We start from the raw sequence: 72,089 nt of genomic DNA, 5'->3' as shown, positions 1-72,089 counted from the left end.
TCGGGATAGGTAAAGTCAGGACTGGAGCCTCAGTCAAACACCTGTTTAACTCATTAAAACTCTGTTGGCATTTATCCGTCCACTGAAATTTCACATCTTTCCTAAGCAGCTTGGTCAATGGAGATGCCAACATAGAGAATCCCTTCACAAACCGACGGTAGTATCCAGCTAAACCCAGAAAACTGCGAATCTCCATGATATTTCTGGGTGGCCCCCAATTAAGGATAGCTTCTATCTTACTTGGATCTACCTTGATGCCCTCTACTGATACTACATGCCCCAAGAAAGATATTTCTTTCAGCCAAAATTCACACTTCGACAATTTGGCGTATATTTGCATTTCTCCCTCAAAATCGTAGTACAATCCAAATGTCTATCATGCTCTTCTGCACTCCTCGAATAGACCAATATATCATCTATGAATACCACAACAAACTGGTCGAGGTATGGTCTGAAGATAGTGTTCATCAGATCCATAAAAGCAGCCGGAGCATTAGTTAACCCGAATGGCATGACCAAGAACTCATAATGGCCATAACGGGTTCTAAAGGTAGTTTTAGAAATACTCTGCTCTTGTACTTTCAACTGATAAGAACCTGATCTCAGGTCAATTTTGGAGAACACAGCTGCACCCCTCAACTGATCAAACAAGTCATCAATGTGGGGCAATGGATATCTATTCTTTATTGTCAACTTATTCAACTGTCGATAGTCAATGCATAACCGAAGAGTGCCATCCTTCTTCTTTACAAACAACACTAGCGCTCCCCAAGGTGACACACTAGGGTGGATAAAGCCCTTGTTAAGCAGCTCTTGCAACTGCACTTTCAACTCTTTCAATTCTACAGGTGCCATTCTATATGGCGTTATGGAGATTAGGTCCACACCAGGCATAACATCAATCTCAAACTGCACCTCTCTTTCTGGAGGTAATCCTGGCAATTTATCAGGAAACACATCCGGAAAGTCACATACAATAGGGATGTCCCTCAGTGTTGGACTCCCCACTTGGGTGTCTATCACATGTGCCAAGTATGCTTCACACTCCTTTCTGATCATCCTTCTAGCTAGTGCAGCCAAAATGATGTTTGATGGTAGTAAATGCCTCTCCCCATGTATTACCACATCACCGTATAGAGGGAAACCAAAAGTGACTGTCTTCAATCTACAGTCAATCATGGCGTGATGTCTGGCTAACCAATCCATGCCCAAGATAATATCATAATCTCTGAAGGGCATTTCAATCAAATCTGACAGAAAAATATGTCCTTGGATCACCAGAGGACAATCTCTATAAATTCTGTTGACTCGAACCTCTTGTCCTAATGGACTAGTTACTAGCCTTTCAAAACCCATTTGGACACATGGAACAGCAAGTGAACTGACTATGCTAGCACTAACATATGCCTGACTATGCTAGCACTAACAGCAAGTCCACCAAATTTCTTCTTCTTTCCAGAGGTACCACTAGGACTTTGCTCTACTGAATTTTCACTTTTATCTTTCTCTGTTTTCTCAGTCTTCTCTGATTTTTCTTTTGTAGGTGTCGCTTCTGATTCAATCCTCTCCAACTCAAGTGCTTGAGAAATGAGTTCTGAAAAATTGCTGTGTTTGAATCCCACTACTTGCATCCTCAAACTGGGCTTCAAACCCGTCTCAAATCTCTTGCACCTTTCCTTGCTGGTAGAAAGGAGACTCCCAGTATAGTGGCTTAAGCGGGAGAACTCCCTCTCATACTCTGCTACTGATCTATTCCCTTGTTTCAAACTAAAAAATTCTTGTAACTTTCGATCCACATATGCGTCTGGGATGTATTTTTGTTTGAATTCTCTAATAAAGTCATCCCAGTCGATCTTGGTGGTTGACGGCTAAGGTGTGGGGATGGTCTTCCACCAATCATATGCATCCCCTTGCAGTAGCGACATAGAGTATTCAAATTTCAACTCATCTAGGCAGTGCAGCTTCTTAAACACTCTATCCATCCTTTCAAGCCATTGCTCTGCCTCTAAAGGGTCCATTGTACCCTTAAACTCTATAGCCTCATACTTTAATAACTTTTCATACTGTCTGGCTGGAGGCTGTGGTTGTATCACAGGTGTTTGGGGTGGAGCTTGGCGAGCATACTGACCATTTGTTGGAACATCGCGACCATCTGTTGTGCGGTATGCGAGGAAACTACGGCATTTGTGGGGCTAGTGCCGCTGATCCTTGACGTGCAGTAGAGCTAGGGCTTCCCCTTGTGGCTCAACTTCATCAGATTGCTCGACTGTGCGATCCCTTTCTTCCATTTCAGTCTGAAGTTAGGGTATCTCCTGAACAAACAACACATGGAGATTCCCTCCGTTAGTTCATATTTATGATGTAATGCACTGTATGTAACAAATAAGGACATTGAGCAGTTGTACTTAGCAAAGAAAAGACATAAATTCACAAGTTAAAACATACTTTAAAAATTTGCTCTGATACCACTAAAACATGTCACACCTTACCCCTCTGTAAGGCATAACATGATCCCGTAGAATACCAAATAAACTACCAAACTTCACCTACCGATAACTCATTAAGTACCCTACAAGGGATTTTAAAACAATTTTCTTACTTTTATAATTGGTGAGCATTTTCTAATAGGTATTAAAATATTTATTTAGATATTGTAAACTGGTTAAAATTTTTGTCCCATTTTATTTTTCTGCAAATATTATAAAAATTTTGGCAGAGTGCCGTTTGTATTTTGAGAAAACAGTTCTTCAAATACCTGTAAAAAACACTTCCACTACTTTATCTTAACAACTTCATCAATTTCCATAGCCATCCCAACCAAATTCAACATCATTTCTCAATTTCCAAAATTCAACAATCATTAAAATACTATTAATCAATTTCATTCAAATTAAAACAAAATACTTTCATTCATATTTCATTAAAAATAAAACAATTAATATACATCATTATAAAAATTTACATTAAGAAAAAATCCAAACCAAACCAAAATTTATTACAAGCTTAATGCAATTTTATACAACTGCTCATAACCAATTTTACATATCCATACAGTTACATACATCAAAATAGTTTTTACAATCAGGGTATAAAATATACCCGATAGAACTTCAGAGAAAGAGAGAAAAAAAGGAAAAGAAAGAAAGAAAGGAAGAAGGAGAAGGAGATGAACAGTAGCAGAAACAGGGGTTCAACAGGGCAGCATGTTTCTTTTCCGTCCAGGTGAGTTTGGCTCAAAATCTACCGCTGATTTTTGGATACGTTTGAGGTATGTATGTGTGTAAGTTATGGTTAAAATTTGGTGATTGTTCAACGGTTGGATTTGGAGAAATATATTGTTGAACACAGGCTGTCTGTAGGTTGAATTCTAAATTTTAGCTACTGAAATTTGAGAAAAATAAATAGTTAGGATGCTTATAAAATTATGAAATTTGGTACAAATGATATTTGGGATGTTGAGGATGCTGTGTTAAAATTTGGTGAATTTTAGACTTGTGGTTTATGAGATATAAATTGTTTTGCATGAGCTGTCTGAGTAAGACTGATTTTTGCAAAAATTCAGATTTTGAAGGGTTGAATGAATGTTTTGATATCTCATGATACAGAGATGATTTGGTGCTAAAATTTTTACTGATATTGTATAGGGATGTCTTGAATATATGGTTAAAATTTGGGATTTATCTAACGGTTAGATCATTATATATAAATTTGAATGCACAAGCTGCCAGATTGGGTATTAATGGTTTGTGGATTTGAGTTTTATGATAGGAGTTTAGTCCAATTTAAGGGGAAATGCTGTTGAATTTTTATTGGATATTTAATTTAGGAAAGTGAAGTTATAATTGATTATGATTATTATGATTCTAGGAGAAATCTTGAAGAATAACAAGCTCAAGTTTGGTTTCAAAAAGGTTAGTGCTAATTCATCCTTAAAACTTTGTATATATATATATCATGTGGAGTATGAAATGAGGGTGAAATTAAGAGAATTGAAACAAGTTTGCATGAATAAATTCCACCAATTTTGGCAGCCTTAGGATACATTAGGGTTTCATTGATTAGATTGAGTTATAGTTGTACATGGCTGCCATTGAATATAAATTAGATACTTTGATTCATTGATTGCATGTATATGGAGAATTGAAATGGTAGAGTTAGGGTTTGGGGTGAAGAAATGGGACTTTGACCATGTGATGATGAAAATAGGTATTAATGGTCAATTAGTGACCATTTAGTTCTGTTTAAATAAAAAATGAAGTGTGTTGAGTGATGGGATTTGGGTTTGGTGTGGCTGCCCTTGGTGACCTGCAGAATTGGACATGAGTCCAGCAGGTTTGGGCAGCCATAACTTGAATTGTAGAGGTTCAATTGGTGCAAGGCCAATTGTACATGAAACTAGACACATAATGGCACAACTTTAGTGAAGAAACCATGCCCATAAAACTAAACCAAGTGGACCAAAAGCTTGCCCCAATCCGGGTGATCTGCAATCTGTTTCTGCAGAATGACCAAATAAACAGTGGTGGTTCATTTGGCCATAACTCAATGTAGAAAGGTCCAATTGACCTGAAATTTTACCAGCAACAAGCTAAGATATAGAGCAACAACTTTTATGAAGAAACCTACCTCAAATTATGACCAGAACCTATCCAACAAGGGAGTTGCAGTTACTATTCACTGCACTGTTGATATGGTCAGTCTAGAAAAATTCTAATCCGGCCAGTTGTGGTTTTTGGACCATAACTTGAGCTAAAAAACTCCAAATTGAGTGATTCAAAAAAGGAAATTCAACTAGACAAAATAAGGAACAACTTTCATGTTGATCATTTTACCAAATTCCAGCTGCAAAAATGACTAATGAAACAGTAAAAATGAGGCATGAAAACTGAAAATTCTGCTTACTTAACATTAAGCTTAAAAATGGTATTGGCAACCAATACCAACAAAATTTGAATGCAAAATGTGGTATGTTGGGAGTATGAAAACTAATGTATCTATTGTCTATGCAAAAGTCAACATTTTAGTTGACTAATGAAATGAATAGTAACATTCAAACTTGAAATTCAAAAATTGTGAAACTTAAAAGTGCAAAATGCCCTAGTAAGCCTAATGTGATTGGTTTGGATAAGTTGGCATGCCAATAGGGTTTTGATAGCAGTACTGCGTATTATGTATGGCTTCATTGCCATTCTGTGATGTGATAGCCTATGGCTATACTGATTATGATGTTTTACTTGGCTTTATGCCTTATTGCTTTTATGGCTTATTAGCCATTACATTTACACAGGAGACACATTGTGATTGATGGTGTGACGGCCCGAGGTACCTGGTACCCAGTGCTAGTTTACCCGTTTATCCAGTCCGGTCAATTTGTATAGGTTACTTGGGCATGGAAAAGTATAACTGTAATTGAACTGATTATTAAAGAAAATATGAAAATTAAATATCAGGAATGATTACAATAAAATACAAAGAAGCTCAAGATCATGAAGAAAATAATTAACAAAATGCATGAAGAAGTTAATATCATAAAACGTAATTAGCCCTCGACTAAACAATAAGTTAGTAATTATTCATTTCTTATGAACACAATAGCTAGGAAATTATTATTTTTTATTTGCATATTATATTTTCTTGTATTATTGGCTCCACTAAGCTTTATGCTTAGCGCGTCGCTTTTGCAACGTGTAGGTACTGAAGATTTGGACAGATAGCCCAGTAGACCACAGATTAGGTAAGGCCGTTCACAGTGCATAGTGTCAGTGTCACCTCACGGACTACGATTGCATTGGTAGGACACTAGGTCCCATTTGGTATTTTGTGATTTTTGTAAATTTTGTAATTAAACTCTTATTTTATCATGTGTATTTGAAACAAATGTAATATAATTTTGTATTAATGTAAGTACTTGTAATTTGTGATTATAAATAATATATGAGAATTTATTTATGATTTGAGTCTAATGATGATGTGAAACTAATGAATGACAAATGGAGAATTGTTAAGAAATTGTTGTAAATTGATGTGATACAAATGGAGTTTGTGATTGATTGGAAATTATTGGAAGTGTTTTTTTAAGCAGGTTAAGAAGAAGCTGTTTTCCAATTCTGGTAAACACTCTGCGGATTTTCTATAAAAATTGCGTAAAAGTTTAGATTTATCAAAAATTGTAAAAAATGATTTAAAAGGGATAAATTGTAATAGAAATATGAATTGGTGCTTGACTGCTTGAGTAGCATAACTTGCTCGGCTACACTTGATTTGGTCCTGAAAGGGACCTTGATCTATTTACTGTAGAATGGCCATATCCAATCCGAATTCAAACTTAATTCCAACACTTCCAACACATCTCAATTGGTCACATATGACTATTTTTCAGGTCAAACAAGGTCAAACACATCATTTAACTAATTCTCACATTTTTCCTCCCAAAACCCTAGGTCAAGAACCTTAATTTTCTAAATTCTTCATAATTCATACAATTAAAATGTTCTAATCATCTTTACACGCTTAATCAAGCTTACATACATAATTAATTAAACTAAAACACTTCAACATCTCCTAATTCCATGGCTGCCAAATTCTCACTCCCATTATTCAGGCATAGTTTTCTTTATTTCTAATGAAATTTCATCACATTTAAACTTAAATTCATTCATTTGATAAAAATCTAAGCTTAAAGTTACACTTACTCAATTTGTGAATTCCCTAATTCTTCAATTCTCCACTTTTCTCTTCCTTTTTGTTCACAAGATGCTTGTCAAGATCCAAGAACAAGATTTACTTAAAGGAGTTAGGGAGTTTATAAAATAAAATCAAGCTTTGAAAGCTTGAGATGGGTGTTAATGGTGGAAAGGAAATGAGAGAAGTGGGAGAGAAAGGGGTGACGGAAAATGGAAGGAGAAGTAATTAATTTTTTTTGCTTTTTGTTATTTTATGCTTTTTTAATAGATAGTTATCCCACAATTTTCAATTTCTTAAATTAGTAAGTTTATTGCATCATGCATGATGTCATGCATGATTTAATCAACCTTTTTCAACTTTTTCTTTTTTCTCTTTTTTTTTATTTATTTTTCTTTAGTTCTTTAATTTAATTTCCGATTTTGAAATTTTCTTTTTTCCGATTTTATTTGACAGTTAGGTCAAGAGTCAGCTCTCGGGGTCAATTGACCAAATTGCCCCTCGCCGGTTCGACCCGGTTTACAAATAATTTAATGTTTCTTAGGATCACGACCTAATTATTTGGTGGCTTAACAATTCTTTTCGTGACTTTCTCTTTTCCATTGTGTTACTTAATAGTCTTAGGACCAGTGGCGTCATATTTCTGATTCGAAATTTGAGTTTAAATCGACTTCGCAGTCCTTCCCAAGAAGGTCACCCATCACTGTGACTCTCGGCTCGTTTAACTTCTTATGTTCTGTTTTTCTTATTTATACTTAACTAATTGATAATTACTAATTATTTGGGTTTATGGCTTATCTAGTTGTCTTAGATATGGTTCTAATCCCCTTAATTTTTTGGACCGACTCCGGTCACCGGAATAGTGAAATATACCAGGCTATACAAATAGGGGTGTTACAATTTCTTCTGATTTATTGTTACAACATCCCCCCAACTTTGTTTATTTTTCCGTTACACAAGTGCACGAAATTTAGTAACTCAATCTTTAGGGTTCGACCTGGATTATCACTTATTGCATTCATTCAGAAAATATTTCATTACTGGTAATTTCAATTAATTTTTGGTGTATTCGGCAACCATCACCTTTTGAATTAGAGTCCTAATTGAAAGGAATGAAAATTTATACCCATATCGGTTCTTTTATATCCATTGCACACACATCATACCCTCAGTTATTTGAATGCCAATGATGAGATACATAATGTGTGGTAGAGTCCTCCTCACTCGTTATGAATCTTTAGGGACCAAATAACACCTCTTCGAAATTAGAGTCCTAATTCAAGAATGGAGGAATTTAACAAATACATAACAAATTAAACAAACACAACATCAACTCACTTTAGGGCCGTCTCATTTATTTATATTCTTAGAATACCCCAGAATAGTGAAACATCAAACGTTCCTTTAATAGATAACAGGAACCAACATCGTAATTTTAACCCCAAAATTATCGATCTTAAATTACGAAGAGCACATGGTTAAATCTACTTGCCCTCATTGAGGGACAATATGGGGTGTCTAACACCTTCCCCACACGTATACGGACTCCAAACCTAGAATCTCTATTTTAGAAGTGGTTTTATAATTTTTTTAATAAATGATTTTCTTTAATTTTCCTTAAAATTAAAGTGGCGACTCCTCACTTTTCCACTTCAATGAGAATTGTCTAGCGACAGCAAAACCTTTGCGACAACTACACATACCACACCCTCAATTATTTGGATGCCAATGAGGAGGTGAATAATGAGTGAGCCCAGAGTCCTCCTCACTCATTTTAAATCTCAAGGAATCAAATAATGCCTCTTTGAAATTAGAGTCATGATTCAGGGAGAGAGGAATTAAATAAATACATAATAATTTAAACAAACTCAATCCCAACTCACTTTAGAATCATCTCATTTACCCGTGTTTATGGAAATCCAAAATAGTGAAAAATCATGTGTTCCTTTACTAAACCAAAGGAACCAACATCGCAATTTAAACCCTAAAATTATCGATTTTAAATTATAAAGAGCACATCATTGAATTTATTTGCCCTCGTTGAGGGATGATGTGGGGTGCCTAACACCTTCCCCACATATATACGGACCCTGAACCTAGAATCTCTGCTCTAAAAGTGGCATAAAAAAATTCAAAATAAAAATGGCTTTCTTTAATTTCTCTCAAAATTAAAGTGGTGACTCCTCACCTTTCCACTTCGGTGAGAATCGTCTGGCCATTGCAAAACCCTTGCAACAGCTTGGCGACTCCACTGGGGATATTAATGGGAATTATCCCTGGTTTAGAGGTCTAAAAGTAAATATGATCTTGTTCTCTGGTAAATTAAAATAGATGATTATGGGGTTTAGCTAATAAAATACTGAGGGCCCTAAAATTTGAATTATCAATATTCCTTCTTGGCTTTTATTACTAATTATTTTAATGATCTAGCTTGTTTAATTACCTTTTTTAATTGTGTTGCAGCAGCATTATTTTAATTCCCTTGAATAAGGAAGAGGTGAGTATGTCCCTTTATACACCTAATATTTACACAATGTCCTCACACAATTTGGCCCTATACCCAAGCTTTCTTACCCTCTAAGAAGTAGGAGGGAGTCGTGTAGCGGTAACCGTGGGTTCTAACCCGTTAGTATCGGCGAGGGCTTCTGCTCAAATTGGAACTCGTTTCACTTATTGTGATACCTGTGGATTTTCCTGTTAGTATCATAATATGGGAATGAGGCTCTACCGTTTATAGTAGGGATAATTTAGGGACCTTTAAACTTTAGCAAATTAGACCTTGAGCTAAACCATCACATTAGTCAAAGCCATAGTAAGCCATCCCTAGGGGTAAAACCATCCAATTGGATAGCACCTACCCGACATTAGGGCTATCCCATTTTAGGACAAAAGGGACATACTTCCTTTTCCCTTACTCTATCTATACTTAAATATCTCTTTGTTTTCTTATGAGACAAAGGTAACTTTGAATCATACCGTTAAAATAGTCTAAACACTTTCCTACTTCGATAGGTGCATAAATGTTATTGCCTATAACGGTATAATCCAAAATTACTCAAGATTGTGCATTTATATTCTAATTTTTCCTTTCTTTAGTGCAGGTGCCATAAATTGTGTGTTTGCCAAGGATAAACAAAGAAACTTTAGATGGCATCTTCAAGTCGGTCAGCTGAGGAGATTTCAAAGCAAGAACAGAATGCCCAACAATGGTCTAGATTAATTCATAGCTCAGAGTCTTTACAAGCAAAAGAGGTGGATATAGAAGTGGAGGTCCACCAGTTGCCTCCCATCAAGTCTGATAAGATTGAAGTTAGATTGGCCGGTCTTAACAGTTTACTAAATAGCTGGAAATCATTGCCTGTCCATGCTCAAGCAAAGTTTGAAGAGAAGTATGGAAATATTACCACTTTAGCATGAGTCGAAGTACAAATTCCTGCTTTGAAAGCTATACTGTCCACCTGGAACCCCAGTTATAGTGTCTTTTCCTTTAATGATATTGATACAATACCAATAATGGAGGAGTATCAGGCATTATTAGAGATCCCTTATGTGGCTCAAAACCGTATTTACCTTCATCTTGACTACAGGTAGATGTGGAAGCGGTTTGCTCACATAATAGGAGTCCCAACAGAGGAAGCCAAAGCAAAAAAAAACTATCAAGGGCAATTCTCATGGGTGGCCTTGGGCCTATATCAAGAAAAATCTAGATTAACATATTCATAATGGAAAATGGGAGATGGCTTTGCCAACGTTAGCTCTGACTATTACGGGTTGATCTTGTTCCTTGGGCCTATGGAAATTATAACCCAAAATGTGGTGGAGCTATTTTAGGAGGTAGAAAAGCAGAATATCAATCCAATCCCTACTGTCCTCGCCAAAACCTTCTTGACTTTAACATATTGCCAGCATGTAACACCCCTATTTGTATAGCCTGGTATATTTCACTATTCCGGTGACCGGTGTCGGTCCGGACAATTAAGGGGATTAGAACCACACTTAAGACAACTAGATAAGCCATAAACACAAATAATTAGTAATTTTCAATTAGTTAAGTATAAATAAGAAAAATAGAACATAAGAAGTTAAACGAGCCGAGAGTCACAATGATGGGTGACCTTCTCGGGAAGGATTGCGAAGTCGATTTAAACTCAAATTTCAAATCGTAAAATGTGACGCCGCGGTCCTTAGGACCCTTACAAACACAGTGGAAAAGAGAAAATCACGAAAAAGAATTGTTAAGCTAGTCAAATAATTAGGTCAGGGAGCTGGAAGAAATATTGAATTATTTGTAAACTGGGTTGAACCGGTGAGGGGCAATTTGGTCAATTGACCCCGAGAGCTGACTCCTGACCTAACTGTCAAATAAAATCGGAGAAAAGAAAATTTCGGAGTCAGGAATTAAATTAAAGAACTAATAGGAAAAAAAAAGAGAAAATGAAAAAGTAAAGGGAGATGACATCATGCATGACATCATGCATGATGCCATAAATATTATAATTAATAAATTTAATTAAATTGATTTATGGTCTTCCTAAGACATAAAAAAAGAAAAGAAAATAAAAGAAAAAAAAAATAAAAGTCTTCTTCTTCTTTCCCTAAGTTGCCGCCTCACTCTCACTCTTCCTCTCCCTCACCAAAACCTCCATTAAAGCTCATTTTGAGCTTGATCAAACCCACAATTCCACCATAGAAAGTTAAACCTCCAACATTAAACCTTGATTTCAAGTCTTGATAGAGGACTTGACAAAAAAAGAAAGAAGGAAATTGGAGAATTCAAATCCAAGGGGAGGTAAGCACCCTAATTTGAAAATTTTAGATTATTAGTTGTGTTTGTAGCTTAAAGTAACTTAGAAGTTAAAAAAATGAAATGAAATTAATTGTTGGAGAACCAAACCTAAATTTCAGCTAGCTAGGTTTACTATGCATATGTTTGTATTTTGATTGAATTTAATATGTTAGGCAAGCTTGTATGAATGTGGTAGTGAGATTGAGATGCTTAGATTTGGTTAAATGCAACAATTTAGTGAGTTAGGGTTTTAGAACCCTAGGGTTTGAGAGAAAAAATGTGGAGAAATGGTAAAATGATGTGGTTGACCTAGTTTGAGGTGAGAAATGGTCATTTTTTACCAAATGAAGTGTGTTGGAAGTGTTGGAGTTGAGGTTAAATTCGGATTCCATGTGGTCATCTTTGTGGCGGGACCAAGGTCCCTTTGAGGGACCAAAACTGAAAATTTACATGTCCAATTGGTATGAGACCCATTGGGAATGAAAATAGACACAAAATGACACAATTTTCATTTAGGAAGCATGCCCAAAAAGTGACCAAAACCTAGTGAACAAATTGACCAAATCCGGAAATTCTCAGTCTGCCCTGTACAAACTGACCAAATGAACAGTGTTTGTTTATTTGGCCATAACTTGAGCTAGGCATGTCTAAATGACCTGAAATTTTACCAGTGGACAGATGAGATATAGACCTAAAACTTTCATGAAGAACACAAACCCAAATTATGCCATTAACCAAGTCATTTGGCCACCCAAATTTGGTGACCTAAAACTGCCAGAACCAAAATTTGCCCAGAAAATCTGGGTTAAGTCCAATCCAGCAGCCATGGTTCAAATGGCTATAACTTGAGCTACAAAACTCCAATTTGAGTGATTCAAAAAGGAGAATAAACTTAAGACAATAGGGAAAATTTTCTATAAAGAAAGTTTTGTCAAATTCTAACAGTAAAATAACCAATGGAACAGTGCAACTTAGGACACCAAAATTGAAAATTTGCAAATTTGCCTAAAAGACTTAGAATTTGAGTAAACAACCAAAACCAACAAATTTAGTGACCAAAATGTGGTCTGTGGGTGAAGTTGGAATTCCCATACCGATTAAGCCTTAGAAAGTCAATAATTTGACTTGAATAGTATAGTAAATAGTAACCCCGAAACATAAAATTTAAAGAATGTCAAGTTTAGCACATTAGAGCTAGATAAAAGTGAAATTTAATTTATTTTTGTATTTATGCTAAGTTATGATACTGAAATACCGTGAAACTGTGTGTTTCAGTTGAAAAGAACATTGGGAAGGAACCCGCGGAATCGAGTCAAGGCCAAGAGGAGACTTGTTTAAGGTTTGTGCACAACGTATAATTTCTGTAAATTATTTTCTACATATTGTTTTGAATGATTTGAAATAGTGAATTGTGACATTATTTATGATGCTTTGATTTTAATTGTTGAAAGTTATTGTGTATATTTGAAATGGCAATGTTTAGTAAATTGTTAAGATAAGTTTTGAAATCACAGTGTCATGACCATATATTTGAACACCTCACTAGCATGACTAGTGGGGGTAATCAGTTTCAAATTTTGATTCCTTCTCATTTGAAGTGTTTAGGTGTGCTTGATGAAGAAGAAATTGAATGGATATCCATATATTTGAGCTAGCTAGCCTTATGATGTGACTTCTCCTTAGCCTCTGGCTATTGAGATTATATTTGTTTCGAATGGCATGATTTAACTATGGTTTTTATGAAATGTGTTTTGATACTGCGAAATGAACTTGTTTGAATTGAAAATCTCATAATTCATGTTTTGTATTTAATTCTGCATAAAGATTATTTTAGTATGTTGTGCACCACTGAGTCCTAGTACTCAGCGATAGCTGTTATTGCTGTCACAGATATAGAGACTAGAGTAGCAGCAGATTGAGCTGCTGAGGATTGAAGACATACCTGCTTGAAGCTATCGGGTATAATTTATACCCTGACTGTAAATATTTATTTTGATGTATGTATTACATGTAAATGTATGGACATGTAAAGTTGGTCTTGAGCAGCTTGTACAAAGTTTGTATAAAGTTTGTAATAAAATTTAGTTTGAATTTCTTTTAATGTAAATTTTTGCAATGATGTATATAAATTACCTCGTCATTAATGAAATATGAATGGTAGTATTTTATTCTGAATTGAATGAAATTCATTAATGGTATTTGATGATTGTTGGATATTGGAAATGGTGGATATGAATTTTGGAAGTTGATAAATGTGTTGAAATTGATTGAGATGATTGTGAATTTGAAGAAGTTGTTAAGAAAAATGATTGGAAGTGCTTTTTTTTTCAGGTATTTGAAGTACTCTTTTCTCAAAATACAGACGGCACTCTGCCGAAATTTTTATAAAATTTGTGAAAAAATAAAATGGGCCAAAAATTTTAACTAGTTTCCAACTTTAATTAAATGTTTTAATACCTATTAGAAAATGCTCACCACTTATCAAAAGTAAGAAAATTATTTTAAAATCCCTTGTAGGGTACTTAATGAGCTATCAGTAGGTGAAGTTCGGTAGTTCATCAGGTATTCTACAGGATCATGTTATGCCTTACAGAGGGGTAAGGTGTGACACAGCAACAGGGAAAAGGGATCATGAAATGCTGCATTCAACTGTTGTATCTCTGGACCTTGAGTTATGTCTACCCAAGGGAGACTAAAGGTTTAGCTTGGTATTCTGATCAGCTAATCATTAAGAAGATGTCGAACATAACAATAGGTGAGAGAAATGTACAACAATGGTAATAGTTGATTCTAAGTTTTACTAGTCACGACTATTATTGGAGAAAGTTATGGACTACTAGCCAAGCCTTCTTGTTCAGTACAGGGGATTATTATTTTGTACCTCCGGTGGGTTTGACTAAATGTACAAGTTATCTCCTAGCTTTAGTGATGAGGCAATTTGGTTCAACTCAATTTATCCCATGCATCAGAGAATTTGGCCAAGTTCATTTCTATTATGAAGTTGGTAAAGAGGATGAACTGAAGGCCCTTTGCAAGTCTTGGGAAAAAGTAACCTGGATGGAACGGTTTCCTAAGGGACCAAGCACAACAAAGGGATATCCCATATGGAGAGACAGGAGAGACAAGGGGTATAAAGTTCCCAAGCTGATGGGTCCAGAAGATAAATGGCCTCACAAGAACTCGATAAATGATTACATGGAAGAAGCTCGTGCCAAGTTGGATAGTCACTTCTAAGGTTTGGTCTCAGAGAATCAAGAATTGAAGCAATGGGTAAAGCAGTTGAAAGATTTGTCATCCCAGAATGATCGACAAGCCCTGAAAAGGGAAGTAAAGAGAGTCAGAGAAGACGCAATGGCAATAGAGACAGAGTATAGGGAATAAAAAGCTCTGTGGGAAAGAGAAAAAGCCATACTCCAGGGTAAGATAAAAGAGTTCGGGCCATAAAATAGCAAGCTATAAGAAGAGCTGAGATGTCACAAAATGCTAGTGGTTGAATACAAACAGGAGAGCAAAAAGAAGAGAATTAAACTGAAGGAGCAAGCGCAGTTGATCAACGACATTCTGAAGGAATGTGCCAGGGAAAGGAAGGAAAAGGAACGCCAGGCTACCCTTTATCAAGAATTAAAAGAAAATGTTACCGGCTGGAAAGGATGGCGGCGCAACAAAAATAGGAGCTATTATTGGAATTAGAATATGCCCTGAGAACATTTGATCCTACGAGACAAGAAGAGAGGCTCCATGAATATCTCAAGAAATGTCACTGCATCTTAAAAAGTCTCCCTGAGCCTAGGCAATAGTCAAATTTTGTATATTTTTGACAAGTAAATGAACAATTAAGTTTTTTCACGCAATGGATTGATCAAATTATGTTTTATTTCTATGAAATCATGAATGACTAGCATAAACCCCCGTGGGATTTATCCTTGTTAGGGCTATGTAAAAAAATGTGTGTGCCACATGAACAAGTATCATGGAAACGCACATGACTCTGTCATTCACAGTTGAACTATTGAGCGATGCCATCATAAAGTTGACTTGATTTACCTTCGGCAAACACCGTCTCGGTAATCATTTGCTAGTGTATCCTTTTAATCGATTAGGAAATTAATTATAATAAAATGATCTTAAACAAATCAAACTAATGTTTTACAGGCCATTATAGGAAATAAACATTACTTGAAATAAAGCACATTCAATCAAGCAAGCCTCTATACCAACCAAGGTTTACGTAACGCGTTCCAGAATGAAAAAGATTATGGAAGAACAAGAATAAGTACAAAGGCTACAAGGACAAGTTGCCGACCTAAAGAAGCAAGTCTCCAAACTAATGTAAATGATAAGAGAATTAGCATGTGGGAAAGAAACAACAGTTCCACCAACCTTACCAATAACTACAACCCCCCAATAATGACAGGGGATTCAAATCCTCAATAGTCCCAAGCTTCATCTTCTTTTGTTTTTCAACACCCAAATCCTGAACCTACAACAACTACTAATCCTCATGTCACCTCATACCAAGCAAATATGCCTCCCTACCCAGTACAACAACCTTACAATCAGACATTCCCTTATACCGAACATTACCAGCCAGCTCCTAATGCATCTGTATGAATAGTGTATGGAGTAAGAAAAGAAAAAGAGAAGGTAGAGAATGAAAAACTGATAGTCCTGGAGGAGCGCTTACGGGCAATTGAGGGGTTAAATATGTATGGGTCTCTAGATGTGTCTGCTCTGAGACTAGTTCCGAATGTAGTGGTGCCCCCAAAGTTTAAAGTTCCTGAGTTTGAGAAGTACACTGGCACCACTGATCCTCACATACACCTGGCCACCTATACTGCAAAGATGTCAGCACTGTCAGAAGATGATAAGTTGTTCATCCACTTCTTCCACGGTCTTTCCGGTCCTGCTTTATGCTGGTACATTCAGTTGGATAGGAGTAAACTCCACTCTTGGAAAGATTTAGCGGATGCATTTATGAAGCAATATAAATTCAATTGTGATGTGGCCCCAACTATGAGGGACGTCTAAAACTTGGTGCAGAAAGAAGGGGAGAGCTTTAAGAATGCGTTCGAGAGATGGAGGGAGAAAGCGACAAAAGTGTACCCCCCAGTAACAGACAATGAGCTCTGTTCTTTGCTCATTGAAACTCTGAGAGCCCCATACTTCAACCTGATGATTGGAAATATGTCTAATAATTTTACTGACATTATTTAGACAGGGGAAAGAATCGAGGCCAATATGAGGCTGGGAAGGCTTTAGGAAGTTGCGGGGGACAACTCTGTAAAAAGGACTCCAAATCAGACCAGGAAAAGAGAAGGGGATATTCATACCATTTCTAAATAAGCCAATCTATCTTATCCTCCCCAAAACAATTTTTGCCCGCATTTTCCTGCCCAAAGCTCAGTGGTGGCAAATGTCCGGCCACCATTCCCTAACTACCCTCATCCCTGCCAAATATATCCACCATAAACTACCTATCATCTGAGACCTTCTACCCAACTTACTCCATCTGTTAGACGACCTGTTCCTCAGGTTAATTCCAGACCCACGAGAAATCCAGATCCTCCCCTTCCCATGCCTTTAAGCAAGATTTATCGCTATCCACTGAGTATCAATCAGATTGTACCCATCCCATTGGATTCCCTACAGCCACCTTACCCTAGGTGGCATAATCCTAATGCAATATGTGAATACCATAGTGGCGCCATTGGACATGTAACTGATAACTACGGAGGACTATGACACCCCTTACCCGTCTATTGTATAGCCAGTAAGATATGTCACCATGTCTTAGGAACACCCTATTTTATCTCAATCATTTTTATTCTTCTTTAATTTATTTTTAACATAGTTATGAAGTACAATATATTTCATTTAAGTCATTTATTGAAATTTTAATTTATTTGAGGTTCCGCGAATTTTATAGAAAATCCGGCAGCATACCGGCTAAAAATGGAGAAAATAGTTCTTTGGAACCTGTGAAAAACACTTCCAAAATTTTCAATCAATCCCAAACTCCATTTCATCAACAAAATCTCAATATTTTTTTCAACAACATTTCCATTTCTCAATCATTCATTTCATATGATATTTATGTAAAAGTCATCAATAAATATTCACTTTTTCATTCATAAACACAATTTTCACTATTTACATCGATAACAAAATACATTACATGAGTCTCAATTTATTATGAGAAAATAAAAGTTAATTACAAAATACCCAAAATGAAACCTATTGTCCTACCAATGCACTGATGTCGATGAGGTGACACGGACACTATGCAGAGCTGCAGAAGGTCTCACCCAGTCTGTGGTCTACTGGGCTCTCGGTTGGTCTCTCCAGAACCTACGCGTGGCAAAAGCAACGCGCTAAGCAATAATGCTTAGTGGTGCCAATAATAAAATAAAAAGAAATAACAGAAAATAAATATGCAGTGCATGTTCCGATGTCTTATGCAGACAATTTTTCAATTATTATTGGTAATGTTATTTATTGTGTACTTGTTATATTCATAATTTCATTAAATTTATCCACTTCCATTTTTAGTTGCCCAAGTAACCTATCTTTGGATAGTGAATTTGGATAAAAGGTAAGCGCCTTTGGATATCAAGTACCTCGGGCAGTCTCTCCATCGGTCACATATGTATCTCTCGGTGTGCAACAGAACAGCTAATGAGCTGTAATAAATATTAGGCACAAGGCCAAGTATCATCACAATGTCAGAATGGCTAAAAGCCATAAAATCACAGAATGGCATAGTGCCATGTACAGTACTGCTAACTGAACCCTATTGGCAGCCAACCTATCCAAACCAATCTTTCTAGGTGTACTAGGGCATGTACACTTTTAAACTTTACAATTCTTGAAATTTAGGTTTAGGTGTTACTATTTATTTCCCTAGTCAACTAAAATGTTGACTTTTGCATAAACAATAGGTACATTGGTTCTAATACTCCCAACATACCACACTTTGCATTCTAAAATTGTTGGTATTTGTTGCAAATACCATTTCTAAGCTTAGTGTTAGTTATTCAAAATTTTTAGATTTCAAGCCTCATGTTTACTATTCCATTGGTCATTTTTACAGTAGGAATTTGGCAAAATTATCTTCATGAAAGTTGTTCCTTATTGTGTCTAGGTACATTTCATTTTTTGAATCACTTCATTTGGAGTTTTGTAGCTCAAGTTATGGCTTAAATACCATAACTGGCCGGATTAGACAGAATCCAAAATTCTGGGCAAAACTGGTTCTGCCAGATTTGGTAACCTAAGTTTGGTTGGCAATTTGATTAGGTTATGATCAGAATTTGGATTTGTGTTCTTCATGAAAGTTGTAGGTCTATGCACCAGATTTTTGCTGGTAAAATGTCAGGTCAATTGGACCTTTCTACACTGAGTTATGACCAAATGAATAAACACTGTTCATTTGGTCATTATGCCCAGGTAGAATGCAAGTCACCCGGATTAGGGCAATTTTTGGGTTAACTTGGTTTAGTTTTCTAGGCAGGGTTTTTATACCAAAGTTGTGCCATTATGTGTCTAGTTTCATGTCCAATTGGCCTTGAACCAATTGAACCTATACAACTCTAGTTATAGCTGCCCAAACCTGCTGGACTCACATCTAGACTTGCAGGGTACATTGGATAGCATACCTAACCTCAAATCCAAAGCCACAATTCACTTCAATTCCTCATCAAACACAACCAAATGGTCACTAATTGACCATTAGGACTTCCATTCACCAACACATGAACAAAACCCTAAGTTTGCTCCAAACCCTAACTTCCATACTCAACTTCCATGCAACCCATACTCCATCAACCTATCCATCGCATATTTACATATCTCAAACCATTTTTAGGCAAGTTTAATATCAATTAAACTCATCATACCCTCATATATCAAAGCTGCCAAAAAATCAAGTTCCCTTATACTTGATATTTTCTTCAATTTCATGTCATACTAACTTGATTTAGCATGCTTATAACACTTAAAGGAAAGAAGTAGGATGATTATAGTACTAACCTTGTGTGAGGAGAATTTTCTCTTGGTTAATCCTCAATTTTCCTTCACTTTCTTCCCACTTTCCTTGGGTTTAAGGGCTGGCTATGGAGGTTTATCAAGGCTGCCAACAATTTTGGTTAAGGAAGGTAGGTGTTTGGAAGCTTAGTGATGGTGCTTTAATGGTGGAAAGAAGGAAAAATAAAGAAAATGGAGAGGAATTGTTGGGACGGCAGAATTTTTTTTACTGGAGAAGAAGATGGCTTTTTCCCATTTTAAGTTCATTTTTATCCCTTTTTATTAGTTTGTCAAATGGTGATTGGTTAGAGGCCTTCTTAATGACATCATGTGATGTCAAAATTCCAATTTTTTTCATTTTTCTTTTCTTTTCTTTCTACTCATTTTCAATTCAAGTTTTAGCAATATTTATTCACATTTTATGTCATAATAATTATTTACTTAACTGGACAAGTCGGTCAAAAATCATCTCCAAAGACGAAATGACCAAAATGCCCTCCGTTTGGCTTATCGAGCCAAAATTGTCTGTACCGATCTAAAATTTTTTCTAAACATTTTCTTGATATTTTAATGCCATAGAAACCTCAATGACTCTTCTCTGGAGTCCCAAAAATTATTTCACGAATTTTTCCCTGGGTTTAGGGTCGATAACTGTCTTTACCGATACTTTCCCGTACGGTCACTTATCGCTAGGGCACCGTCTCATTTAACTTTGTTGTATTTTATTTCTAAATTTTTTCCTAAATTTTTCTTATTATTATTTGAGTTATTTATGATTCCTCACTCTAATCTAAATATTTTTTCAGATGTTCTAGCTGTCCTGACCGACATCGGTCACCAGAACAGTAGAATGTACGGAATTGCTACAGTGAGGGTGTTACAAGGACTCAGGGGAAGGGTGCAATCCCTCATCAAAAATGGCTAGCTGAAAATAGAAGGAGGGAATGCAGCTCCAAAAGTAGCAACTAATCCATTGCCAAACCACGAAGCTGGGAGAAGAGGTAATGTGAATATGGTGGAAACCATGGAAGACGGTTTGGAACTAGAAATTGAACTGTTGTAACCCTTTTATAAAGAAATCTTTGAATTGCTGTAAAAGAGGGGTATCTAAGCCCTAGAACCATGGAGACTGTAACACCGTTATATTCGGTAGTGTGTTCTACTGTTCCGGTGACCAGTTTCTGTCTGGACAGCTAGAATTACTGGAACTACACTTAAATGTTAGTGAGGAGACATGAAATAATGAAATACAATAGAGGAAAATACAAGAAATACAAAGGAAAAATAAGAGCTTGATTTCTATGTATATGTGTGAATTATGAATGTAAAGTGAGATTATGTATTGAAATTGGGAAGCTTGATGTATGTGAGCAATTGGGTAGCCTTGTGATGCATGGTAGAGTGTTTAAATTCATGAAATAGTTTAGTGAATTATGGTACTAAGGATGGCAGCATGTGTATGTAATTATTGGTGGGAAATTAGATGTGTTAATGAGAGGTATTCATGTATATGTATTATTGAAATTGGATATTGTGAAATGGAAGTGTAATTGATGTATGAAGAGTTTGTATATTCTGCCCAAAGTGACTATAATGTAAAGTGATGAATGGTTGTGGCATGATACAAATGCAGAATAAGGTTTGGGAAGTGAAGTATAGTTAGTTGAATGTGTGATTGGTTGATGCTTCAAAAATGTGTTAAGGGCTGTATGTGTTTTACGCTATAAATGGAATTGTGTGACTCAAATTGCTATGAGGTCAATTGGAGGTGAAACTAGGCACAAAATGTACCAACTTTCATGTTGGAAGCCTACCTAAATTCTGTCCATAAAGTGACATGAAAATTGACCAAATCCAGATTGGTGATATTGCAAACCTGAAAATGGACCATTTGAACAACAGTCAGTATTTTGGCCATAACTCACTCAAAATAGATCCAAATGACCTGAAATTTATATGGTTGGAAAGCTTAGACATAGGGCTACAATTTTGGTTCAGACCACCAAACCCAGAAATGACCATAAGCAAGTCAAAATGCTTGCACAAGTTCGGGTATAAAAACTGCCAGAATCAAAAATGACCTAAAAATGACCTAAGTTTGCCATTTTAGTGCAATTTGTCCAACAATAGTAAAATGACCATAACTTGGTCTAGTAAACTCCAAATGACCTAAAATTTATGGCAAAAGTTTACTAAGACATAGACCTACAAATTTGTAATTCTGACCAGAACCCGAAAATCGAGAAAACTAGGTCATTCGGCTAGGTCAAAATAGCATACTGAAATCTGATAAATTACAATAAAATGCAATACACTTAAAAATGAAATTGGTAACATATACCAACACTAAAGGACTATAAAATGTGATATATTGGTAACATTAAAATTAATTCACCTAGAGTGCATCAAAGGTCAACATTATAAGTTGACTAATAAAAGCAATAGTATTAAATAAATTTAATTATTGAACCTTATTGTTAGAAACAATTTAAATGAGTACTGAAACACTTTAAATTATGTGTTTCAGTTAGCAAAGAATCAGAGAAAGAGAAAGAACCACTAAGTCAAGTCCAAGAGGCTACTCATCAGAGGTTTGTGCACAACAGTTATTTCTTTTGAATTTTCAATTGAAATAAATTATGACAATTTGTATGTTATTGCTTAAATTGTGGAAAATTTATTTGAATGGAATTTGATGGATACTTATTGCTTGAAAAATATTGCAAATGGTTTGAAACCACAGCTATCATGTATATTTGATTGAATTCCTTGCTAGCTTATCTAGTGGGACGAATTGGCTTTGAATTCCCTCTCTGGCTGAAGTGTTGAGGTGTGTGCCAATTGAGGACGAATAGGATGAGTACTCATATAATTGCTAGCTAGCTATGTTATTACTCATTAGCCATTGGCTTTTGGGACGAATTGAACTTTGGAAACATGATTAAGCTGTGTGTGTGATTTATTGATATTCATTGAGACATTGTGAAGTGGAGTTTAATTCTTTATGACATTCTCTGTCTTTTGAATTTAACTATGATTTTAAGTATCCATAGTTTATATGATTTATGGTTTATGGTTTTAAATTGGATTTTCTTAATGTTGTGCACCACTGAGACATTGGCTCAGCGATAGCTTTTTCATTGCTTTCATAGGTAGACAGACAAATAGAGCAGCAGAGTAGGCTGCTTGTGCTACACTTTTGGGATTCTTCCGGGTATATTGAGTATACCACTTTTTTTGTAGTTTTTGTTATAATGTATGTGACTGTATGTATATATATTGTACTTAGTCTTGAGCAGTTGTAAACTAAAGTTGTAATATATTTATTTCTTATCTCACCTTTTGAATTACTCAATTATTTTGTAGTCTATCTTTGGAAATACTGAAATTTGATGTTGAATTGAGTTTGACAAATGTTGAGAAATTTATTTGTGTTGAACTATTATTGGAGTTTGAGATTGAACAAATATATTGGAAGTGTTTTTTTTTTTTTACAGGTTTTTGAAGAACTGTTTTATTCAAAATACAGACGGCACTCTGCCGAAATTTTTACAGAAATTATTGATACTCCTGATTTGTTATTTGGTTTCACTTTAGTAAAAGAAAATTTTTAACACCTGTCAAAAGTGCTCACCACTGTAAAAAAAAATAAGAAAAGGTTTAAAATTCCTTGTAGTATATATAATGGGTTATCAATAGACGAAGTTTGGTAATTCATTAGGTATACTACGGGATCATGTTATGCCTTACGGAGGGGTAAGGTGTTACATGTTTTAGTGGTATTAGAGCTAGTTTTTAAATTATGTTTTAACCTATAATTTGAATATTCTTTCTTCATAGTACAACTGCTCAATATCATGGTTTGATACATACAGTACATTACATTATAAATATGCACTAACGGGAGGAAATCTCCTTGTGTTATTTGTTCAAGAGGTATAATATCCTCTAATTGACTATGGAAGAAGGGGACCGTTTAGTTGATCAATCAATAGAGGCTGAGGTAAAAGGGGAAGCCCCAGCCCTTCACAATGTGAGTGGATCAGCCGCACCAGCTCCCTCAGTACCACAGTTCCCTGCTCAATTTGCACAGAAGATAGCTGGAAACATGCCTACTCAAGCCCCACTGCAGACACCAGTGGTACAACCATAGTCTTCAGCTAGGCAGTATGACAAGCTGATTATATATGGGGCTACTGAGTTCAAGGGGACAGTAAATCCACTAGAGGCAGAACAATGGTTGGAGAGAATGGATAGGGTGTTCAAGAAACTACACTATACAGACGAGCTAAAATTTGAGTATTCAGTGTCACTACTACAGAGGGATGCATATGACTGGTGGAAAACCATTCCCCATAGTTTGGTGGAACCTCCAGTGCTAACCTGGGATGACTTTCTTCGGGAGTTCAGACAAAAATATATCCCAAATGCCTATGTGAACCAGAATCTACAAGAGTTCTTAAGTCTGAAATAGGGAAGTAGATCAGTGGCAGAATATAAAAGGGAGTTTTCCCGCCTAAGCTACTATGCAGGAAGTCTCCTTTCTACCAGCAGGGAAAGATGTAAGAGGTTTGAAACCGGCTTGAAGCCCAGTCTCAAACTACAAGTGGTCAGATTCAAACATAATAACTTCTCTGAGCTCATTTCTCAAGCACTTGAATTAGAAAGAATTGAATCAGAAGCGACCCTAGAGAAAAAGAAATCAGAGAAGACAGAAAAAGAGAAAGAGGGGAAGTCATTAGATCAGAGTTCCAGTGGTCCTCCTGGCAAGAGAAAGAACTTTGGGGGATAAATCAGGGGTGGTAAAAAGTCTAGTAGGGGAAGATTTTCAGGACAGAGAACTGACTACCAGAAGTTCCTACCCTCCCTGTCAATGTGAAACTTGTGGTAGAAATCATGGAGGGGTATGCTATAAGGCCACAGGAGCCTGTTATAACTGCGGAGGCACAGGACACTTTGCTAAAGACTGCAACAGTGCCCATAGAGTTGGGCCACCTCCTACTACTGCAGAAGGGTCAGTTCAGAATCCTGCCACCAGAGGTTCACAACCACCTAGCAGAGGTAGAGGCAGGGGTAGAGGTAGTCCATCAGGCAGCCAAGGCACAGTGAATCAGTTAGAGCAAGGCAGTACTTCAGTCAGAGTCTACATAATGAAACAGAGAGAAGAGGCTGAGACATCTGATATTGTGGCTGGTACCTTCTCAACTTTTAATCAAGATGTATTTGTGTTATTTGATCCGGGTTCTACCCATTCCTATGTGAGTGCTAGCATCATTGATTGCATTGTTGTTCCGTGTGTGAAAATGGACTTTGAGGTGCTAGTAACAAGTCCTCTAGGATAGGAGGTCAGGGTCAATAGAATGTATAGGGATTGTCCTTTGGTGATCCAAGGACATACTTTTCTGTCTCATTTGATTGAAATGCCCTTCAGAGATTATAATATCATCTTAGGCATGGATTGTTTAGCCAGGCATCACGCCATGATTGACTGTAGACTGAAGACAATCACTTTTGGTCTCCCTCAGTACAGTGATGTGGTAATACATGGGGAGAGGCAGCTATTGCCATCAAACATCATTTTGGCTGCACTAGCCAGAAAAATGATCAGAAAGCGGTGTGAAGCGTACTTGGCACATGTGGTAGACACCCAAGTGGGGAGCCCAGCATTGAGGGACATCCCTACAGTATGTGACTTTCCAGAAGTGTTTCTTGATGAATTGCCAGGATTACTTTCGAAAAGAGAAGTAGAGTTTGAGATTGATGTTATGCCTAGTGTGGATCCAATCTCCATAACACCATACAGAATGGCACCAGCAGAGTTGAAGGCACAATTGCAAGAACTACTTGAAAAGGGCTTCATCTGCCCTAGTGTGTCACCTTGGGGAGCGCCAGTATTGTTTGTTAAGAAGAATGATGGCACTCTCTGCTTTTGTATTGACTAATGGCAGTTGATTAAGGTGACAATAAAGAACAAATATCCATTGCCTCTATGACACCCCTTACTTGTCTACAGTATAACCGAGTAAGATATGTCACACAGTGTACCGGAACACCCTATTTTATTTCAATCATTTTTATCCTTCCTAATTTAATTCTTTCATAGTTATGAAGTATAATTCGTGAAATATCATTCATTGAAGTCATTTATTAAAATCATAAATTTATTTGAGGTTCCGCAAATTTTATAGAAAATCCGGTAGAGTACCAGCTAAAAATGGAGAAAACAGTTCTTCGGAACCTGAGAAAAACACTTCCAAAATTCTCAATCAATCCCAAACTCCATTTCATCAACAAAATCTCAATATTTCTCAAATATACTCCCAATTCTCATTCATTCATTTCATAGGATATTCATGTACAAATCATAAATAAATATTCACTTTTTCATTCATAAACACAATTTTCACTATTTACATCAATACCAAAATACATTATATAAATCTTAATTACACACGAGAAAATAAAAGTTAATTACAAAATATCAAAATACAACCTAGTGTCCTACCAATGCACTAATGACGGTGAGGTGACACGGACACTATGTAGAGCTGCAGAAGGTCTCACCCAGTCTGTGGTCTACTGGGCTCTAGGTCGGTCTCTCCAGAACCTATGCGTGGCAAAAAGCAACGCACTAAGTAATAATGCTTAGTGTTGCCAATAATAGAATAAAAAAGAAATAACAGAAAATAAATGTGCAGTGCATGTTTTGATGTCTTATGCCGATAATTTTTCGATCATTATTGGTAATCTTATTTATTTTGTACTTGTTATATTCATAATTTCATTAAATTTATTCACTTTCATTTTTGGTTGCCCAAGTAACCTATACTGGATAACTGGACTGGATAAATGGATAAACTGACACTGGGTATCAAGTACCTCGGGCCGTCACACCATTGGTTACATATGTATCTCCCGGTGTGCAACAGAACAGCTAATAAGATGTAATAACATTAGGCACAAGGCCAAGTATCAACATAATGACAGAATGGTTAAAAGCCATGAAATCACAGAATGGCATAATGCCATGTGCAGTACTGCTAACTGAACCCTATTGGCATGCAAACCTATCCAAACCAATCTTGCTAGGTGTACTAGGGCACGTTACACTTTTAAACTTTACAATTCTTGAAATTTAAGTTTAGGTGTTACTATTCATTTCATTGGTCAACTAAAATGTTGACTTTTGCATAGACAATGGGTACATTGGTTCTAATACTCCCAACATACTACATTTTGCATTCTAAAGTTGTTGGTATTGGTTGCCAATACCATTTCTAAACTTAGTGTTAGTTGTTCAAAATTTTCAGATTTCAAATCTTGTGTTTACATTCCATTGGTCATTTTTACAGTAGGAATTTGGCAAAGTTGTCTTCATGAAAGTTGTTTCTTATTTTGTCTAGTTACATTTCATTTTTTGAATGACTCCATTTGGAGTTTTGTAGCTCAAGTTATGGCCTAAAAACCATAACTGGCCGGATTAGATAGAATCCAAAATTCTGGGCAAAACTGGTTCTGCCAAATTTGGTAACCTAAGTTTGGTTGGCAATTTGACTAGGTTTTGATCAGAATTTGGATTTGTATTCTTCATGAAAGTTGTAGTTCTATGTCTCGTCTTTCATCTGGTAAAATTTCAGGTCAATTTGACCTTTGTACACTGAGTTATGACCATATGTATAAACACTGTTCATTTGGTCATTTTGCCCAGGCAGAATGCAAGTCACCTGGATTAGGGCAATTTTTAGGTCAACTTAGTTTGGTTTTCTGGGCAAGATTTCTATATCAAAGTTGTGCCATTATGTGTCTAGTTTCATGTCCAATATACCAAAGCTGGACTCATGCTCAGTCCTGTAGGTCAGCCAAGGCAGCTCACCCATACACAAATGCCAAGCCTCAACTCACTTCATTTCCTCATCATACACATTCAAATGGTCACTAATTGACCATTACAAGGTTAATGAACCATCACATGAGTAAACCCTAGAATTGTTCAAGTGTCCAATTTTTTTCATTTCATACATGCACAATTCTTGCATTTCACTTCAATACCCCATCCACTACCAAAGGCTGCTCATAACCATTTTTCTACCAAGCAAAATCATCAAACCCTAGCTGCCAAAAATTGTAAGTTGCACACACACACTTGTTTGCTTTATTTCCTTATATTTCCTACACAATTCATGCCATTGAACATGAATTAAAGCAAAAGGAGTAAGAGTTGGACACTGACCACAAGTAAGTAGAATTTTCTCCCTTCACAACTTCAGTTTCTTGGCTTTTCTTGACAGCCAATCACCTTCCCAAGAGGTAAGGACAATTTTTAATGAAGAGAACTTAGGGTTTAGTGGTGAGAATTCAAGGTTTGGAAGAGAGAAAATGAAAGGAATTTTAATGGAGGGAGAGATGGGTCAAGGTTGGAAATGGGAAGAAGAAGGAATCTATTTTTTCTTTTCATTTTCTGCCCATTTTATTCATTTCAAATGGGTTAAGGACATGTGTCATAATGTGATTGGTCATTGGGGTTTTAATGACATCATAATGATGTCAAAATTCCCATTAAATCCATTTTCTTTCCTTTTTCTTTTCTACTCATTTTCAATTTAATTTTTAACAATATTTATTTATATTTTATGTCATAATAATTATTTACTTAACCGGACAAGTCGGCCAAAAATCTTTTCTGAAGACGAAATGACCAAAATGCCCTCCGTTTGGCTTATTGAGCCAAAATCGTTTGTACCGATTGAAAAAAATTTTAAGCATTTTCTTGGCATTCTAATATCATAAAAACCTCAATGACCCTTCTCTGGAGTCCCAAAAATTATTTTATGAATTTTTCCTCGGGTCTAAGGCTCCTAGTTGTTAGAACTGCAACTTCCCACTAGGTTACCCATAGCTAGGGCACCGGCTCATTTAACTTGATTGTATTTTTTTTCTAAAATTTTTTCTAAATTTTTTTATTAATATTTGAGTTAATTATGGTTCCTCACTTTAGTTTAAATATTTTTCCGGACGTTCTAGCTGTCCAAACCCACACTGATCACCGGAACAGTAGAATGTACAGAGTTGCTACAGAGAGGGTGTTACAGCCTCGCATTGATGATTTGTTTGATCAGTTGAAGGGTGCAGCTGTTCTCCAAAATTGATCTGCGATCTGGTTATTATCAGTTGAAGGTGCAAGAGCAGAGTATTCCAAAAATTGCTTTCAGAACTCGATATGGCCACTATGAGTTTCTGGTAATGCCATTCAGGTTAACTAATGCTCCAGCTACTTTTATGGATCTGATGAACACTATCTTCAGATTATATCTTGACCAGTTTGTGGTGATGTTTGTTGATGATATTTTGATATATTCGAGGAATGCAGAGGAGCATGATAGACATCTGCGGATTATACTACAGACCTTAAGGGAGAAACAGCTATACGCCAAATTGTCAAAATGTGAATTTTGGCTGAAGGAAATCTCTTTCTTAGGACATATTGTGTCAGCTGAAGGGATCAAAGTAGATTCCAGCAAGGTAGAAGCTATCCTTAATTGGAAGCCACTCAGGAATATCACAAAAATTCGCAGTTTTCTAGGTTTAGCTGGATACTACCATCGATTTGTGAAAGGGTTCTCTATGTTAGCTTCTTCACTGACCAAGCTGCTTCAGAAAGATGTGAAATTTCAGTGGACGGATAAATGCCAGTAGAGTTTTGATGAGTTGAAGAGGTGTTTGACTGAAGCTCCAGTCCTTACTTTACCTACCCCAGGTAAAGAATACACAGTTTATAGTGATGCTTCTCACAATGGGTTAGGCTGTGTACTGATGCAAGATCGAAATGTTATTGCTTATGCATCACGCTAGCTAAAACCGCATGAGATGAACTATCTGACACATGATTTAGAGCTTGCAGCTATTGTTTTTGCTCTGAAGATCTGGAGACACTACTTGTATGGGGAGAAATGCTACATTTACACAGATCATAGGAGCTTGAAGTACTTGGGCACCCAGAAGGAATTGAACTTGAGACAGAGGAGATGGTTAGAACTGATTAAAGACTATGATTGCTTAATAGACTATCAGCCAGGGAAAGCAAATGTGGTGGCTGACGCCTTAAGTCGCAAGACTATGGCAAGTCTCAAAGTTTCTCCTTTGTCCATGGTACATGAGTTAAAAGCACAGCATGCCAGTTTGGAGATTGATGATGAGGGACAGACAGTAGTTGTATGGCATGTACAACTAGTGTTGATTGATCAGATCAGAATGGCTGCTCAGAGTGATAAAAAATATCAGAAGCTACTGAAAGAAGTCTAGCAGGGTAAGAAACCTGAATTCTCTGTGAGAGATGATGGTTTATTGCTACATCAGGGTAGAATGTGCATTCCTAATGATGAGGAATTGAGACAGATCATTATGAAGGAAACACATGAGTCTCCTTTTGCTATGCACCCTAGTGGAACTAAAATGTACAGAGGGCTGAAAGAGCATTACTGGTGGATGGGTATGAATAGGGATGTAGCTGATTTTGTCTCCAAATGCCTAACTTATCAGCAAGTGAAGGCAGAACATCAAGTACCAGTTGGTTTGTTACATCCATTGCCAGTGCCAGAGTGGAAATGGGAATGGATAACTATGGATTTTGTGATGGGACTTCCGAGGACACAGAAGAGCTATGATGCAGTATGGGTTATAGTTGACAGACTGACCAAGTCTGCTCACTTTCTACCAGTCCGAATGGACTATAGCCTGGAAAGATTGGCCAGATTGTGCATAGATGAGATTGTAAGATTGCATGGAGTGCCAGTATCAATTGTATCAGACAGAGATCCTAGGTTCAATTCTAGATTCTGGGGTAATCTTCAGAGAGCCCTAGGAACTAGATTGAACTTCAACATGGCATTCCACCCACAGACAGATGACCAGTCTGAGAGGGTAATTCAGATCTTGGAGGATATGATACGAGCTTGTGTGATTGAGTTTGAAGGTAGTTGCGATACACACTTGCCTTTGATTGAGTTTGCTTATAACAATAGCTACCAATCAAGCATTGGGATGCCTCCATATGAAGCTTTGTATGGCAAAAAGTGCAGAACTCCCCTATGTTGGGATGAAGTAGGTGAAAGAAAGATGATTGGCCTAGAAATTGTTCAGTAGACAGAGGAAAAGATCAGATTGATCAGAGATCGACTCAAGGCTGCATTAGACAGTCAGAAATCCTATATTGATCTGAAGAGAAGAGATATTGAATATGCAGTGGGTGATAAGGTATTCCTCAAAGTTTCTCCTTGGAAGAGGATTATGAGATTTGGCAGAAAGGGGAAACTGAGTCCTCGTTTCATTAGACCATATGAGGTTCTGGAAAGAGTGGGTTTTTTGGCATATCAGTTGGCATTACCTCTAGAGCTAGAAAGGATACATAGTGTCTTCCATGTGTCCATGTTAAGGAAGTACAGATCTGACCCATCTCATATTCTATCAGTTAAAGAGATTGAGGTAAATCCAGACCTCTCATATGAGGAAGAACCCATAGAGATTCTGACATATGAGGTGAAGCAGCTAAGAAACAAACAAATACCCCTGGTTAAAGTGCTGTGAAACCATCATTCAGGCCAAGAAGCTACTTGGGAACATGAAGAGGACATGAGGAGACAGCACCCACAGCTGTTCAGAGACTAAAACCAGGTAAAATTTCAAGATGAAATTTATTTTAAGGTGGGGAGAATTGTAACACCCCTATATTCGGTAGTGCATTCTACTGTTCTGGTGACCAGTGTCTGTCCGAGCAGTTAAAATGCCTGGAACTACACTTAAATGTTAGTGAGGAGACATGAAATAATGAAATACAATAGAGGAAAATACAAGAAATATAAAGGAAAAATAAGAGCTTGATTTCTATGTATATGTGTGAATTATGAATGTAAAGTGAGATTATGTATTGAAATTGGGAAGCTTGATGTATGTGAGCAATTGGGCAGCCTTGTGATGCATGGTAGAGTGTTTAAATTTATGAAATAATTTAGTGAATTATGGTACTAAGGATGGCAGTATGTGTATGTAATTATTGGTGAGAAATTAGATGTGTTAATGAGAGGTATTCATGTGTACGTATTATTGAAATTGGATATTGTGAAATGGAAGTGTAATTGATGTATGAAGAGTTCGTATATTCTGCCCAAAGTGACTATAATGTAAAGTGATGAATGGTTGTGGTATGATACAAATGCAGAATTAGGTTTGGGAAGTGAAGTATAGTTAGTTGAATGTGTGATTGGTTGATGCTTCAAAAATGTGTTAAGGGCAGTATGTGTTTTAGGCTATAAATGGAATTGTGTGACTCCAATTGGTATGAGGCCAATTGAAGGTGAAACTAGGCACAAAATGTGCCAACTTTCATGTTGGAAGCCTACCTAAATTCTGTCCAGAAAGTGACATGAAAATTGACCAAATTCGGATTGGTGACATTGCAAACCTGAAAATGGACCATTTGAACAGCAGTCGGTATTTTGGCCATAACTCACTCAAAATAGGTCCAAATGACCTAAAATTTATATGGTTGGAAAGCTTAGACATAGGGCTACAATTTTGGTTAAGACCACCAAACCTAGAAATGACCATAAGCAAGTCAAAATGCTTGCACAAGTTCGGGTATAAAAACTGCCAGAATCGGAAATGACCTAAGTTTACCATTTTAGTGCAATCTGTCTAGCAATAGTAAAATGACCATAACTTGGTCTAGTAAACTCCAAATGACCTAAAATTTATGGAAAAAGTTCACTAAGACATAGACCTACAAGTTTTTAATTCTGACCAAAACTCGAAAACCGAGGAAACTAGGTCATCTGGCTAGTTCAAAGCAGTATACCGAAATCGATAAATTGCAATAAAATGCAATACACTTGAAAATAAAATTGGTAACATATACCAATACTAAAGGACTATAAAATGTGACATATTAGTAACATTAAAATTAATTCACCTAGAGTGCATCAAAGGTCAACATTATAAGTTAACTAATGAAAGCAATAGTATTAAATAAATTTAGTTATTGAACCTCATTGTTAGAAATAATTTACATGAGTACTGAAACACTTTAAATTGTGAGTTTTAGTTAGCAAAGACTCAGAGAAGGGGAAAGACCACTGAGTCAAGGCTAAGAGGCTGCTCATCAGAGGTTTGTGCACAACAGTTATTTCTTTTGAATTTTCAATTGAAATAAATTATGACAATTTGTATGTTATTGCTTAAATTGTGGAAAATTTATTTGAATGGAATTTGATGGATACTTATTGCTTGAAAAATATTGCAAATAGTTTGAAACTACAGCTATCATGTATATTTGATTGAATTCCTCGGTAGCTTATCTAGTGGGACGAATTGGCTTTGAATTCCCTCTCTGACTGAAGTATTGAGGTGTGTGCCAGTTGAGGACGAATAGGATGAGTACTCATATAATTGCTAGCTAGCTATGTTATTATTCATTAGCCATTGGCTTTTGGGATGAGTTGGACTTTGGAAACATGATTAAGCTGTGTGTGTGATTTATTGATATTCATTGAGACATTATGAAATGGAGTTTAATTCTTTATGACATTCTCTGTCTTTTGAATTTAACTATGATTTTAAGTATCCACAGTTTATATGATTTATGGTTTATGGTTTTAAATTGCATTTTCTTAATGTTGTGCACCACTGAGATATTGGCTCAGCGATAGCTTTCATTCTTTGTCGCAGTAGACAGATGCATGCAGCAGCAGAGTAGGCTGCTTGTGCTACACTTTTGGGATTCTTCCGGGTATATTGAGTATACCACTTTTTTTGTAGTTTTTGTTATAATGTATGTGACTGTATGTATATATATTGTACTTGGTCTTGAGTAGTTGTAAACTAAAGTTGTAATATATTTATTTCTTATCTCATCTTTTGAACTACTCAATCATTTTGTAGTCTATCTTTGGAAATACTGAAAATTGATGTTGAATTGAGTTTGACAAATGTTGAGAAATTTATTTGTGTTGAACTATTATTGGAGTTTGAGATTGAACAAATATATTGGAAGTATTTTTTTTTTACAGGTTTTTTAAGAACTGTTTTATTCAAAATGCAGACGGCACTTTGCCGAAATTTTTACATAAATTATTAATACTCCATATTTGTTATTTGGTTTCACTTCAGTAAAAGAAAATTTTTAACACTAGTCAAAATTGCTCACCACTGTAAAAAGAAATAAGAAAATTTTTAAAATCCCTTGTAGTATATCTAATGGGTTATCGGTAGACGAAGTTTGGTAATTCATTAGGTATACTACAGGATTATGTTAAGCCTTACGGAGGGGTAAGGTGTTACAGAGACTGAGGGAGAGCAATCAGGAACAGGGTGTCCTTACCATGGGGGTGCTTTAGATCATGTACTGACAGAGTGTGAGGGGTTCCAAGATGAAGTTAACAAATTGGTGAGGTTCAAAATTTTGAGGTGTCAAGGAAAAAGGAAAGTAAAAAAAGAAAAAAAAAGTGAACACCACTGGAAAAGAATGGAGTGGTTAAGTCCCTAGGATCATGTTCTCTTTTCCTCCATTATCGACCTCATCTACACCCCCGAAGGTCATCATCAGAACACCCCAACAGCTCCCAGTCACAAACACCCATATAGTCCCATGGAACTATAATTTTCAAGTCTTTACTCAAGAGGTCATGAGTAGCTCATGCACTCCTACTCTCAACCACACCTATACTCAGCCAATTGCTTCATCATCCCCCGCACACTTTAAGCTCACCTACATTGGACCTTCCAATGCTCAGAACAGTATCATCCCACCCCAGTCAATATGTGAATCAGAGCTAGGCCCCTTCCTATAACCTGGGAATTCTACCCTCAGCCCTCCTATATTAAATAGGGATATTGAATACATTACCAGGAGTGGAAGATTTTATGGCCCTGAAGAAATAGAAAAGAATAGTGGAAAAGAGAAGGAGGAGGAAGCAGTGAAGAATAATGAGAATGCTAAAGAAATGAGAAAAGGAGAATCCAGTGGGCATAAGTGTGAGGAGGAATTGCTCTTACAAATTATGAGGCAAAGCAAATACGATGTGGTTGAGCAGTTAAAGAAAACATCTGCTAGAATTTCACTACTGTCACTTATTTTGAGCATGGAAGTGCATCGCCAGGCACTACAAAGGGTCTTAAATCAGGCCTTCATGACCCCCGACATTTCACCAGGATAATTTGAGAAGATCATTGGACAGATCCAGGCACTAAAATTTGTCACCTTTTCAGATGATGAAATCGACCCTACCAGCTTGAAGCATACCAAAGCTCTCCACGTGACAGTTAAATGTAAAGGATGCATTATTGCAAAAGTCCTTATTGACAATGGTTCAGCGCTTAATGTGCTACCCAGTGCAATTCTAGCTAGGCTTCCAGTTGAACCATCTTCAATGCGGTAGAGTAGTGTGATAGTCCGAGCTTTTAATGGAACAAAAAGAGACGTATTGGGAGGTATTTAGCTCCCGCTCCAAATTGGAGCCTATACTTTTGATGTCATCTTTCAGGTGATGAATATTGAGCCGGCTTATACCATCCTGCTTGGAAGGCTGTGGATCCATGCGGCTAATGTTGTTCCCTCTACTCTCCACCAAAGGATTAAATATATCATGAAAGGGAAAATAGTTACAGTGAGAGGAGAGGAAGCCATGCTGGTCATAAAGCCCTAATCAATTCCTTACGTAGAGGCGACCGAGCAGGCCTTGGAGAGTTCTTTTCAAGCATTAGAGTTGCAAGGGACCCATCTGGATGATCGTGGAGCCACAGCTATGGTTACAAAAGTTATGCTGAAGAATGGTTACAAAGAAGGAAGAGGATTAACGGCCACGTTGTAAGGGATTATTGAGCCTGTATCGGCTATTCAAAGGATTAGGTGTTCTGGATTACGATATGAAGAGGGTGCTCTGGCAGATAAGAGGTTCTGGATGAGGAGTATGCTTCAAAATCAGAGATTTGATAGATCACTTGAAAAGAAAAGAAGTGTCCCTCAAATTGGAGATGTTTTCACCAGATCGATTATTGAACAAGTGAAAGAAGTGAACGAAGAACCTTCCTCAGATATGTCTGTCAATGTCCTACAGTCAAATCCTATACCCGGAGAGCTGATCGTCCCAATCGCAGAAGGCCAAGAGCTAGATAATTGGGAAGCCAAGGATATCCCTTTCCTTTTCTTCGAGTAATGTATATTTTGTTACCGATACTTATTCACTCTGTCCATGGTGACAAGTGGGATTCTGTAAATGGACCTTTTCTTATGATAAAACATTAATAAATTAACAAGGCATTTTTCAAATTCTGTTTCCAATACATTCTTTTAGTTAAAAGTCCGTTGTTAAATTCCATTCTTTAATATCCTTTATTTTAACTGCTTAAGAACCTTTGATCAACTAAGACATAATAATACAATCGATTTCGAAATTCTCCATGTTAATTTCGAAAGTCCCATAATTGCCATGGATACAAACGATTCTGAGGAAGAGTCTATACCCTTGAAGGAGCAAATGGAAATAAATGAGCCCACTTTAGTGCCCTGTGGAGACGAGATGAGCACTTTAAATTTAGGGACTAAAGAGAATAAGAAGGAGCTCAAAATTGTAAATAATGAGGAGTTAGAGGACATGATCCAGCTACTAAAGGAGTTCATTGATGTATTCTCATGGAACTATGATGATATCCCAGGTCTGAATCCCCAGATAGTAACACATAAGATCCCTTTGATTCCCATAACAGTCCCAGAAAGCAGAAACTGAGAAAAATGAATCCTAACATATTGCTCAAGGTTAGGGATAAGATCAAAAAATAATATGATGCGGGGTTCCTAGAGGTTGTGAAGTATCCCAAATGGGTAGCTAATGTCATCCCTGTAATGAAGAAGGATGGTAGAGTTAGATTATGTGTCGATTACAAGGACCTTAATAAAGCTAGTCTGAAGGATGATTTTCCTCTCTCACATATAAATGTGCTAGTGAATAATGCAACAGGACTAGGGAGATTGTTCATGTGTCGATGGAGCCTCGGGATATAATCAGATTTTGATGGATGTAGAAGATAAGGAGAAGACTGCCTTTATCACCCAGTGGGGGGTGTTTTGTTATTGAGTTATGCCCTTCAGATTGAAGAATGCTGGGGCTACCTATCCATGCACCATGGTCACGTTATTCTAAGACATGATGTATAAAGAAGTTGAGGTCTACGTGGATGACATGATCATTAAGTCCAGAGGAGCAGAAAGCCATGTACAGGTGTTAAGAAAAGTATTCGAATGGCTAAGGAAATATTAGCTGAAATTGAACCCAGGAAAATGTGTATTTGGAGCAAAGTCAGGGAAATTGCTAGGATTCATAGTCAGTGAGAGAAGGATAGAACTTTACCCAGATAAAGTTTGAGCCATTCAAGAAATGTCATCCTCAAAAATAGAAAAGGATGTGCGTAGCTTTTTAGGAAAATTGAACTACATTTCAAGATTCATCTCTAATCTCACAGCCAAAGTTGAGCCCATCTTCAAGCTGCTCAAGAAAAATAGCTCGTCGAAGTGGGATGAAGTTTGTCAAGAGGCCTTCGAAAAGATCAAGCAATACTTATCGAATCCACCTGCATTGGTTCCTCCGGTAGCGGTAGGCCGTTGATTTTATATATCAGTCCAGTAGACTTTGATGGGATGTGTTCTGGGGCAACATGATGACATTAGGAGAAAAGAAATGGCCATTTATTATCTGAGCAAAAAATTCAATGAACGTGAGTTGCGGTACTCATTTCTAGAAACCTGCTGTGCATTGGCATGGACGGCAAATCGACTCAAGCACTATATGTTGAATCACAAAACATGGCTCATTTCCAGGATAGATTTGATCAAGTATGTCTTCAAGAGCCCGTTCATACTTGGGAGAATAGCAAAGTGGCAAGTCATACTCTCACAATATGACATAACCTATATGAAAAAGAAGGCAGTAAAAGGGAGCGTGATAGCAGACCTCCTAGCAGAGAATCCAATCGATGATTATGAGGCTATAGACTTCGAGTTCCCAGACGAGTACATCAATGCAGTAAGTGAAGACACTGAGGGGTAAGATGATATATCGAAAATGTATTTTGATGGGGCTATTAATCTTTCCAGTAATGGGATTGGGGCAGTATTAATATCCCCAGAGGAGAAACACTTCCCGATAGCTGTCAAGCTAAAATTTGAGTGTACTAATAACGTGGTAGAGTATGAAGCCTATGTGAGTGGTTTGCAAGCTACCATCGAAATGAAAATAAAGAAATTAGAAGTGTATGGAGACTCCACCTTGATCATTTACCAAGTCAAGGGAGAATGGCAAACTAAAGACTCGAAACTGATCTCGTACCAGAAGTATCTTTTTGAGCTTATTAAAGAGTTTGAAGAAATCTCCTTTACCCATTTTACCCATGATAAGAACCAGTTCACGGACGCTTTGGCCACTTTGGCAGTAATGACCCAAATGGAGGAAGGGCAAATATCACAGCTGTTGTAAATTAAAACAAGAAGTAAACCAGCATATTGCCTTATGATCGAAGAGAAGGCAGATGGTAGACCTTGGTATTACAACATTCAGCTGTACATCACAACCAGAGAATATCCTCCTGGGGCAAGCAAAAATGAGAAAAGACTGATTAGAAGATTAGCATTGGGATGCTTCCCCAGTGGCCAAATTTTGTATAAAAGAAGCTTCAATGGTGAACTATTGAGGTGCGTAGATGCAAAAAAGGCTAAGAGGATTCTTTTTGAGACTCATGAGCGAAACTGTGCCACTCATAGCAATGGACACATGATGGCCAAGCAGATCTTGCGGTGGGGTTACTTCTGGACTACTCTAGAAAAAGATTGTATTGAGTACTTCCGTAAATGTCACAAGTGCCAAATTTTCGCAGACCCGATGAATGTCTTACCTCACCAACTTTACAACCTCATCGCCCCATGGCCATTCGCAATGTGGGGTATCGATGTCATCGGTCCAATTAATCCGAAGGCTTTAAATGGACACAGGTTTATTTTAGTGGCCATTGACTATTTTACTAAATGGGTGGAAGCCACCTCATATGACCACAACACTCATAGCACATTCATGAAGTTTCTCAAGAATAATATCATCTGCAAATATGGCCTTCTCAGTGAGATTGTCACTGATAATGCTAAGAATTTACATGGCCTAAATATTCAAAAGTTGTGTGACCAATACAAGATCTGTCACCTCAACTCCTCCCCTTATCTCCCCTAGATGAATGGAGTGGTAGAAGCTGCCAATAAGAATCTCAAATGAATAATTGAAAAGATGACCATCACTTATAAAGATTTGCATGATATGCTTCCATTTGCCCTTCACGCCTATCGGACTACAGTTAGAACGTCAACTGGGGCAACTCCATACTCACTGGTGTATAGAATGGAAGCTGTTTTACCAATTGAGGTGGAAATCCCTTCTTTGAGAATCTTGAAAGAAGCAGGGTTGGATGAGACTGAGTGGATCCAGTCAAGGATGGATCAGTTGAATCTGATCGACGAAAAGAGATTAGCGACAGTTTGTCATGGGCAGTTATACCAAAGCAGGATGGCTAAAACATTTGACAAAAATGTATGGCCACGAGAATTCTAGCCTGGGGATTTAGTCGTGAAGAAGATACTCCCAAATCAAAGTGACCCCTGCAGTAAATGGTCACCGACTTATGATGGGCCTTATGTGGTTAAGAAGGCATTTTCTGGTCATGCACTGATCATGACTCACATGGATGGGGAAGAATTGCCAAGGCCGATAAATGTGGATGCTGTAAAGAGATATTATGCCTCTAAAAAAAAAAGAGTAGGAGCGAAAACCTAAAAAGGCACTCCGAGCAAAATGAGAGAAAGGAGGCGAAAACCCGTAAGGGCACTTCTTACAAAATGAGTGGAGGATGAAAACCTAAAAGCGCATCCTGAAAAGTTAGCTAAAAAAAAAGGGTCTCTAAAAATGAATACTCGCAAAGGGTACTCCTAGCCGGAAATAATGGAGGAGATAAGGTTGGATGATGGGCTCAAGGCCAGAAGACAATGAGGATTCTCTCAACAGTTGTTTGTATTATTGGTGATAAAGCGACTTAAAAGTTAACTGAAAGGAATTTGTGAAATTTTCCTTTGTACCCTCTTCTCTTAAATCTGTATCCTTGTTCCTTTGTCATCTAAATCATAATACAATTATCCTCATATTTTATGTATAGTCCACCTCTAGTTTGTTTACTTTGGTTCATGCGCTGTTAATTTATCTAAGTTCTATTATAAGATAAGAATTTGAGCATAGGTAACTTTATATATTGCTTTGAGATTGCAAGGGATAAATAACCAGCAGGTGATCAACTCATTAACCAGGGGTAATACTAAAAAACCCGAAAGGGTGCTCCTAGCAAAACTTGAGAAAGGGGGCGAAAACCTGCAAGGGCGCTTCCTGCAAAATGAGTGAAGGATGAAAACCCGAAGGGCATCCTAAAAAAAATCTAGGAGTGAAAACCTAAAATAGCACTCTTAGGAAATAGGATAAGAGTCGCCATCCGTAAACGATATTTCTGAATAATGGAGTCAGGATAGCTAATGAGTTGTGTCTTTGGATTTGTTCTTGTCTCTCCCATCGATCATTGGGCTTCAAGATCACGTTAAATAAACTTTGATTGGATGAAGGTCTTTCATCAGGTCTACTTTGTACGCTGAGTATAAGGGTATACTTATAAACTTGTTCATTAGCAAGAAATTAAAAGTCAAGGTCAACATATTCATTTATCCTTAGTAACAATTAGTTGTTTTCTTTATAAATTTACATTTTCTGTTATCAACCTTTGGATTGAAGATCCAAGTTGATTTAAAATTTTTAGTAATTTAAATTTTCAGCTATCAACCTATGGATTCAAGATCCAAGTTGATTTTAAATTTTCAGCAATTTAAATTTCTAGCTATCAACTTCAGGATTTAAGATCCAAGTTGATTTTAAATTTTCAGCAATTTAAATTTTTAACTATCAACCTCTGGATTCAAGATCCAAATTAATTTTAAATTTTCAACAATTTAAATTTTCAGCTATCAACCTCTGGATTTAAGAGCCAAGTTGATTTTAAATTTTCAGCAATTTAAAATTTTAGCTATCAACCTCTAGATTCAAGATTCAAATTGATTTTAAATTTTCAGCAAGTTAAATTTCCTGCTATCAACCTCTGGATTTAAGATCCAAGTTGATTTTAAATTTCCAGCAAGTTAAATTTTTAGCTATCAACCTCTGGATTCTAGATCTAAGTTGATTTCAAATTTTTAGCATTTTAATGTTCAGTGTTCTATTATTAACCCGCCCAAACATGGTTCTATGTCTTTAAATGTTTCCTATATTAGAGAATTTTATTCCCTTCAATAGAAAACATGTAAAGAAGGGCAGCTGTAGAGACCATATTTTGGTCGACCTTTAAATGCACAACTTATTATGAAGCAATTTTAATTTCAGTGAATGAATTTCCCATCTTAACATCATCCGATCCCAATAAGTTACCTAAATTACGACCCGATCAGGGGTCACTTATCTAAATTCAATAATGGTTTGAATCGTTTTCCAAATAAATGTGACTTCAGAGCAATTCGACCTCGTGCACAGTTAGCTTATTCTCCGATCTTTTCATTCTATGTTTAAGTTTTCAAAACTCTATTTTCATATACCTTTAAGTTAGGTTGGTCTCTTCACTTTTTATTTGGCCCGTTTTGATCGATGTTTGATCTTTGGATCATCCGATCTTGCATTCTGTTGTTTTTCGATCTTACTGTGTTCAAATACCTCAAAATTCCAAATTATGGTTAGTTTAGTGATCAGTTATCTGACCTGAATTGTTCAAACACCATTAATAAAGTTGATCCAATCTCTAATAATTATTCCAACCTAAAGTACTTCAATTATGATCTAATCTCAAGTTACCTTTTCGATTTTACAAATCACTCTTCAAATGTTTCAAGTTTCAATCGATATTCGATCTCAGGGCTATTTGATCTCATGTTCGTGTGTGATGGTTTTTTTTCTGATCTCTTTAAGGTGCGGTCTTATGTTATAACCAATCTCTGGATCATCTAGTTCTACGTTCAACTTTATTCAATTGATTGGTAGTTAATTCTTTCTAATCTATTTAGTACTTGTACATAGTTTGATGTTTTCCTAATCTCATCAAGAAAATTGATCACAAAGGAGATTATTCATTTCAAAAGATATGATTACAAAGTCATTTGGCATAAGGGTCTTCCCCAGCCCGATCTTTAGCTACATTTTCAACATTTACACTCTCCTCCCTCTCTTATTCATCCTCACTCTCGACCTCAACACCCGGGGCGAGCTTTTCCAACCAACTAAAGTCTTCTTCAAAGTAGCGTTTGACCAGCTCGGCAAGGAGATCGCTGTGGGCATTCACATAAGTGCCAACGTCCTTCACTAGAGCTTCATCCTCCTTTACCTTTATTTCTTGGGAGAATCGAGCCAGATCAGTAGCTCGGCAGGCCTGGACATCTTCAAGTTTCTTCTCTAGTTGAACCATTCTCCCTTCATAAGATCTCACTTGCCCCTCCAGGTCAATGATTTGGTCATTAGCAGCTGAAAGTTGGGCCTTCGTAGCCGCTGCATCCTGGACTGCCTTGATGATCTCCCTCCTTAAAAGATGGGCCTTCTCTCTGAGCATTTGTTGGTTCGCAATCACTTCTAAGCCCAAGCTCATCGTTTGGGTCAGAATATCTTCCATGCTTTCTGGACCCATCTGAGTCCGATCTTCGGGGAGGTAGATCGAAGCGCCTAAGACCTTGGCTAGATCGGTATTCCCCTGTACAGAGCGATTCCTCTCTAGTGATTGAAGTAGAACTTGAGCACCTTAGGGGAGCAGTCGCCTGACTGGGATGGTCGATCCCGAAGATCCGCCCTCTGCACCTAAAGAGACTGGAGGCTGGGGAGGAGGTTCAGCAGGTTGAATGGGAGGCTCCAGAGTGAAGATCTCTACCTCCGAGGTCAACTGTTCTTGAGTTTAGACTGGAGAGCTCGGCGCTTCCACTAGAACCTATCTCTATGCCTCGGTAGTAGCAACAGCTTCCTTCATCTCTAACACCTTTCAAGCAAGCTCCCTCTTCCATTTATGACTTTCCTTCGCTGTCTCACTTCCTGCCATACCTGCACAGAAAATAAATTAGTGAGTTCACTAGGACTAAAAGACTTCATATTCAAGTTTTTACCGATCCCTAGGCTGAGATCAGAGAGTTGCGGTTCAATGTTCTCGTGGGTGATCACATTTATTATCCACCATCTCAGTTTAGCCATGATCACATCTGAACACGAGTATCTATGAGTGATCGCTTGGTTTTTCAGTTCCTTCACTATGGCATCCTCGACTTCATTCAAAGTGATCTTCTTTTCTGGCTTTGGGACCAAGTAATTCCAACTACATGGAATGCCTGTGAAACCATTGGAATCTTTACTCCTAAGGATAAAGAATCAATATTTCTAATTTTTTAGTGAGGAAGGGAGATCAGTGAAGAGCTCACAGTTTGGCTTTGCTTGAAAAAACCAGAATTCATCATCCTTTTGTCGAGCAAGCCTATGTAGTTCAGCGAAGACCTTTACTATGGGCTCAAGTTCCTTAGCTCGGCAAAGACCTTTGAAGGCCACCAGAGTCTGCCAAAAGTTCAGATGCACTTGAGCAACGTTAACTCGGTGATACTTCAAGACATCTTTATAAAATTGCTCTAGGGGGAACCATAGTTTGGCCTTCAGTTGTTCTTCGTACACTACAATCAGGTCCGTTTCATCAAAGAAGTGGTCGGCCTAAAAATCCCCATGACATCTAATGAGCTCGAAAGAGTCAGTTGGGAGATTACATTCTTGGCTAATAGACTCGAGATCGGCTAAGCCGAGGACTGATGAGAGTTCATCCATAAGTAGATTCTCCTTCCTCATGACTAGAGCCTATTTTTGCTTTGGCCCGGTAGGCTAATTAGTGATCGGAAAAATAGCTGTACTAGGTTCGGATCGCCCACCTGGTCTAACCTCATCACCTTCTTCGGATGTCCACAAAAAGTGAACGGAGGGCGGGCTTGCAACTCTCTGATCGTCGGTACTGCTCATTTTCAAGAAATGAAGTTAAATTTGATCGAAAAAAGATCAAACTCTTAACAGATTGTAAATTTACACCAGAAAAGTTAGGGGAATTGAGAGAGAGCGTCGAGAGGCTTGAAGAAATGGAGAGAGCAAAATGTGCGAATGATTCAAACTCCCCTCCTATTTATACTCATCCGAGCATTAATATTCGCGAGGCCTAAGGCGACACATCGATAAGCTGGAAATCCAGTGGTATCCCACTTCTATATTGAGAAAAGATTCCAGAGGGGGAAGAGATCGGATAAGCGAGGTCGGTTGCGAGGATTGACCAGAAATAGGATAGTAATAGGGTCCGGATGGAAGAGATCGGTTAAATAAAGGTATAACTAAAGATCAGATCGGATAAGGTTATGACGAGATCGGATTGGTTAAAGAAGGTATTAGCTAAAAGAGATCAGAAAGACAATCAATGCAATGCAATGCAAACATATTGAATAAAATAAAAATATAATAAATAAATAAAATGGATTAAGCTTCAATAAAAGTCTATTTCATTTCCAAAAGATCATATTACATTATTTGGGTGATCTCTCCAGCCCGATCATTAATTATAGATATGCTTACCTCTTCTACCCTACGCTTTACCCTTGTGTCTGCAGTTCGACACCTCCCAATCTCAAGATGTCATTCAAGAGATACGTGGAGATCGAGAAGGTAGCTCTCGTCAATTATGGTAAAGACTACGGGAAGCTCGGTGTTATTGTTGATGTCATCGACTAGAACCGAGCTATAATCGGGACCCCTGAGATGGTTAGAAGCCAAATGAACTTCAAGAGGCGATCACCGATATCAAGATTGAAATTAGCAGTCCCCTTGCCCCAGATTGGTCTGTGGCTTGGATCGAAAACTCGATTAGAGATTGGCACGTTAGTCATTTTAGACCCTCATTGGCCGTTTAGTCCGGTTCCCTCACCTTCATTAGATGACATTCTCATAATTCTCTAATCGCCAGCATCGCCCATTTTCAGGTGATAGGTAAAGAAAGTTATCCAAAAAATATCAAAATGGCCGTCATGGTAGAAATTAGTGCTGGGAAGGCAAGGCATAGGGAAGAACATGCCGAAAATAAACCGGAGAGGAAAAGTGTAAAGGTGAAAATGACAGAGTTTTCCCTTAGTATATATAGGCCTCAGTATTTAATACTTCCAAAACCTTAACCGACACATTAGGAAGTGAAGAATTTAATTCCTTCCTGATTTTCAAAGCGTACCAATAGAGACCAGATGAAGAGAATAGGTGAAGAGATCGTAAATGTAATAGGAGATTAGACGTAAAGGCAGAAGATACAAAGATAGGATTGGTTAAAGATCGGCAGATTGGATAGATCAGGAGGTTGGAAAATCAATGGAAGTTACTTCAGCCCATGACCCCCGATCTACATAGTCAGCTTTCTCCACTGTCGAATTTGAGTTTGTTAAAGCATTTTGGGTACGATCTGATCTCCACCATCCACTTCATTTCAAAATAAGGGTCCGAACCGTCGGATCTAAGGCAGTTAAAGCATTTTGGTATGCCCCAATCTGCACCTTTGATTTCACCTGTAAGAATGGATTTTGGACCATGGGATTAAAGTAAATAACGGATTCAGCACCTTTTATTCCCAGCTCTTGGATCCATTCTGTAAGGCAAAATCCTCAACCGTTAGATTAGAGAAAAAGGGACAAAAGAGTCCTGACTTAGATCTTAGCCTTCAATTCTTGGTCTCTTTAATTCCTGACCCTTAGATTCGGTCCTTCTAGATCCACACTCTTCAATCTTGCCATCTGAAATCCCAGTCGTTCATTTGGAGACCCCCGTTCCCTATAAATACCTGAAAGCTTCACTACAGAAGGGGTCTTTGGTCTGAGTTTTGAGATTTCGAGTATTATTCCTGGGCTTTTGATCTTGAAATCTTGGTCTTGTAGTTTCCCTTGGCACTTTGATCTTCTGCCTCAAGTTTCAATCTTTGTTTTTTATCCATCTCCTGGAATACAAAGTTATTGGTGAGAAAGGGGCTTTAGAAACATGTTTTCTAAAGAACCTCCTCCAGAAGTCCCAATATTCTGGTCCCATTCTTTAGTAGATTGGCTTAGAAGTTTGGTGGTCCAGCTTTGGTTTGTCATCTGGATCTTGTTCCCGTCACCTTCATTATCTCAACAGGTGCTCCTGGTAGGTTCAGCCTTAGTGACCCCATCTTGACTTGAGACGTTAACATTGGCTCTCCCATCACCTTGGTAGCTCATTACGGGTAAACATCTCAATAGTCCCTCTTCTGATTGAATGCAAATAGGCTATATTTGTTACATAAGAACTCTCAGGACATTAAATCATACTGAACTTTTAGAATATATTAGTGTTAGATTGACTTATCTCACAAATGTTACATTCTACATGCTATAGTAACGCGTACGTCATTTCAAAAGATTTTTATTTTTGTTAGTGTAAGAATAAGAGTTTGGATGATATAAATGTTACTGAGGTTTCGAAAGAGTAGTAAAGAAAGCGGATGGGAGTAAGGTAAATACGAGGGCGATGATATGGAGAGTTTAGATTTGATTAAAGAGGGGGAAAATAATAAGTGTGAGTAGATGTAAGTTCAAGTAAACATGGAGAGTTCGGGTAACTAATAAGAGATTGAAAATCAAGGAGATGAGAAAAGAGTCTGGATAGTAAGAAGAGAAGACCAGAAAAGAGTCCAGACAGTAAGAAAAGAGATCGAAAATCAGGAGGACAAGAAAAGAGCTTAGACAGTAATGAAGAGATCAGGAAGTAGTGCGCATAATTTACCATTTCATACAATCTTAATTCTTTATATCATTCCTTATAAATATGAGAGTTCGGGAGACAATCTTTACCTTGAACCCCTGCAATTTTAATGCCTCCGTTATAAAACTCGTCTTTTGTGAACATGGGAGTTTGAGAGAGAGTTCTTTCCTTGAACTTCCGCAACCTTACATCTTTATGAAACTCGTTCTTTGGAAAATACTAGAATCCTGGAGAGAGTACTTTCCTTGAATTCCCGCAATTATACGTTCTATAAAGCTCATTCATCACAAAATAGGGGAGATCGGGAGAGAGTCCTTTCCTCGAAATCCTTGCGCTCATCTTTTACAAAATTCTATGAATCCTTTAACAAACTTATCGAACATATTTCAATGTTCAGTTCGCGGGAGAATTCTTCTAAGAACTCTGAACTTTATATTTAGACCCAATGGAGAGTCCCTCTTGGAATCCACGTGTTGATGTTATTAAGTTCCCTCCTTCAGTTCGATTCAATCAAATGAAACATCATAATGGAAAAAAAACATTAAATAGATTAAAAATGAAACAATGTGGGTAAAGGTTTTATAGTTAATTGTGCCGATGATGAGACCTTTCTTCATTAACTGAGAGTCCTCATTAATGAAGGGAATTCTCTAGGTTTTAATTAGCCCATTCCTTTTGAATTAGAGTCCTAATTAAAAGGAATAAAAATCTATACCCATATTGGTTCATGCATGTTCACTACACACACCACATCCTCAATTATTTGGATACTAGTGAGGAGGTGAATAATGAGTGAGCCGAGAGTCCTCCTCACTCATTGTAAATCTCTAGGAATCAAATAATGCCTCTTTGGAATTAGAGTCCTAATTCGGGGAGGGAGGAATTAAATAAATACATAATAAATTAAACAAACTCAATCCCAACTCACTTTGGAATCATCTCATTTACCCATGTTTATGGGAAATCCAAAATAGTGAAAAATCATGGGTTCCTTTATTAAATCAAAGGAACCAACATTGCAATTTAAACCCTAAAATTATCAGTTTTAAATTATAAAGAGCACATCATTGAATTTACTTGCCCTTGTTGAGGGACGATGTGTGGTGCCTAACACCTTCCCCACACATATATGGACCCCAAACCTAGAATCTCTACTCTAGAAGTGGCATAAAAAAAATTTTTAAAATAAAAAAGATTTTCTTTAATTTCCCTCAAAATTAGAGTAGCGACTCCTCACTTTTTTACTTCGGTGAAAATCGTCTGGCGACTGCAAAACCCTTGCTACAGGAAGGAGAAATTTGGTGTTGATTTGCCTTTCTCCTATTCTGCTCAAGGGAAAGAAACAGGAACCCCTTTTTGTCTCACTTAGCTTTCTTTCTCTTATTATTATTATTATTATTATTATTATTATTATTATTATTATTATTATTATTATTATTATTATTATTATTATCTCTAGAGACTTCTCATGGGCCCTACTAGATTGATTTAAGGGCTCTTAACATGTTTTTTGGGACTCATGTTACATAACGTGTTTGGTTAAATAGTAAAACTCAGTTTTAGGCCTCGAAAAATAAAGTTTAAGAAAAGCATTCATTTTGATGCTTTTGAGAAGCAAGTTTGAAAGAAACACAGGCAGCTAATTTTTATATTTTTAAGGTCAAAAATGCCCATAAGAAGTCATCATTTTTACCATTATGCTATTAAAAAAGTATTCTATTTTTTATAATCAATCCCTAATGGATCTGTAAAACTCTCTATCGCCTCTCTCAACTCCCTCAACCTCAAGCTTTATTTTGAATCAAACAATACAATCAAGCCAAGAAAATTTAGTCTTCTCTACTCTAGATATTAAACGTAATCGCTTTTTTTTTTTCCTTCGTTAGCTATAATTTCATTTACTACTCAGCTCTCTTCTTTTCATGTATGCCCTCTTCTTATCTCTTGCTTTATGTTTTTTTTTTTAACATTTTTAAATGTTAATGAAATTTGGAGTTCTTCAAAAAATATATTGGATTTGTCGGTTTATGTTTGTGGATTTATCTTTATCTTATATGGCTCTTAGGTAAATATGTTGTTTTATTATTCTCCCATATTTTGGTTGAATTGAGTGGTTTTGGATTATTTGAATTAGGTTTTTATGGTTATAACACCCCTATATGCATAGTTCTGTGCATTTCACTTTTCCGGTGACCGGTATCAGTCCGAACAATTAAGAGGATTCGAACCATATTGAAGTCATCTAGAAAAGCCCTGAACAAAAATAAATAGCAATTACATGAAGGTAAAAAGGAAATAAAGCAAACAAAACATAATGGGTTAAATGAGCCAGGAGTCACAGCGATGGGTGACCGCACTGGGAAGTGACTGCAAGGTCAGTTATAACTCTATTTTTGTATGGGGCATTGTGACACCGCAGGCCTAAGAATTATTGCAAAGCTAGGGGAAATGTGAAAATCACAGAAAAAGGTAGAGAACCAGATCAAATAATTAGATCAGGGTTTCGAAAAAAATACAGAATTATTGATAAACCAAATTAGACCGAGGAAGGGTAATTTGGTCAATTCACCCTTAGAGATGACTCATGACCTAACTGTCCAATAAAATGTAAGAAATTAAAATTGTGAAATATAGAATTAAATTGAAGAAGTTATGGAAAAACAAAAGAGAAAGAAAAGAAATTGCAATAAATAGATTATGACATCATCAAATGAGGTAAGCATGACTTAAGAAATATTTATTATTTAATTAATTATTTTTGAGATAAAAATAAATAGAGATAAAAGAAAATTAAAAAGCAATTTTGGTCTTCTTCAACCTTCTTTTGCCTTCACACATCTCTCTCATCTCTCTCTCTCTCTCTCTCTTTTTTCTTTTATTCCACCATGAAAGTTCCCCTCAAGCCTTTATAAACCCTAAATTTAACCATAAATTTCATAGCTCATCAACAAAAACTTGCTAATTACCCTTGGTTAAGAAGATTGAAAGCAAGAATAAGGGAAAAATCTTGAAGAAATTGAAGATTTAAAAGTTACCTAAGTGAGGTAAGTTAGTCTCAAGCTTTCTTCTTATATATTTGGTAAATTTAAGAGTAAATGAGTTGAGATAACATGAAAAATGGAGAATTATACATGTATGAAGGGGGAGAGTATAGAATTCGATCAACCATGAAGGGGTAGAAATTTGGGGTGTTTTGATTTAATTAATGGTGAATTCTAAATTGTGTGAGATTGTATATATGATTGGTGTAATTGAATTGATATAAATTTAGCAAACTAAATTAGGGTTCTTGAACCATGAGAAATTAGGGGGAAAAAATAGAGATTTTGGGATTTAATGCAATTGGACCTAATTGAAGTTTGAAATGGTCAATTGGGGTCAAATGGAGTGTGTTGGAGTGATGAGAATTGAAATCAAATTCAGATTGGTGAGAGTCAATTCTGAACAGCTAGACCTAGGTCCATTTCAGGGACCAAAAACTATAATTCTGCCACTCCAATTGGTGTGAGGCCAATTAAAGATGAAAGTAGACACATAATGTCACAATTTTCATGCAGAAACCCTGCCTAGAAAATGGCTTTAAGTTAGTGAACAAATAGGTCAAACCCGGAATTGGCACACTGCCCCTGTATAAAACTAACCATATAAATAGTACTTGTTCTAATGGTCATAACTTGGTGTAGGAAGGTCCGAATGACCTGAATTTTATACCGATGGAAAGCTGAGACATAGTACTACAACTTTCATAAAGAACACCAACTCAAATTCTACCCATAACCAAGTCAAATTGTTAACCATGTTTGCTCAAAACTGCCAACACCAAAATGGTGCCCAGAATTCTGGGTTTGGACTAATCTGGCTAGCCTTAGAAAAATAGGTATAACTTGAGCTACAAAACTCCAAATGGAGTGATTCAAAAAGGGAATTAAAGCTAAGACATTAAGGAACAACTTTGATGAAGGAAAGTTGGCCAAATTCCCACTGTAGATAGACCAATGGAACAGTACAAACAAGTAACCCAAAATTGAAATTTTGAGATTTAACCCTAATAGGCTTTGAATTGAATTTGACAATCAATGCCAGCAAAAATATGACTCAAAATGTGGTATGTGGGTATAATTAGAATTAGCATATCTAATTAGTATGAAAAAGTCAATATTTTGATCAAATGGTCAAATGAATAGTAACCACAATTACTCACCAAATGAACAATACTTGTTCTAATGGTCATAACTTGGTGTAGGAAGGTCCAAATGACCTGAATTTTATACCGATGGAAAGCTGAGACATAGTACTACAACTTTCATGAAGAATACCAACCCAAATTCTACCCATAACCAAGTCAAATTGTTAACCAAAGTTGGTTGCTCAAAATTGCCAGAACCAAAATGGTACCCAGAATTATGGGTTTGGACCAATCCGGCCAGCCTTAGAAAAATAGGCATAACTTGAGCTACAAAACTCCAAATGGAGTTATTCAAAAAGAGAATTAAAGCTAAGACATTAAGAAACAACTTTGATGAAGGAAAGTTGACCAAATTCCCACTGTAGACAGACTAATGGAACAGTACAAACAAGTAACCCAAAACTGAAATTTTGAGATTTAACCCCAATAGGCTTTGAATTGAATTTGGCAATCAATGCCAACAAAAATATGACTCAAAATGTGTTAGTAGTATGCCCTAGAGCATATCATTTAGTATGTATCTTGTACATATTTTTATTAATAAAAGGCATTTCCACTTTTCCGTTTACATAATATATTTATGTGTAATAGAAAAGGTCCATTGATATTTTGTTAGAAATATTATTCTTAAGTTGTTAAGAATATGAGTCTAGCATAAAGTATCATAAATAGGTTCACAATCGAGGATACTTCACAATAAGGACATGACTTATCCAGAAAGATTGTATTCATGTTTATTACCAAGTTATTTATATGAGATATAAATAAGATGGAATGGTGAGTCTCATGCCACATAACAAACATGATAGGCACTTATAAATGATAAGTAGGCCGAACCAGTGACACTTATGACAAGCACATGGAGTTTACTCTTGTCAATGTTTTGTCATAAATCATATCAGTGCATATAATCTTTAGAACTGAGATAGCACAATTATCTTGTATATAGGTAGTTTGAGTTTGATACTGCTTTCATACTTGTACTATGTATGGGTATATGGGCATGTGTTGGCTCCTACTAGTTATATATAGAGGTAGGTGTTGATCAAGATGGAATCTGTTCCTCTAAGTAAATAGAGATAAAATCCTATGTTCATTTAATTGTTCTTGATGTTTCAAGTTCCTGGCTAGGACAGATAGATTTATTCAGAAAAGAGTTTCTGATGAGAAAATCTTTTTAATCAAGAACTGGAATTAAAAGAGAACATAATATTCATAGCAAATGGAGTTTGGCATAAACCATGACTCCAGCTTGAGTTGGGATTTTGTAACAGAGAGATTCTAGTGCATGGTAACATATGATTATAGGTTCATTTAAGGTAAACCTTATTACTAATTGGGTGGCCATGGCATGCTATGCTAGGTGTTAACCATGGTCTATGAGGTTCATAAAATGATTTAGAGAAATCATTTATGGTAAAAAAGAGTTCTGATGATATTAAGAGTTAATATCATGTCTCATTGCCAATTAGTGATGAGCCTAGTAAGTCACACACATACACAAGTTATCACCTAATTAAATATGATTTAATTAATTAATTAATTATGATTTAATTAATTAATTAAAGAGTTTAATTGATTAATTAAATAGGTTTGGTTTGCAATTAGATTGCAAAGTCCCTAGCATGACTTGAAACCAAATCTAGATTATTGGATGTATAATATAAGTTAAATTTATATTTAAAGTGTTTAAATATGAATTTAATTAATGAGAAATTAATTAATAGAGATTAATTAATTAATTTATATTTGATATAAATTAATTAGAAGAAGAAAATAATTATTTTGGGTTAAGAACTCAAAATTAAGACACAGGGGCATTTTGGTCATTTTGCAGTGTGACACGTGGCACCATGAGATGATGACACATGGCATAACACATAAGCGATCCATTTATAGGTTGAAACAAGCTTCGAGGAGTTGGAACATCCGTTTTGATGAAGCCATTAAATCCTTTGGTTTTATCAAAAATGAGGATGAGCCATGTGTATATAAGAAGGTTAGTGACAGTGCTATCACTTTCCTTGTCTTATATGTGGATGACATATTGTTGATGGGTAATGACACAGGTATGTTGACGACTATAAAGGTATAGTTGTCAAATACATTCTCCATGAAAGACTTAGGGGAGGCAACCTATATTCTTGGGATTCGCATCTATAGAGATAGAACGAAAAGAATAATTGGTTTATCCCAAAGTCTATACTTGGAAAATGTGTTAAAGAGATTTAACATGCTTGATTCCAAGATAGGATTGTTACCAATGAGACATGGTATCCATCTTTCTAAAGAGATGTCTCCAAAGACACCTGAAGAAAGAGATAAGATGGCCAGGATTCCATATGCTTCGGCTATTGGAAGTTTAATATATGCAATGTTGTGTACTAGGCCGGATATATGTTGTTAGTTTGACTAGCAGGTATCAATCCAATCCAGGTTTGGAACACTGGATAGCTAACAAGAATATCCTTAAGTACTTGAGAGAACTAAGGATTTATTCTTGATTTATGGAGGTGGAGACTTGCAATTGGATGGTTATACTGATTCTGATTTCCAATCAGATATCGATGATAGAAAGTCTACCTCTGAATATGTGTTCATTTGTAATGGAGGTGCAGTCAGTTGGAAGAGTTCCAAACAGAGCACAACTGCAGATTCCACTACAGAGGCTTAGTATATTGCTGCATCAGATGCTGCAAAGGAAGCTGTTTGGATAAAGAAGTTCGTGACAGAACTTACAATAGTTCCTTCCATTGAGTCAGCAGTTCCACTACACTGTGACAATAATGGAGCAGTCATACAGGCTAAGGAACCAAGGTCTCACCAGAAATCCAAACACATAGAAAGGCACTACCACATTATCAGAGAAATAGTTGGGTGAGGCGATGTAGCCATGCAGAAAATAGCATCAGCTGAAAATCCAGCTGATCCATTCACTAAGCCTATGTCACAGACTCAGTTAGATCGACATCTTGAGAAGATAGGTCTAAGATATTGTAATGAATGGCTCTAGTGCTAGTGGGAGATTATTAGTAGTATGCCCTAGAGCATATCATTTAGTATGTATCTTGTACATATTTTTATTAATAAAAGGCATTTCCACTTTTCCATTTACATAATATATTTATGTGTAATAGAAAAGGTCCATTGATATTTTGTTAGAAATATTATTCTGAAGTTGTTAAGAATATGAGTGACAATATTTCTAGCACAAAGTATCATAAATAGGTTCACAATCGAGGATACTTCATAATAAGGACATGACTTATCCAGAAAGATTGTATTCATGTTTGTTACCAAGTTATTTATATGAGATATAAATAAGATGGAATGGTGAGTCTCATGCCATATAACAAACATGATAGGCACTTATAAATGATAAGTAGGCAGACCGGTGACACTTATGACAAGCACATGGAGTTTACTCTTGTCAATGTTTTGTCATAAATCATATCAGTGCATATAATCTTTAGACCTGAGATAGCACAGTTATCTTGTATATAAGTAGTTTGAGTTTGATACTGCTTTCATACTTGTACTATGTATGGGTATATGGGCATGTGTTGGCTCCTACTAGTTATATATGGAGGTAGGTGTTGATCAAGATGGAATCTGTTCCTCTAAGTAAATAGAGATAAAATCCTATGTTCATTTAATTATTCTTGATGTTTCAAGTTCCTGGCTAGGACAGATAGATTTATTGAAAGAGTTTCGATGAGAAAATCTTTTAATCAAGAACTGGAATTAAAAGAGAACATACTATTCCTAGCAAATGGAGTTTGGCATAAACCATGACTCCAGCTTGAGTTGGGATTTTGTAACAGAGAGATTCTAGTGCATGGTAACATATGATTATAGGTTCATTTAAGGTAAACCTTATTACTAATTGGGTGGCCATGGCATGCTATGCTAGGTGTTAACCATGGTCTATGAGGTTCATAAAATGATTTAGAGAAATCATTTATGGTAAGAAAGAGTTCTGATGATATTAAGAGTTGATATCATGTCTCATTGCCAATTAGTGATGAGCCTAGTAAGTCACACACATACACAAGTTATCACCTAATTAAATATGATTTAATTAATTAATTAAATATGATTTAATTAATTAATTAAAGAGTTTAATTGATTAATTAAATAGATTTGGTTTGCAATTAGATTGCAAAGTCCCTAGCATGACTTGAAACCAAATCTAGATTATTGGATGTATAATATAAGTTAAATTTATATTTAAAGTGTTTAAATATGAATTTAATTAATGAGAAATTAATTAATAGAGATTAATTAATTAATTTATATTTGATATAAATTAATTAGAAGAAGAAAATAATTATTTTGGGTTAAGAACTCAAAATTAAGACACAGGGGCATTTTGGTCATTTTGCAGTGTGACACGTGGCACCATGAGATGGTGACACATGGCATAACACATAAGCTTGCCAAATGTTTTTTAATCATGTAAGATGATTAAAATCAAGATTAAATATAGGTTTGACACTTGGCACAATGTGATTGGGTCACTTAAACCTAGAGCTAATCAAAGGGTGACATGTGGTAAGGGTTTAATGTGTTAACCTAGCTATTTAAGTGTTGTTATGAGAAAATAAAAAACAACCAACAGCCACACTCCTTTGTCACGCCATTTTGCAGCCCTCCCTCTATTCTTCTTCATCTCTCATCAATTCAAAGAGATTAGCCATCAATCTCTTTAATTAAGAACGCTAGAAATTGTTTCTAGTGTCCTGTTTACATCTCTAATCTCTTAAAAGGCAGAACTTGAATTTCTAATTAATAGAAAAAGCTTTAGAAGCTGTTCAAGGGCTGCCATAGGTGTTCTTGGTGTGGACAAGCTAGAGGGACAACATCTGGTGTCCTGAAGATGAATCTCAAAGGCGCAGACACGCTGCAGTACATCAAGAGGTTAGTGTAATCGTTCTTGATTTAATCTAGGGTTCTAAAATTAATCTGATTAATTTTAAAATCTTAAATGGAAAATACAGATCCAAAAACATATTAAAAGAGTTTTAATATGTTGTTTATCATTGAAATCAAATAGATAAAAATAAATCTTGCATGATGCATGTGACCCTAGGTGAAAATTTTTGAATTCAATGGTATAAACTTGTGTTTTTCACGCTTCCGTTCCTTCAAAATGTGGTATGTGGGTGTAATTAGAATTAGCATATCTAATTAGTATGAAAAAGTCAATAGTTTGACCGAATGGTCAAATGAATAGCAACCACAATTACACTAAGTACAAAGGACTCAATTTTATGAGATAAATTAAGTATACAAAATTTAATTATTAAATTTATTAGTTAAAAATAAATTGAATAGATATTGAAACACCATAATTATGTGTTTCAGTAGGAAAGAAGCCTCAAAGGAAGGAGGAGAAATTGAACTAAGTCAAGCCTAGATAGAGGTTTGTGCACAACTAACTCTTTTGTTATTTTTCACTTGCAAATTGATTTGAATAAGTTATTATATGATTTATGATTTTTGTTGTGTTGAGAACTTTAACTTGTTGAATGAAATTGTATAAATTAAATATAAATTTTCTTATACATTTAAGGATTTATTGCATGGTTTTGAGAATTGTAAATTTTGAGTTTGATGTGTTGCCAACCTTTAGCATGAAATTATAATGATTAAATATGTTAATGGTTTGTAAACACTTTTGTGAATTGCAATTATTTTGAATATGATTTGAAACCACAGTTGACATGGCAATATGTTTTGTATTCTCATTAGCTTGTCTAGTGAGATATCTCCTCCACTAGATGGAGTGAATTCCTTTCTCTCTGGCTTGCCAGTTGGGGAAGAGTTTGGATGAGTACTTATATATACTAGCTAGTCTTTGTTCCTCCCTTTTAGCCTAGGCTATTGGGAGAGTTTGCCTTTTTGTGGTGTACAACACGGCATCGATCGTGAAATTTTGTGTCATGGGTTCAACTGTGTAAATTGTTGGCAACGCCCTTTAAATTATGCATAATTTAATAAATTGTGATCGAAATAAATAATTTGTCAGTGATTCAAAAATATTATGTTGTTTCATGATTTAAAAGAAATGTAGATAAGTAGTTACTATTTGATCAAAATGTTATTCAATTGAATAATTTGCATGGTTGAAAATATTAATTTTTGTATGTCATGAATTTTGAAGAATTTAAAAATTTTAAATTTTTATCTGTTATGACTTGTCAAGCATAACTTGTATTGAGTTTTAAATTATTATTTTGTGCACCACTGAGTTCACCACTCAGTGATAGCTTTGTATGCTGTCGCAGGTGAAAGAAAATTTAAAGCAACTGAGTGAGATTACTTGAAGACAGTGGGACTATCTTCGGGTATATATTAGGTATACCCTTGTACATTAGATTTTGATGTAATTATATAATTATATGTATGAATTTTCATTCGAGCAGTTGCATCAACTCTTTTGTAGTATTATTTTTGGAATGTAATCAAATACAAATTATTGTAATATTATCTTGAGATTTTATGTACTTATAAAGTTTTGTACTACTAAATTTTTAATACTCCCATTAATGTAAATATTAATTTTATTACCTTAATGAGATGTTTCAATGTTTGATTTAATTCAAACTGTGTATTGGGTTGCTTGTGCTGATTTGTGAAATGAAATTGAATAATGGAGTTGTGGTTGAGAAAATATATTGGGAGTGTTTTTCTTTTCAGGTTTTGAAGAACTATTTTCTCAAAATACAGACGGCACTCTGCCAAAATTTTTATAAAAATTGCAGAGATTTTAAATATCAAAAAATTTGATTTATGATTGGACTTCAAATAAAGGTTTTTAATATCTGAAAAAAAAATGGAAATTGTTTTAAAAAAATCCCTTGTGGTATATTTAATGAGTTACCGGTAGGCGAAGTTCGATGATTCATTAGGTGTACTACGGGATCATATTATGCCTTACAGAGAGGTAAGGTGTGACAATGGTTGTCTAATTGTAATGACATCTATGACGTTAATTTAGATATGGTAGTTCTTGATTTGTGATGTATTGTTTGTATACTGTGAAGCATGGAAACTCCAATCATTGGCATTTCCCCATTTTGGAAACGTTTTTGAGACAGAAACTTCAGGACAAGCTCATGACACATTTTGGGGCCGTGTCTGGAAAAATCAAAATGTGGAAACGCATTTTCGACAGTTAGAGATAACTTCTAGCTTACAATTGGTGTTTATTAATCCTCCTCGTAAAACCTAATATGTAGGATAATTGTAGAGAAACTTTCATTAATATTTGTAAATATTAGTCTTTTTAATTAATTTTTATTTGTATTTTATAGTTTAATTAAGTTAAAAGTAAATTTCTTTTGTCTAATTGATGTTTGTTCACTTTATGCAAGAATTGGTGAAAAAATGGTGAAAAATGGAGAAAGTGGGACAGCTGGTATATTAAGCCATGTGATAGCATCTCTAGCAACAAATTAAAAAAAAAAAAAAAAAAGAATAGAAAGAAGAATCGGGAAAGAGAAAGAAAAGGGAAACAAAAGGAAAGAAAGAAGAAAGAAAAAAAGGAGAAGAAGAAGAGAAGAAAGAGAAGAAAGAATGGCTCGATTTTTAAGGAAAGAAAGAGAAGAAAGAATAGCTCGATTTTTTATGTTTTCCAGCAAGCAAGGATGCTGGCAAGGGAAAGAGAGGGAGAATGGTTTGAAATACAAGAAATAGAAAGGAAAGAGAGGTAGTAGATGTTTACTAGTTCAGGTGAGTTTAGTAATTTTTCACCATTCATTTTTGGATATATTTAAGTTCTATATGTCTAGAATTAATGGTTAAAATTTGGTAGTTTTTCAACAGTTGATTTGGAGAAATAAATTTTTGAACCTATGCTATATGAATTTTGGAATTCTAGATTTGGGCTGATGAAATTTGAGAAAATTAAATAGTTAGAGTGCTCACAAAATTATGAAATTTGCTAAAGATAATCTTTGGGATGTTGGAGATTTTGTGTTAAAATTTAGTGAATTTTGGACTTGTGGTTTGTGAGATATAATTTGTTTTGTATGAGTTGTCTAAGTAAGAATCGTTTCTATAAATTCAAAATTTGATGGGTTGAATAAATATTTTGATATCTCATGATGTAGAGATAATTTAATGCTAAAATTTGTATTGATGTTGTATTTGAATGTCTTGAACATATGGTTAAAATTTAGAATTTATCTGATAGTTGAAATATTATATATAAATTTGAATGTACAAATTGCCAAATTTGGTATTAAAGATTTGATTAAGTCGAATAAATTATTTTGATAGAAATAAAATTATTTTGAGGTAAGATTGGTGTTTAGTGAATGTTTAAGTAATTGTGAAATATTTTTTAAGAAATAAATACGTATGTTTTAGTCGGATTTTTGGTGTTATGGGCATGTGAAATATTTTGATTGAGATTTGAGTATGAAATGTTGGAATCAATATTTATATAGAGATATAAATTGGAAATTTGTGTATATGTTAATATAATTATTGATTTGTGGATTGAGCATTGTGATAGGGGTTCAATTTAATTTAAAGAGAAAATACTGTCAAATTTTTGTTAGATATTAATGCAAAGCATGGTGTTATTTTTGAGTAATTTTTAAACCAAAAATGAAAATTTCAGTATGATATTTTTTCACTCCAAACCAAACTATTTGTATGTAAAAACTCAAATCAAATGAAACTAAAAGGTCATATTTTAGTTCATATTTTAATAAGTTGAAAGGAAAATTTTACCTTACAGCCATACGACTGGCCATGTTATATGGAAGTGAGTGTTGGGCACTGAAAGAGTCGTATGTGTCTAAGCTAACAGTTATGGAAATGAAAATGTTAAGGTAGATGAGTGGCCATACTAGACTAGATAAAGTTCATAATGAGAGTATTAGAAAAAATATAGGATTGGTGCCAATTGAGGATAAGTTAAAAGAAGGGAGATTGAGGTAGTTTGGTCATGTAAAGCGTAGACATACGGAAGCTCCAGTTAGACAAGTAGAATACATTAGGTTAGATGATAGAAAGAAAAGAAGAGGTAGGCCTAAACTGACTTGGAGGAGAGTAGTATAACATAACCTGGAAGTATTACATATTTTTGAGGATTTAACCCTAAATCGTTTAGAGTTGAGAAAGAGAATCCATATAGCCGACCCCAAATTTTTGGGATAAAAGTTTAGTTGAATTTTATATATATATATATATATATATATATATATATATAATTAATTCTGACATTGAAAATATAACCATACTAATTATTATATTCATCATTCATTGTACATATGACAAATTTTGTTATTTTGTAATTTGTAATATTAATGCTAATTAGTATTTATCTATCTATACATTTATATCCATATAAAATAAATAAATAAATAAATAATAAATATTTTTAAAATTTTGATTTTTTCTTTTTATATTTTATTTTTTTTATTTTGATTAGATCAATTAAGATTTTTTAAACTTAAAAATTAATATTTATATATATAATTATTTATGACATTGAAAATATAACTATATTAATTATTATATTCATTATATATGACTTTTTTATTTATTAATTTTAATATTATTAATATTAATTAATATCTATATATCTATATAAATAAATAATAAATCTATCTATATCTATATATTCTATATCTCTATATTCTATATTACAGTTAAAGTAAAAAGAATGTAACTCTCTCTTCATTTAGTGTTCTTATTTTTTTTTTAATTTTTTTTATATATTTTTATATTTTAATTTGATCAATTAATATTTTTTTAATTAAAAATTAATATTTTTATATAATTATTACATATAATTTTTTTTTTTTTTACTAAATAGAGGGGAGTTCGATATTTTTTTTTTTTTTTAAACTTACCGAAACACTGAGGAGTTCAATAGTTAGGGTTTTTTTTTTTTTTTTAATTTATTGAAAGGTTAAAGAGATTCCAACAATGTGTTACACTTATTTTAAAGAGGAATTTGTTACTTAAAAAAGAAGGTATATCCTTATACAATGTGTTATTACATGTTCTGATAAGTTCTACACTTAATTTTTTTTACGTAGGATTTATAATATGATGCGCAAATTAAGATTAGACTCAAATTATTTTTTATAAATTTGAAAGGTAATATTTTTATATAATTATTAATTATGATATTAGAAATATAACTATATTAATCTTGGATTATTATATTTTTATTTTATAGTTTTTAATATTTGAAATTTTAATTCTTGCATATAATGAAATAATGTCATATGATTTTTTTTAATAATTTGAATTCCTAAATTTGCCATTTATATATAATATCATATGACCATGTATTGCATGGGTTTGTATATATTATTTATAAATATGCTTCAAAATTAAATACACAAGTAAATTAATTTATAGGGATACCATTAAAAATATAAAACATATTATATATTTTTATGATGCATTTAAGATAGAATTTTTACAAATTGTTACTGCAGTTGAGATAGAGTGAAAAAATTAAAAAGATCCAATTAATGTAATAAAAATAAATAAATAAAAAGTCTCCATTCATGTAATCAAAATAAATAAAAGGTCACTATTTATAATGATTTGCTGCATGGACAACCATTTCACTTATCTTATCCCACTTCCCCTTAAATTCTTTCCTATGCAATTCCTTTGCAATAACTAGCATCTTATTGTCCTCTTTCAACTTGGTTTCTATAATTTAGTGCAAGTTTTGTTGTGATTACACTCGCATTTGTCTAATTCAATGGCTTTGTGGCTATTCCATTCATGCAAACAATTTTTTTATTTACTTTTTTTTTACATGATTTTGATTTTTTTTATGAAAAAAAATCTAGTATATTTATAAGAGTCTCTCCCTTTAGGCAACTTTTTTTATACAGAATTTTTAATTTTTTATATTTTTTTATTATTTTTTACCTTTTAAATATTTTTTCTTTCTTATTCTTATTAATACAATTAAGAAAAAGTCAAGGAATTAATTTACTATTTTAATGAAAAAGTAATATATATATATATATATATATATATATATATATATATATATATATATATATATATAAAGCTAAGACAAATATTAAGTTTAAAATTTGACTTTCTCTTTGTTTGGTATTTTTTTTTTAAATTGAGTTTTTTTAATGGGATCAAAGATTTCTTTTTAAGTTTAAAAAATAATATTTATTTATAATTAATTAAGTTTGGAAATCTAATCATATTTAATTATATTTAATTTGAAATTTCGTTGTATATTACCATTTTTCTATCTTGTGATTTTTAATATTTAAAATTTTATAAATTGTTGTATTATTTTATTTTTTAGGAATTTTTTTATTTTTTTCTATATTTTGATTAAATAAATTAAGATTTTTTAAGTTTAAAGATCAATACTTATTTATAATGATTTATGACTTTAGAAATCCAATCATATTAATCATATCATTAAATATTTAAAATTCATTGCATTTTACTATTTTTTTTATTTTAAAATCTTAATTATTGCATTATTTATAGTGTTGCTTTGCTCTTACAAAAAGAATTTGCAATCTATGCACTATTTATAAGTGCTTATAAATGATTATCATATGATTGAGATTCATTTATTGGAAGTTATTGTGAATACTTTCTATTAAAAATTGTTTGATATAAATTTATGAAATCATCTCAAAATTTTGCAGCCCTGAATATATTGTAATGCAATGTGTAAAGGGAAAAGGATACAATTTTTGTTAATATCAAAGTGTATTAACAAGAATAAAAAATAATTAAATAAAAGACAAAATATAAAATATGTGGAAAAAGAAAAATTAAGAAGTAAAAGTTATTTTAACTATTCAAAGTATGGAGGAGATACAATAAAAAGACTGAACAAAAGTACCATATGTCCTATCTAACGAAAATATCTATATTTTTTTTATGTCTGATTCTATTTTTTATTTAATTTTAATAATATTTATTCATTAAATTATAAATATATATATATATATATATATATTCATTAAAATATAAGATAAAAACTATTATATTATTAAAATATTTATTAAATAACATGAAAAATGGAGAATTATACATGTATGAAGGAGGAGAGTATAGAATTCAGTCAACCATGAAGGGGTAGAAATTTGGGGTATTTTGATTTAATTAATGGTGAATTCTAAATTGTGTGAGGTTGTATATATGATTGGTGTAATTGAATTGATATAAATTTGGCAAACTAAATTAGGGTTCTTGAACCATGAGAAATTGGGGGGGGGGGGGGGGGGAATTAGAGATTTTGGGATTTGATGCAATTGGACCTAATTGAAGTTTGAAATGGTCAATTGGGGTCAAATGGAGTGTGTTGGAATGATGAGAATTGAAATCAAATTTGGATTGGTGAGAGTTAATTCTGGACAGCCAGACCTAGGTCCATTTCAGGAACCAAAAACTGTAATTCTGCCACTCCAATTGGTGTGAGGCCAATTAGAGATGAAAGTAGACATATAATGTCACAATTTTCATGTAGAAACTCTGCCAAAAAAATGACTTTAAGTTAGTGAACAATTAGGTTAAACCTGAAATGGGCACACTACCCCTGTACAAAACTAACTATATGAACAGTACTTGTTCTAATAGTCATAACTTGGTGTAGGAAGGTCCAAATGACTTGAATTTTATAACGATGGAAAGCTGAGACATAGTTCTAAAACTTTCATAAAGAACACCAACCCAAATTCTTCACATAACCAAGTCAAATTGTCAACCATGATTGCTCAAAACTGCCAGAACCAAAATGGTACCCAGAATTCTGGGTTTGGATCAATCCAGCCAGCCTTAGAAAAATAGGCATAACTTGAGCTACAAAACTCTAAATGGAGTGATTCAAAAAGGGAATTAAAGCTAAGACATTAAGGAATAATTTTGATGAAGGAAAGTTGATCGAATTCCCACCGTAGACAAACCAATGGAACAGTACAAACAAGTAACACAAAATTGAAATTTTGAGATTTAACCCTAATAGGCTTTGAATTGAATTTGGCAATCAATGCCAACAAAAATATGTCTCAAAATGTGGTATGTGGATGTAATTAGAATTATCATATCTAATTAGCATGAAAAAGTCAATATTTTGACCCAATAGTCAAATGAATAGTAACCACAATTACTGACCATATGAACAATACTTGTTCTAATGGTCATAACTTGGTGTAGGAAGGTCCAAATGACCTGGATTTTATACCAATGGAAAGCTGAGACATAGTACTACAACTTTCAATAAGAACACCAATCCAAATTCTGCCCATAACTAAGTCAAATTGTCAACCAAAATTGGTTGCTTAAAACTGCCAGAACCAAAATGGTATCCAGAATTCTGGGTTTAGATCAATCCGGCCAGCCTTAGAAAAATGGGCATAACTTGAGTTACAAAACTCCAAATGGAGTGATTCAAAAAGGGAATTAAAGCTAAGATATTAAGGAACAACTTTGATGAAGGAAAGTTGGCTAAATTCCCACTATAGACAGACTAATGGAACAGTACAAACAAGTAACCCAAAACTGAAATTTTGAGATTTAACCCTAATAGGCTTTGAATTGAATTTGGCAATCAATGCCAATAAAAATATGACTCAAAATGTGGTATGTGGGTGTATTAGAATCAGCATATCTAATTAGTATGAAAAAGTCAATATTTTGACTAAATGATCAAATGAATAGTAACCACAATTATACTAAGTACAAAGGACTCAATTTTATGGGATAAATTAAGTATACAAAATTTAATTATTAAATTGATTAGTTAAAAATAAATTGAATGGATATTGAAACACCTTAATTATGTATTTCAGTGGGAAAGAAGCCTCCAAGTAAGGAGGAGGAATTGAACTAAGTCAAGCCTAAATAGAGGTTTGTGCACAACTAACTCTTTTATTATTTTTCACTTCCAAATTGATTTGAATAAGTTATTGTATGATTTATGATTTTTGTTGTGTTGAGAACTTTAACTTGTTGAATGAAATTGTATAAATTAAATATAAATTTTCTTATGCATTTAAAGATTTATTGCATGGTTTTGAGAATTGTAAATTTTGAGTTTGATGTGTTGCCAACCTTGAGGATGAAATTATAATGATTAAATATGTTAATGGTTTATAAACACTTTTGTGAATTGCAATTGTTTTGAATGTGATTTTAAACCACAGTTGACATGGCAATATGTTTTGTGTTCACATTAGCTTGTCTAGTGAGATATCTCCTCCACTAGATGGATTGAGTTTCTTCCTCTCTGGCTTGCCAGTTGGGGAAGAGTTTGGATGAGTACTCATATATACTAGCTAGTCTTTGTTCCTCCCTTTTAGCCTCGGTTATTGGGAGAGTTTGCCTTGTCGTGGTGTACAACACAGCATCGATCGTGAAATTTTATGTCATGGGTCCAACTGTGTGAATTATTGGCAACGCCCTTTAAATTATGCATAGTTTGATAAATTGTGGTCGAAATAAATAATTTGTTAGTGATTCAAAAATATTATGTTGTTTCATGGATTTAAAAGAAATGTAGATAAATAGTTACTATTTGATCAAAATGTTATTCAATTGAATAATTTGCATGGTTGAAAATATTAATTTTTGTATGTCATGAATTTTGAAGAATTTAGAAATTTTAAATTTTTATCTGTTATGACTTATCAAGCATAACTTGTATTGAGTTTTAAATTATTAGTTTGTACACCACTGAGTTCACCACTCAGCGATAGCTTTGCATGCTGTCGCAGGTGAAAGAAAATTTAAAACAGCTAAGTGAGATTACTTGAAAACAGTGAGACTTTTTTCGGGTATATCATAGGTATACCCTTGTACATTAAATTTTGATATAATTATGTAATTATATGTATGTAATTTTATTCGAGCAGTTGCATCAACTCTTTTGTAGTATTATTTTTGGAATGTAATCAAATACAAATTATTGTAATATTATCTTGAGATTTTAAGTACTTATAAAGTTTTGTACTACTAAATTTTTAATACTCCCATGAATGTAAATATTAATTTTGTTACCTTAATGAGATGTTTCAATGTTTGATTTAATTCAAACTGTGTATTGGGTTGCTTGTGCTGATTTGTGAAATGAAATTGAATGATGGAGTTGTGGTTGAGAAAATATATTGGGAGTATTTTTCTTTTCAGGTTTTGAAGAACTATTTTCTCAAAATACAGACGACACTCTGCCGAAATTTTTATAAAAATTGCGGTGATTTTAAATATCAAAAAATTTGATTTATGATTGGACTTCAAATAAAGGTTTTTAATATCTGAAAAAAAATGAAAATGAACGAAAATTGTTTTAAAAAAATTCCTTGTAGTATATTTAATGAGTTACCGGTAGACGAAGTTCAGAAATTCATTAGGTGCACTACGGGATTATGTTATGCCTTACAGAGGGATAAGGTGTGACAATGGTTGTCTAATTATAATGACATCTACGATGTTGATTTAGATATGGTAGTTCTTGATTTGTGATGTATTGTTTGTATACTGTAAAGCATGGAAACTCCAATCATTGGCATTTCCCCATTTTGGAAATGTTTTTGAGACAGAAACTGCAGGACAAGCTCATGACACATTTTGGGGCCGTGTCCGGAAAAATCAAAATATGGAAACGAATTTTCGACAGTTAGAGATAACTTCTAGCTTATAATTGGTGTTTATTAATCCTCCTCGTAAAACCTAATATGTAGGATAATTGTAGAGAAACTTTCATTAATATTTGTAAATATTAGTCTTTTTAATTAATTTTTATTTGTATTTTATAGTTTAATTAAGTTAAAAGTAAATTTCTTTTGTCTAATTGAAGTTTGTTCACTTTGTGCAAGAATTGGTGAAAAAATGGTGAAAAATGGAGAAAGTTTCATACAGACAAAATATCTTACCACCTGTAAGATATCTCATGGCTCTCTGTGGGATTGTGGAATGCACATGGCCAGCTATGGGATTTACTCTAGAGTACCACCAATTGTGAGATGCTCTCTGAAGGTCTTTTCTCAACCAATAAGATAGTGACAACTCATGAGAGTTAGTGGAAGAGTCTAAGAGAGAGATTAGTTGAGATTTTCTTCAATTTGGCAGAAGAGGAGACTCTTTTTTTTTTCACTGTTCCAAACACTCAAAAAACCCAATATTTTCTGTTGGAGATCAAGGGGTCTTGAAAAGGGGATTTGGGAGCTTGAAGGAGGAAGAACCAATCTGCATCTTACAGAGTTTTATTTTCTTTTCTGTCCTTTTAATTTCTTTAATTTGGGAGAAATCCATTTTTATTTAATAATATTGATTTTGATTTGTTGAGTTTTATTGTGGTATTTGACATTATGAGTGGCTAAATATTAATTAGCTAGGGATTTATTGTAGCGTAACTTGATTTTAATTTCAAGAATTTGATTTAATTTTCTCTATCTTGCAATTGGTTGTTATTTTGATATTAATGCTTTTGGGTATTATAATTGATACTTAATTGGTCTGTTATTTATAATTTTAGCTAGGAAGCACTATTATAAATTTGATCTTTATAGCAACTAACATATGATTTTCAACTGAAAGTGAGAACTGAGGTTGGATCTATGGGGTATTTGCAATAATCTTGCCTTAATGCTTTAATTAATTCAATAGCTCTTATTGGGAAATAGGAATTACCTCTGTTAATTAGAAGGTTTGATAATGCCAGAAAGGAATTATTAGATAATTTTTTTATCATTACCTTTGCAAAGATTGTAAAAGTGATTATTAGACAAAATCAATTGTAATTAACTATTGGATCAAGTTAAATCAATATTCCTAACAACTTTTTAATTGATTTTATCCTCAAAGTTTTCATTTCCCTTATTAGTTAATTTTCAGTTATAGTTAATTTCATTTTTAACTAAAATTTAATTTTATTTTGATTTTCTAGATATTAGTAAAATTGACACAAATTTTGCTAATTCAAGGCAATCCTCATAGGAACGATACTTTACTCTTCAAAGTATTACTTGTGTGATTCCATGCACTTGCGGACTAGTATCAAAATCCATTGTGAAGCTGCCCAATGCCACCGTTGATCTCATCTTCTCTCATGTCTAAGCTTGCTAGATTGATCAACTACTTCACCAGCATTGTAAAGTGGTCTGAGTCTTGTCGGTGATGTTCATAATGGTTAGGGGAGTTGACGAGGAGAGGAAGACATGAGAGAAAGAGAAGGGTGGTGCCATGTACTTTTTTTTGTTTTTTATTGGTCCTCAGTTTGTTTCCTTTTTAATTTCTTTTCTTATTCTTTTTATTTTCAAAACTTAATAAAATATAATAGATTATAATAAAATAACAAGTTCTAGAATAATTGTCCTATCTACTTATACTATACTCATTCTAATTTTTTTTTCTCAATAATTAAGCAAACTAAATTCAACAATACTATTAATATTAACAAAAAAAATGAAAATGCTAACAATGATAAGTAAAACATAATTGAATTATCAACTTAATAGGTTTATTAGTTTTAAATTAATTTCATATATTCATTTTATTTATGTACTATTTTATTCAATATTTATAAATATACCCCTATATTTTTTATATTTACGCGTTTCCCTATATTTTTGTGTCCTATATTTTTGATAATGTCATTTTCACGTATCCGTTTTCACATTTCTCCGTGTTCACATTTCCATTTCCATTTTCATTTCTATGCTACATAGTCTGTATATTTAGGGCATCAAATTTAAAATTGAGGCAGGCTTTTTGATAATCTCAATTTCCTATTTTATTTCCTGTTTTGAATTTTCTATTGTAGTTAGGATATCTTGATTCTTATTTTTTGCCATTTACTATGCAATATGTTGATATTTTATTTCCTGTTTCGAATTTTTCCTATTTTATTTCATATTTCAAATTTTCTATTGTATTTGGAAATCTACTCTGCAACATATTGATATTGTTGGTGTAACACCCCAAATTTTGAAACAATAATAATAGATGTTATTATGTAATTGAAGATTTAATTTATAGAAGTTTTGGGGAGAAAGTTAAATTTGGAAATTGGATTTATAAGTGAAGTTTTGAGTGTAAAATAGACGTTTAAAGAATTGAAGGACCAAAATGAAATTTGTTTAAAAAAGTGGGACAGCTGGTATATTAAGCCATGTGATAGCATCTCTAGCAACAAATTAAGAAAAAAAAAAGAATAGAAAGAAGAATTGGAAAAGAGAAAGAAAAGGGAAACAAAAGGAAAGAAAGAAGAAAGAAAAAAAGGAGAAGAAGAAGGGAAGAAAGAGAAGAAAGAATGGCTCGATTTTTAAGGAAAGAAAGAGAAGAAAGAATAGCTCGATTTTTTATGTTTTCCAGCAAGCAAGGACGCTGGCAAGGGAAAGAGAGGGAGAATGGTTTGAAATACAAGAAATAGAAAGCAAAGAGAGGCAGTAGATGTTTACTAGTTCAGGTGAGTTTAGTAATTGTTCACCATTCATTTTTGGATATATTTAAGTCCTATATGTCTAGAATTAATGGTTAAAATTTGGTAGCTTTTCAACGGTTGATTTGGAGAAATAAAAATTTTTGAACCTATGCTATCTGAATTTTGGAATTCTAGATTTAGGCTGATGAAATTTGAGAAAATTAAATAGTTAGAGTGCTCACAAAATTATGAAATTTGCTAAAGATAATCTTTAGGATGTTGGAGATTTTGTGTTAAAATTTAGTGAATTTTGGACTTGTGGTTTGTGAGATACAAATTGTTTTGTATGAGTTGTCTAAGTAAGAATCATTTCTAAAAATTCAGAATTTGATGGGTTGAATAAATATTTTGATATCTCATGATGTAGAGATAATTTAATGCTAAAATTTTTATTGATGTTGTATTTGGATGTCTTGAACATATGGTTAAAATTTATAAATTATCTGATAATTGAAATATTACATATAAATTTGAATGTACAAATTACCAAATTTGGTATTAAAGATTTGATTAAGTCGAATAAATTATTTTGATAGAAATAAAATTATTTTGAGGTAAGATTGGTGTTTAGTGAATGTTAAAGTAGATGAGTGGCCATACTAAACTAGATAAAGTTCATAATGAGAGTATTAGAGAAAATGTAGGAGTGATGCCAATTGAGTATAAGTTGAGAGAAGGGAGATTGAGATGGTTTGGTCATGTGAAGCGTAGACATACGGAAGCTCAAGTTAGATAAGTAGAACACATTAGGTTAGACGATAGAAAGAAAAGAAGGAGTAGGCCTAAACTGACTTGGAGGAGAGTAGTACAACATGACCTAGAAGTATTACATATTTTTTAGGATTTAACCCAAAATCATTTAGAGTGGAGAAAGAGAATCTATATAGCCGACTCCAAATTTTTGGGATAAAGGTTTAGTTGAGTTATATATATATAATTAATTCTGAAATTGAAAATATAACCATACTAATTATTATATTCATCATTCATTGTACATATGACAAATTTTGTTATTTTGTAATTTGTAATATCAATGCTAATTAGTATTTATCTATCTTTACATTTATATCCATATAAAATAAATAAATAAATAATAAATAAATATTTTTAAAATTTTGATTTTTTCTTTTTATTTTTTATTTTTTTTCATTTTGATTAGATCAATTAAGATTTTTTAAACTTAAAAATTAATATTTATATATATAATTATTTATGACATTGAAAATATAACTATATTAATTATTATATTCATTATATATGACTTTTTATTTATTAATTTTAATATTATTAATATTAATTAATATCTATATATCTATATAAATAAATAATAAATCTATCTATATCTATATATTCTATATCTCTATATTCTATATTAAAGTTAAAGTAAAAAGAATGTAACTCTCTCTTTATTTAGTGTTCTTATTTACTTTTTTTTAAAATTTTTTTATATATTTTTATATTTTAATTTGATCAATTAATATGTTTTAATTAAAAATTAATATTTTTATATAATTATTATATATAAATATTTTTTTTTTTACTAAATAGAGGGGAGTTCGATAGTTTTTTTTTTTTTTTTAACTTACCGAAACACTGAGGAGTTCAATAGTTAGGGTTTTTTTTTTTTTTTTAATTTATTGAAAGGTTAAAGAGATTCCAACAAGTGTTACACTTATTTTAAAGAGGAATTTGTTACTTAAAAAGGAAGGTATATCCTTATAAAATGTGTTATTACATGTTCTGATAAGTTCTACACTTAATTTTTTTTTACGTAGGATTTATAATATGATGCGCAAATTAAGATTAGACTCAAATTATTTTTTATAAATTTGAAAGGTAATATTTTTATATAATTATTAATTATGATATTAGAAATATAACTATATTAATCTTATATTATTATATTTTTATTTTATGGTTTTTAATATTTGAAATTTTAATTCTTGCATATAATGAAATAATGTCATATGATTTTTTTTAATAATTTGAATTCCTAAATTTGCCATTTATATATAATATCATATGACCATGTATTGCATGGGTTTGTATATATTATTTATAAATATGCTTCAAAATTAAATGCACAAGTAAATTAATTTATAGGGATACCATTAAAAATATAAAACATATTATATATTTTTATGATGCATTTAAGATAGAATTTTTACAAATTGTTACTGCAGTTGAGATAGAGTGAAAAAATTAAAAAGATCCAATTAATGTAATAAAAATAAATAAATAAAAAGTCTCCATTCAAGTAATCAAAATAAATAAAAGGTCACTATTTATAATGATTTGCTGCATGGACAACCATTTTTATACTTATTTCACTTATCTTATCCCACTTCCCCTTAAATTCTTTCCTATGCAATTCCTTTGCAATAACTAGCATCTTATTGTCCTCTTTCAACTTGGTTTCTATAATTTAGTGCAAGTTTTGTTGTGACTACACTCGCATTTGTCCAATTCAATGGCTTTGTGGCTATTCCATTCATGCAAACAATTTTTTTATTTACTTTTTTTTTTTACATGATTTTGATTTTTTTTTATGAAAAAATCTAGTATATTTATAAGAGTCTCTCCCTTTAGGCAACTTTTTTTTTTACAGAATTTTTATTTTTTTTTATTTTTTTTTTACCTTTTAAATATTTTTTCTTTCTTATTCTTATTAATACAATTAAGAAAAAGTCAAGGAATTAATTTACTATGTTAATGAAAAAGTAATATATATATATATATATATATATATATATATATATATATATATATATATATATATATATATATATATATATAGCTAAGACAAATATAAAGTTTAAAATTTGACTTTCTCTTTGTTTGGTATTTTTTTTTTTTTTAAATTGAGTTTTTTTAATGGGATCAAAGATTTCTTTTTAAGTTTAAAAAATAATATTTATTTATAATTAATTAAGTTTGGAAATCTAATCATATTTAATTATATTTAATTTGAAATTTCGTTGTATATTACCATTTTTCTATCTTGTGATTTTTAATATTCAAAATTTTATAAATTGTTGTATTATTTTATTTTTT

At 34.1% G+C, this 72,089-nt stretch overlaps 1 protein-coding gene across 1 annotated transcript; it reads left to right on the top strand.

Annotated features, from left to right (window-relative positions):
- Positions 1-37,209: 37,209 nt before the first annotated feature.
- LOC131177635 (uncharacterized) lies at positions 37,210-38,004 on the top strand. Its single transcript, XM_058142694.1, has 2 exons — positions 37,210-37,574; positions 37,626-38,004. Exons 1-2 carry the CDS (start codon positions 37,210-37,212, stop codon positions 38,002-38,004), a joined length of 744 nt encoding a protein of 247 aa, XP_057998677.1.
- The last annotated feature ends 34,085 nt before the right edge of the window (positions 38,005-72,089 follow it).

This window comes from Hevea brasiliensis, unplaced genomic scaffold (genome assembly GCF_030052815.1).
Source record: "Hevea brasiliensis isolate MT/VB/25A 57/8 unplaced genomic scaffold, ASM3005281v1 Scaf68, whole genome shotgun sequence".
Taxonomy (NCBI): domain Eukaryota; kingdom Viridiplantae; phylum Streptophyta; class Magnoliopsida; order Malpighiales; family Euphorbiaceae; genus Hevea; species Hevea brasiliensis.
The sequence above is the reverse complement of the archived record's forward strand: the minus strand, read 5'-3'. Positions and strand labels throughout refer to the sequence as shown.

Bases quoted from the DNA above. Each gene is read 5' to 3' on its own strand.
- LOC131177635 (XM_058142694.1), top strand. From the start codon at position 37,210: ATGGCCATTTATTATCTGAGCAAAAAATTCAATGAACGTGAGTTGCGG. The intron at 37,575-37,625 runs GTAAGATGATAT...TAATCTTTCCAG, and splicing joins GTAAGTGAAGACACTGAGGG to TAATGGGATTGGGGCAGTAT.